Source organism: Camelus dromedarius, chromosome 1 (genome assembly GCF_036321535.1).
Source record: "Camelus dromedarius isolate mCamDro1 chromosome 1, mCamDro1.pat, whole genome shotgun sequence".
NCBI lineage: Eukaryota > Metazoa > Chordata > Mammalia > Artiodactyla > Camelidae > Camelus > Camelus dromedarius.
This window is the reverse complement of record NC_087436.1, coordinates 9,825,921-9,898,009: the sequence shown is the minus strand read 5'-3', so window position 1 is coordinate 9,898,009 and position 72,089 is coordinate 9,825,921. Positions and strand designations below refer to the sequence as shown.

Genomic DNA, 72,089 nt, shown 5'->3' with positions numbered 1-72,089 from the left:
AATTAATACATTTAAAGCAGTGAATATATTTAAACTCTGCTTAGCCTCAAGTAATATTAACTGTTTTTTTTTTTAAATACTTTTGTGGCCTGATTTCATAAAAAATACATAACATTTTTAAAAGAGAAGAAAAATACCTAGCATCTAAAAGACAGTCAATACTCATTATCTTTAAGGTCATCAATGACAGCTTTAAGTGGCTGGTCCGTGAAGATCTTTCCTCTTGGAGGAAACACACACCATAGTATTGTAATACATATTGATAACTAGTTATTGTAGCAATGTTTTCCCACAGGATAGGAGAAGGAAAAGAAATGAACATTGTCATAATTTTTGTAATGTGATTGATAAGCCATAGAACAAGACCCCTTTGCGATCATACTATCTAGAATCTAGATGGCCTTAGATTGGTTCAGGCTTCTTGTGATATACTCTAACTGCATCTGAATGATGGGAACATGAGAAATCCAAGAGTAAGCTCCCCCAAAACTGAACGAGTCTCCCTAAAATGTTCTCCAGATAATTAACAATGCCAGCTGTGCCATGAAAAAGAAAGGATCTCTAATCAAATAAGTTTGGGAAATACTCTTTCTAATGATTCACAGTAAACATTCACATATTAAAGGCTCTAAGATGTTCTCTAGAAAAGAAACATATTTGACTTGATTTAAGCCAATGATTTTCAAATTCACTTTACTACAACTTTTTTTTAAAACATTATGCTTACAGACGCTTTGAGAAACCAGTGTCCATTGGGAACACACTTGGGAAACCCTGATTTGGCCTTTTAGGTAATCCCAAATTATATAAAGTTTAATTAGAAGAAAACCCATACCATAGTCAATTAAAAATGATTTCTGGAAAAAATATAAAGCTATGAGATCTTTTTTGCTGGCTACACAGACACACAAATGTGCCCTTTTATATTCCAACATATGGTAAATCCTTCCAAAGTAAAACCTCAAACTTCAAAATTAAAAAAGGGCTACTACACTTACACAAAATGTTATCTAAACTCAATATTCTGGGTTACAGCTAACATTTAGATTGACTTTAAACTAAGGGAAATAATATATTCCAGGACTAAGCATATGCAATTAGGAAAACAGACATACAGTATGTTAAAAAAAAAAAATCAGGATAGATGGGAAAACTTCCCTTTTGTGATTCCTAATTATGCTCTGAAAAATGATCTGCACCCTGGACTCATTGCTGTGCATCTTTGTGGTTTGGAGATTTCTCTAAGAATTAAGCTGCAAAGATTATGTGTATTTCACAGTTGGCTGTATTGCCATGGGTTACTCTATATTATAGCATTTACGCATTTTTAAAGAATATGACACACCTTTCTCTCTATAGTTTCTTTATACTGAAATGTAATGGAAGTGCTTTAATTCCTCAATAGTGATAGAAGCTGGACAGAGTTAATTTTTTTAGAAAAGGTGAAAAGTAAAAAGGCCCTTTATTTTTAAAAACAATTGCCAACCTGGAAACATTTCTTTTACAGAATCAGGTATCATAAGTTCTTGTGTGGAGTGTATTAAGTTTCAGAGATCTGTTAATAACATGTGGCAAAGACCACTAATTACCCACCATGTATCCTTATTCGAAATATTAACTGTCCATTAAATAGTCTTGATCTCATTCTATAATGTAAATAGCAGCTCAGTCAGGGGTTTCATTTTCTTGCCTCTGTTCACATAGGTGAGGCCATGTCACTAGTTCTGACCAAAGGACGATGATGTGTAGCATCACATCAAGGCTGAGGAGCCAGTCTTTCTTTCTATGGGCTCCCAGGTGAAGCATGAGGCAGACCCATGTATGTTGCATGTAATTATCTGTGACATGCACATCCGTGTTGATTTCCAGTGTTTCCTATCAACAATTGTCTGTTGATCATTAGGTACATTAAAATGTCATTTTCAGGAAAAGAATGTGAAATCATGACAGTCATGCAGATATAAAAATGGAAATATGTGAAGATTTTATTCTATTCATTGAATGAGGGAATCAGGCAGATGTTACAACCAATTCAAAGGAAGAGTCAAAAAAAAGCACAGACGTCTGTGAAGTAAAGGCAATGCTAAAACATACTGCAAATGGAAACAGAGCTATTTTTGGGGGGAGAACAAGGAGGCTGGAAAAAAGTCAATTAAATCTCTACCAGGTAGGACAGAATTTGCATATTTATCAGATACACAGTATAAGAATTATAAAATGACTCAGAGACGATGAAAAGCTAGAATCAGATCGCCTAGAAGGCTGTTTTACATATAAGTGGTGTATGGTTTCCAGTGAAATACAGATTGTCTCCTACATGTGGAAAATGAATCAAAAGATGCCACACTGTTTATCATCTGATCTAAGCCAAGTAACAATAGCTTATACTGGTACAATTTAAAAAAATTAACAGTAACTTGTCTTTATTTTAAATATATTGCCATTATTAAGTGCATTAGTACAGCAACACATATTTACATTACAAGTTATTTCTATTTTTTAATAATAGTGTTTCTATACAGTTTATTTTCTTTGTGATTTCAGTATTTTCCTTTATATATTTAAAATATCATTCTGAGAAGTCAGTAATGATTCTACAGATTGCCTCAAGGGCCCATGGGAAAAAAAGAACATTAAGAATCTCCGCTCCAGGAGAAAATAATCAGAACGTCACGTTAGAATGGGGGTTGGTTGTTACCGGATGCGTTTAGCATGGTATTCAATGAAAGGGATCAGCTTAGATGGGAATTGGAGAGTTAGCGATTTAGGACCTCTCAGGGTTGGAGAGAACTGACTTCTGCAGATGAGTGTGATGACTGAAAAGCTTGAGCTGTGCAGGCCCATCACAGATGGAGACCATACAATTGTCTTGTTTCAAATTGCCCCAACGTGGTCACTGTCATGTGAAAAGAGAAGCATTGTTTGCACAACAAAGGAAACCATAAACAAAGCAAAAAGACAACCTATGGACTGGGAGAAAATATTTGCAAATGATGTGACTGACAAGGGCTTAATTTCCAGAATATATAGACAGCTCACACAAACCAGTAACAAACAAAAACACACAACTCAATCAAAAAATGAGCAGAAGACCTAAATAGATATTTTTCCAATGAAGACACACAGATGGCTATGAAAAAATGCTCAATACTGCTAATTATCAGAGAAATGCAAATCAAAACTACAAAGAGATATCACCTCACACCAGTCAGAATGGCCATCATTTAAAAGTCCATAAACAATAAATGCTGGAGAGGATGTGGAGAAAAGGGAACCCTCCACACTGCTGGTGAGAGTGTAGTTTGGTGCAGCCATTATGGAGGACAGTATGGAGATTCCTTAAAAAAACTAAAAATAAAGTTATCACATGTTCCAGCAATCCCAGTCCTGGGCATATACCAGGAGAAAATTGTAATTCAAAAAGATACATGTTCATAGCAGCATTATTTACCATAGGAAAGACATGGAAGTAAACTAAATGTCCATCTACAGATGACTGGATAAGGAAGATGTGGTACATATATACAGTGGAATACTACTCAGCCATAAAAAGGAATGAAATAATACCATTTGCAGCAACATGAATGGACCTAGAGATCACCAGTCTAAGTGAAGTAAGTCAGAAAGAGAAAGACAAATATCATGTGATATCATTTATATGTGGAATCTAAAAAAATACAAATGAACTTATTTACGAAAAAAGAAAACCAGACTCACAGACATAAAGAAACTTATGGTTAAAAGGGGTGCAGGAGGTATAAATTAGGAGTTTGAGATTAGCAGATACAAACTACTTATACATAAAATAGATAAACAAGGTTCTACTGCATAGCACAGGGAAATATATTCAGTATCTTGTAATAGCCTATAAGAAAAAGATATGAAAAAGAATGAAAAAAAAAAAAAAAAAAGAGAGAAGCACTGGGTAAGGGAAAACAAACAAACAAAAAAAGCTGGCCTGAGAACTATTGTCTAGAAAGGACATTTTTATGTTGTCATGGTACATGGAACTGGAGACAAATAGATCAGAAGCCTGCACAATTTTGAGAGCTTGTATTGCCAAGGCAACCAGCAGCCTACCTTTGATGCAGTGAGCCTTCAAACAACCACTGGGCTCTCAAACTTATCTGAACAGGAAGAAGGTTGCAAAAGATGCACACCACCGAGAAGGCCACGGGTCCCCAGATCCACTTCAGCTGAGCTTATCAAGATAATAAACAAGACAGAGCGTCTTAGAAGGTATTTCTGGGCCATGTTGACATGGGCCATAGAGAACAATGAATAAACAGGCTCTTCCCAGAAACCAAATTTGGGTCTAAACAGGAAATCTCTGCTCTCACCTGGGTAAAGGAACTCACAGAACCTGCGTTCGGGTTTTCATCATCGCTATGGACCAATAGCTGATCCATTTCCCATGCCTACTGTGAAATTGTGATATACTAAGAAATAGATATTTTGGTCATAATCCCCAGGTCCTGGCCAGAGCTCCTAAAAGCCTTGTAATTTCCTGAGTGATGTTGGTGATAGAAGACCTTACACAGAGCTCCTAAATCCTTTGGAAATTCTTTGGTGACCAAATCATCTTTTGTTCTAATGAGGTGACTGTCAGTGGGGTCCTGGATGGGGGTCAGTCACCAGAAAGGTCTAGCATGATTAGAAGCTTGGGACTTCCAACCCCATCCCCCCTCCTCCAGAGAGAAGAGAGGAGCGAGAGATGAAGTTAATAACCGATTCCACCTAGGTGATGATGCCTCCATAAAAATTCCCCCAAATGTGGTGCACATATTCATGAGCCAGGAGGTGGATGCATCTCAGCTACAAAGGGATAGAATCTCCTGTGCTCAGGAGCCCTCTGGACATCACCTGGCTATTCATCTGTATCCTTTGTTCTGTAATAAGCTGGTGAATGTAAGTCAGTGTCCTTCTGAATTCTGTGAGCCATCCCAGCAAATCATCAACCTGGAGATGGGTGTCATGGGAACCCCGCTGTATAGTCAGTGGTCAGAAGCACAGGTTAACAACCCAGGACTTGCAATTGGCATGTGAAGTGTGTGCAGTCTTGTGGTCCTGAGCCCTTAACCTATAAGATCTGAGTTTAATTCCAGATAGACAGGGTCAGAACTGAATTGTAGGACATCCAGCTGGTGATGGAGAACTGAACAACAGGAGGTAAAATGCCACACATCTGATGGACAGAAGTGGTGCATAGAGTAGAAGAAAAATGAGTTTACCTTCTGTTGGTGTAGAGAAATTTTTCCAGACACTTTCTTTTTAGAAAGTGAGTTTTTTAGTATTTTTTTGTGCCCGCTTCACTACTGTGTATTGAATGTTGTCAAACTGGGGACTGAGTAGAGACAACTTTTCTTTTAGTTTGCGTGTTGTGAGAGTACAAGAAATCACACTCCTGCTGGAAGCAGTAGCTGGGTGAAGCACTTGAGTTCATCCCTCAAAGAGGGGCTACCTCTATTTTGTGTAGGAGAAGGAGGGTTTAGGTGTGTGTTTGGTGGGAAGGGTGCCAAAGTGGCAGAAGTGACTAGCTGTCCATCAAAGATTCCTCTTCCCCCTTTGCATAGTATAATCATTGCTGGTGATAATTATCAGCCAGAGATAATATTTCCCAGCGCATGTTGCATCCACAAGGGGCCATCTGATGAGTTCTCACCAATGGAGCAAAGAACATGTTGTGTGTCATTCTGGGCAGAGCTATGCATGAGCTTTATCTCCTCTCCTTTCCCATGAACTGAAGGCAGAATACACTCAGGTCCTAGATAAGGGTGAAAACGTAGGGAGGAGTCTGCGACTGACCTCACCACCAAGAGGAAGGATGCCTTTGGAACCCCCAGCATTGCACTGTTCATGTGAACGGGAAGTTATTATTATTATATTAAGCCACTGAAATGTGGAAAGGTTATTGTTTGTTTATTTTGTTTTTTATTTTTTGTTAAGGCAGCAAGTGTTACTCCAGCTAATTCAATATTCAAGTGGAGATTCCAGGTAGGTAGTTAGATGAGAGTCTTGAGCTCCAAAAGAGGTCAAGACAAGAGGTCTACATGTAGAAGTTAACATATTTTTAAAGACACAAAGCTAGATGTTACTTAAGGAGAGCAGGTAGAGATGAGAACGAGGATGAAGGTTCAGCCTTGAGGACTTCAGTATTAGAGGTTGGTTAGAGAAGCTGAATCTTCAGAGGTTCCTGAGGCTGCCTGTGGAGTAGAAGGAGACAAGGCATGATTCCAAGAAGCGGAGAGAGTGTTCAGTGATGCGCGCCCAGTCAAGACAAGACCAATGAGTGGTCCATTGACATGACTACCTTGAACACCATTCGAGACCTTTACAGAAACAATGTCAGTAAATTTGATGGGAATAGTGAGCAGATTCAAGAATAAAGGAAAAGGGAGAAATGAAAAAGATACAGGTAAAGGGAGCACACAAGAGGGAAGGCAGAGAAGGATGTGGAGTTATGGGAAGACAATGCTGACGTAGTACACCTGGACCAGGAAGAATAAGAAGGAGCCAACAGACAGGAAAGATGCTGCAGAAGAGAGAGGAAGAGGAGGGGGAGGCAGGGTTCAGAGCATCATGGTGGGTTGACATTTTGGGGGAGCAGAAACGCTCGGTCCTTTGTGGCAAGAAGGCAGACACAGACACTGTGACCATAGAGGCATGTGGCTTTATGATTTTGTCTGGTGTCGAGTGTTTTTTACAATAAAGTGAGAAGTGGGGCCAACACTAAAGTGAGTGAAGAAAGTGACATTAGAAAGTTGAAGAGAGAAGCTATGAAGGAGTCATCTCAGAAAGGGCAGAAGTGAATCTTCTAGCCAAATATAATCGGATTTCTGGGTATTTTTGAATACCAGTTTGAGCGCTTGGTTCAAGATTTTTGTAGTGTATTTTATTACAAGTTATGTGAAGTTATGTGAGTATATATTCTTTGTCTGTAATCAGTGAGCATATATAGATGATTCAACAAAGAATTTTTTTTAAGTGGGTAGCAGAGGGAAAACAAAAGATTTTTGGTATTTGTGTGAAAGTTACATGATAATAAACATCAACCATGAGTAAGGAGGAAATTGGAGAAATGAGGGAGTAGTGATATTGAAAAGGTACAAAGAACTGGGGTCGACTGGAGTATTGCAGAAACTGAACTGGTAGAAGCTACTGGAATGCTAGGTGATCAGGCCAGAGCTTGAGATGCTTGAAACACAGATTTCTGTGATGGTGCAGGTAGCGGTGAGGATAGGGTCTGGGACAGGAGAGGTGATGGTAGAGCTTGGCAACAGGAAGGCAGAGGAAGGAAACTGAAGATAATTAGATCAAAGAACAAGAGGCCAACGCATTTACCCCATGAATGATCAGTATGAAAGATGAGGATCTCAAGTCTTCTATGAATGAAGGAGAATGACCCAGAAAAAGACTACGGCAGAAATGAAGGAAGTTGGTGGGTGGTGAATCCAAGTGCATCAGCTTCAAAGAAGCTATGGCTTTTGAAGAAGGGTGATGACAGTCGGTAGAAAGTTCTCTGCCCCCTTCATCCTGGCCTTAAGGCACTGCAGGAATGAGCTATGCTTTACGCTTTGAGTTTGTCCTTCGTAATTCTGGGGCTCCAAACTACACAGGGTGGGATAAAATTTGAATATTGACCAAATGACTTTCCTCCAAAAATTCCTAGGATTGTTCTTCGGGACCATCCCTACATTCTAGGCTGCTGTGGATCGCATCTTACTTAGTTCCAAAAAAAAAAAAAAAAAAAAAAAGAGGCTGCTACAGAAACAGAGGTCAGGAGAACAATAAAACAATTGTCAAAATTTGTTGTGATATCACATATATGTTACAAATCCATGTCTTTAAATTATCATTAAAGAAAAGGCTTTGATTTACAAAACTGAGCATCTCAATTGAGCATCTCAGAATGACAAGGACCAGAAAGTTTTGGAAACTGTATGATACTGTAAGAGCCTCCTTTCTGCCTAAGACTTGGTGAAGATTTTCGTAAGGAGAGACTTTTATTTCTGGCAACAAAGAGTTTAAATGTTCAGAGAAACCTTCCCAGTAGAGCACATACAAAATGCTGGATATATTTCCTAAGGCATTCTTTATAGAGCAAAACAGCAAGAAAAATTCTCATAGAATAAAAACAATGACAAAGCAAAAATCCAGAGAAGGGCATGAGAGCTACAGCTGACAGTTGCCCTGAGCTGTTTCCTCTCCTGGTCCCCCTCCCTCTCCCTCATCTCTCTCTTTCCCTGCCCCAACTTTCTTTCTTCCTTTTTCCAAGTCTCCCAGCTTCTTCTCTATTTCGTCTTCTATCGGGGTGTTTAGGTTGTGCTCTGTCTTCGCTGCTTGTGACTTTGCAGCCTCCGTGACACCTCCCCTTTCTGGGTCAACCAAATTATAATTCTCATTGAGTCTTTTTTACTTTGTCACAATTTCTAAAAACGCAGTGCTATTTTCTGTATTGTTACAATCCCTTCTTGCAATTCTTTTTTTTGTCTGCAATGAATTCCTGTTAGCTGAAGATATGAGGTAAAGATGAAACACCCACCACTGCTGAGAGCTGCTCCAATATTCTGCCATCTTGTCCTGTACTTTGGGTTTTGCTACGTATAGTCAGTGGATTGGAGATACTTGTTTTATTCATGCTCTTTTAGATACGTATCTGGCTGTTACTCATCTTCAGGTGTTTCTTGTTTGGGGAGGATTTATGTTTGTGGGGTTTGTATTCGGCAAGCAGACAGCATGATGCGTTGTATTTACGTGAGTGCATTCTTGGTTGTGCCTCCGTCTTACTCTCTACATGATATTTCCAACCCACTGGGAATTTGTTATGAAAATAATGAAATGATTAAAGCATTATTCTTACACCTAATCTTATGAATTTCTATATTCTAATACCTATTATATAAATCAATTTCAAAATATGATAATTGCAAACATGGTGAAGCCCAAGAAGAGATTCTGCATTTAATGGAACCTAGCTGAGATTGCCTACTGAAATGGAGCTGATTGCATCTCAAGAGCACTCGAGAAGTCCCTGCTGGTGAGGAGGAAGGAAAGGAGTCAAATATTTATTGCGAATTTTTTCAAGCTCTAAAATCTATGATAGGCTATTGCAAGCTAAGTTCATAAAAGAAAGGACCCAGCTGCTTTCTAGATTTCACTGAAAGATTCATAAAGACCAAAATAAAAAGGTCAATAAGAAGGTCTAGAAGCCCAAGGATGATGTTTTTTTGCTTCATGAGCAAAAAGCATGGGAAAGAATGATGGGTCCTTTCAAAGCACTTTCTAGCTAGACATTGAGATCTGCAATTATCTGTTCCTTAACCCCATACCATCTTTAGAGGAGGATACTTTCCTGTACTTTGGCTGTGGTCTTCTCCATGTAACCTGTTTTGGTCAATGAATGTAAGTGGAAGAAAGACAGTACAAGTTCAAGTCCAGATCTCAAATATCATTATTTATGCTTATTCAAGGGTGACTCTGACTTCTCCCAAAGTAGCCACTCCTCCTACATCCTGGGCCCCAGAATGAACACCCATGGAGTGGAACTGCCTTGGAAGCAGTCACAGAGGCTGATCCCCGTGGTGTCCAGTGTGAGCCTAAATGGTTATTGTTACAGGATATAGCAACGTGAGGCTGTTTTATGTGCAGACAAGACTGACTAATGCAGACACTGGATGACTATAGGAATTAATCAGGAATTAATAATCTCAGTGTTTACTCACTACAGCCTTGATCTGTGGTCACTTTCCCACCTATGTGCTAGGTCCCTCCAATACTGGGGTTGAACAGATGCTAGCTTTTTCTTAAGACTTACTGTATCCCCTTAAAAGCTGCCCATCCATCATTTCTCCAGTTCTGGCCTTTCTGGACCCCTGGCTGTTCATTTCACATGCTGCTTCATTCAAGGTCTGATTTTGTACTTGTTCAAGTTCTCTGTTTCTGAGGATATTTATATCTTTGTGCAGGGATCCTGCTGAGATAACTTCAGTCATATATATTTTGAGCAACTGACTGACCTAATTGAGAGAGAGGGAATACAGAATAAAGATAAATACTTAACACACAGCGAAGTAATAGATTTGAACCCAAACATATCAGTTACTAATGTAAATAAACTAATTTCTCCAGTTAAAAGACAAAAATTATCGTATCGGACAACAACAAGGATATGCTACTTATAGGAGGTTCACATAAAATATAAGGACACTGAAAAGTAAGGAAAAATAGGATTGAAAAGGATTTATCATGGAAACATTACTTACAAGAAAGCTTTTGTAACTGTAGTAAAGTCAAACTAGTAGATTTTCAGGCAAAACCCCCCCAAAAACATTAGTTCAAATAAAGAGGACTATACATATGGATGTATATATATGTATGGATGTGTGTCTATATATATATGCATACACACACACACACACACACACAATATAGGAGTGCTACATGCCCTCCAATGTTCACAGCAGCACTATTTACAATAGACAAGATGTGGGAAAAACCCAAGAGCTCATCAACAGACAATTGGTCTAAGAAGGAATATTACTCAGTCATAAAAAAGAATGAGGTATTGCCATTTGCAGCAACATGGATAGACCTAGAGAATATTATACTTAATGATGTAAGTCAGATGGAGAAAGACAAATATATCACTTTATATGTGGGATCTAAAAGATAACACAAATGAATCTTTATACAAAACAGAAATAGACTCACAGATATAGAAAACAAACTTATGGTTACCAAAGGGGAGAGGCAGGGAGGGAAGGGCAAATTAGAATTATGGGATTAACTGGTACAAAGTAGATATATATAATATATATATAAAGTAGATAAGTAACAAGGATTTACTGTGTAGCACAGGGAATTATATTCAGTATCTTGTAATAGCCTATAATGAAATATAATCAGAAAAAATAACTGAATCACTATGTTGTACACCTGAAACTAACATAATATTATAAATTAACTATATTTCAATTAAAAAAAGAAAGGCTCAGATGACAATGAAACCAAAGTTTCTGAATGTCTACAGATCCAAATCTCCCACCCTATTGAAATCTGTGATCTTTTTTTATAGCTGAATAGTAAACTACTGTACATGTATACCCATAGCTTCTTTATTCATCCATCAGTGGCCACCTAGGCTGTTTCCATATCTTTGATATTGTCAGTAATGCTGTAATGAACATAGGGGTGCATATATCTTTTTGAATTAGCATTTTTGTGTTCTTTGGATAAATACCTAGAAGTGGTATACCTGGGTCACATAGTAGTTCTAGTCTTAATTATTTAAGAAACCTCCATACTGTTTTCTATAGTAGCTGTACCAATTTACAATCCCACCAACAGTGTACAAGGGTTGCCACTTGAGAACAACATAGATGAACCTTGACAGTATTATGCTAAGTGAGATAATCCAGAAGGAAAAAGCAAATACTGTAGGATTTCACTCATAGTGAAAGCAAATACTGTAGGATTTCATTCATTGTGGAATCCAGAACAAAACCAAACCAATGAACAATCAAACTAAAACAGAAACAAACTCAGATAAAGGAGAGAACAGTTTGATAGCTACCAGAGGGGAAGGGGTTTGGGGGTGAGTGAAATGGGAGAAAGAGTTCAACTTTATGGTGACGGATGGTAACTAGACTTGTGGTGGTGATTACACAGTAGTGTAGACAGATGTTGAACTCAATGACATACACCTGAAGCTTATATAATAATAATTAAAAATCTGCAATCTTAAGTAACTTCAGTTCTCTACCATCCTATTTAAAACTCCTTCAGGCCCCTTTCCAAGTTTATCTTTCTCCAAGGGCTGTATCACCTTCCCCAACTCCATTTTTTTTACTGTGCCAAAATATGCTAAACATAAAATTTACTTCCTTAACCATTTTTAAGTGTACAGTTTATTGATATTAAGTACATTCATACTGTTGTGCAGTCAGCACCACCATCCATCTCCCAAACTCTTTTCTCTTGCAAAACAGAAACTCTGTCCCTGTTAAACAGTATCTCCCCATTCCCCCTCCCCAGCTCCTGACAGCCACCCTCCTACCTTCTATCTCTATGATTAAAACTACTTTAATACTCTAGTACCTCACATAAGTAGAATCATATGGTATTTGTTTTTGCAACTGCTTATTTTACTTTATGTAATGTCCTCAAAGGTCATCCCTTATGTAGCATGTCAGAATTTCCTTCCTTTTTTAAGACTGAATAGTATTTCATTGCATGTGTACACCACATACTGCTTATCCCTTCATCTGTCAATGGACACTTGAGGGTTGCCTTCATGTTTTAATTATTGTGAATATCGCTGCTATGAACATGGCTGTGCAACTGTCTATTCAGGACCACACTGTCAATTCTTTTAAGTTTATTCCCATAAGTATAATTGCTGCATCATCTGGTAATTCTGTTTTTAATTTTTTGAGAAACTATCATAGAGTTCCAACTTCACAGACTCCCCCTCAATTTCTTTTCTGTTTTCTTATATATAAATATAAATATACATATACATATAAATATATATATACACACATAATCAGTTTACATTGTTGTGCCAATTTCTGGTGTACAGCATAATGCTTCAGTCATACATGAACATACATAAATTCATTTTCATATTCTTCTTCACTATAAGTTACTACAAGATATTGAATATAGTTCCCTGTGCTATACAGTATGAACTTCTTGTTTATCTATTTTATATATAGTAGTTAGTATCTACAAATCTCGAACTCCCAATTTATCTTTCCCACTCCCTTCCCCTCCTGGTAATCATAAGTTTGTTTACTTTGTGAGTCTGTTTCTGTTTTGTAAATAAGTCTGTCTTTTGTTTTTTTTTTTAGATTTCACATATAAGTGATATCATATGGTATTTTTCTTCCTCTTTCTGGCTTACTTCACTTAGAATGGCAATCTCCAGGTGTTTCCATAATATAAGTGGCATTATTTTATTATTTTAATGGCTGAGTAGTATTCCATTGTATAAATATATCACAGCTTCTTTATCCAGCCATCTGTCAATGGACATTTCGGTTTGTTTTAAAATTATAAATTTGATAGGTTGATTATGCACAAGGTAAATTTCTGAATTTTCTTTTCTATGCATAAAACTATCTGAGAGACACCAAAGAACTTTTATCAACAGTACCAAATATAGTGCTTTGAATGATGCAAAAGTGTAACTTTTTACATTAAATTCTGTATGCTCAGGGAAAATCTATTTGGAGGATTTTTTTTTTTTGGAGGAGGATAAAAATGTCATCTCTTGTAATAAAAAGAGGATTATTTATAATGCTTTCTATTTATCTGGTTTAGTTCAACAGTTTATCATATTGCTACTGAATACAATAAAACAAGGAATCCTTTAAATAAACACAACTAAATTTAAATAAACAAAAATCATCAGCCATTCTAAATATCATTTAACAAAGATACATATTCTTCTTTAATTATCCATTATTAATTTCATCACTTCTAAAAAAACATTTCAGGAGTAGGTAGAATGCAATAAATAAAACATACTGGCATAGAAATAATTCCATGTTAATTAATGAGTATCTTCACCATGTTGAAGACATAGTTAAAAGTTTTAAATGCTTCCTAGATTTCTACTTTTCCCACTATTTAGTCTATCTTTGCATTTTTCCATATGTATACTATAGGAAGAAAATAATTGCAATAGCATCATAATTCTAGAGAAAGAAAAAATTATTTTGAAAATAGTATAAGCTTAGTTGAGCACTTATTTAAGATACACAAACCTTTGGAAACTTTTAAGCACTGAAGGCAAATAATTGCCTGAGCCATAGGTCATCTAGTTCTTATTTAACCTGAGTTATTATATTACTTGTATTCTTAATATTGTTCTTTTTACTATTTTTCTTGGATTAAAACTTTCCCAGAATTTCAGAGGTGACTCCTTTGCCCCTCTTGATTTGATAAGAATAAAATAGAATATTGTGCTAAGTCTGAGGTTTTTATTTTCAAGGAGAACACTGAAAATCTAGAGAATGTCCCCTGTTTCCATTCATTCACTCACTCATGTGTACATCAAACATTTATAGAGAATTTGCACGGTCCAGGAAGCATAAAAGTCACTTGTTAAGATAACAAGACATTCTTTTTAAGAGTTTGAAATCTATTGAAGGCAACTTTGAAAAGCTTGCTCCTTTTCCTCTGGGATGACCTCTAGAAGATATAAGATCAGTAAGGGTATCATCAAAGTTCATAGAATCATGAAATAGAACAAACTACTTGCAGGTTCTTTAAGAGAAAACCATCAACTACAGAGCTTGCTTAACCACAGAATTCCCAGAGAGTTGTATTTAACTCCACAGGTTAGTTTGCAGTTGCTGTGTCATAAAATTCACTGCCTTAGCAAGAACTGGTGTTTGCAAGGGAAATTACAAAAAGGAATTCTGTACATAGTCCATTAACTAGGTATTTCTGGTGAAATTTTAAAGAATATATTGTTACCAAACTCAGGTTTGGCTGTTCACCACTTGAGAGCCAATACTTGGGAGACAAGTGTGGGTGGAAAGGAAAGGTTGCTTTATTCAGGAAGCCTGCAACTTGGGAAGAAGGTGAATTCATGTCCAAAAACCAACTCCAAAGATCCTGGTGAACTGTGAGAGTTTTTAAAGGGAGAATAATTCAGGGAGGGGATCAAAATCTTCCTTATCTTCCACTGTGGGTAGACTTTCTCCTGATTGGTTGGTGGTGAGGTCACAGGGCGGTGCTCCAAGAATCTTGTGCTCAGCCTGAAGTCACCATTCTCCACCTGGGAGAGGGCCTTAGTTCCTGCAGAAGAATTCAAAGGTATTGTTATGTATATTCCTTGAGGAAGAACCAAGATCCTGCCCCATCCTGCACTATTGTTTCTTGACTGCTTCTCCTTTGTTTCTTCATTCTCTCTCTTCCTTGATTAATAACTGTTTGAATCTGCCTCTGGAACTCAGGGACGGTCAAGGAGGCTGAATGAAACCTAGTTCCTACAAACAAGAAATGGGAACATGGAAAGGATTTGAATCCAGGAGGCCCCTACATGGTCCAGCTCAGTTTTGACATTATAAAAGCTAGCTGATTTATATCCTTAGAATTCTGTCTTATTAAAAAATAAGCACATATACTATTTCTGGACCAGACCTTATTTGATACTTTGTTATGGGACCAGAGTCTCAGATCACTAAGATACAAGGGCAATAAGTAAATGTTTTTACTCTTTATGGTCCTTTTGGAAAAAAAAAATAATATTTTCAGTAATTCTAATCCTAACTAAGAACTAGAAGTTCTGGACAAAAATAAAATAATACAAAATAAAATCTACTTGAAAACATAGGAAAGCTGCCAAATAGCAAATATGTGTGAGACCAAGATCCTGGAGAAGATGGAGGTTCAGAGAGGTGAGTCCAATATCTGTCAATTCCAAAAGTAACGATGGGCACTGTGAAGCTGAGACTTTGATAGACTCATGAGGTTTTGGCGATAAAAAACTGGGTTTTAGGAATGACAAAGAAGGAGTAAACCTAGCAAACATTACAGGCTTTGTGCCAGGACCATGAAGGGCCCCATGCTAGGAATCAAGGGTGAATCATAAATAAGGCTCAAATTAGAATCATTTCAATCCTTGATTAGATTAAGATGACCTGGGATTCCTAGTACCTTAGTAGAAGGAAAGTAAATTCTCTCTGGGCAGACATATCCTCCAGAAATTCAAGTTAGCTATACTTTTTTTTCATAAAAAAATGCCAGACATTAAAAGAAAAATCATCAGGTCTAATAGAATCAAAAGATAATAAATGAATCAAAATATGGGTCAGAAGAAAAAATTGTCCAAACTGAAGTATGAGAGACAAAATGATGGAAAATACATAAAAGAGCACAAGAAACACGCAATGAGGTAAAGGAGTCTATCACATGTAAAATTGGAGTCCCAGGAAGAGGAGAGAGAGGCAGTGGGACAGTGGTATTGCTTGAAGAGGTAATGTCAGATTTTTTTCCCAACTGGTTCTTGACAAAGAGCTGAGAAAAGTCCCTGGTGGCTCAGACAGGGGAAGAAAAGAGTAATCCTTGTGGAAAACACTGAGAGCTTTCTCCATAAAAAGATCTACTCTTTGGAGGAAAAATCTCAGCAGAGCCTTATCCCAAGTGAGGGAAAAACATTCATTTCCCTTTGGTCCCCTCTAGCCTCTCTTTCCCACATATAATGGGAACCACTTGGGAAGGTAAGCCTCCAAGGACAGATTCACCCCAAAACTGAGATTTAATTTTAGGATTATAGAATGCTTCCTCTCCCCAATAGTTTACCACTTACTATCAGGGCTTCAATATAACAACAGTGGATTATGCTGGAAGAGCTGTAAGAAACAGACTCTAAGGGGAGTGATCACTTAGGAAAACCTAAAGCCAATAGAGAAGAAAAAAAAAAGGGAGGTGGTTAGAGAAACTTGAAGCCTCTGGTACTTAGAGCTACAGAGACATTAAACACAAGTGAGTTCCTAGCCAGATTAATATAAAACTTCATACTGACTATTTACCTGTCTTATTACCTGATATATCATGTGAGGCTTTTTACAAAAAAAATTACAAGTCATGCTAAAAAGCCACAGAAAAGCAGTCTGAAGAGATGCGGACTTAGATATGACAGATCAGAATCAGACTTAGATATGACACAGATGTTGAAATTATGAGACAGGGAATTTCAAATACTATGATTAACATGTTAAATGCTCTCATGGAAAGAGTAGACAACATGTAGGAACAGATGGGTAATATAAATGGTACCCCAAAAGGGGAAGGGAAAAGATCCTGGTTCTTGTCTTACCTGAACAATATGAATATAGACAGGAGATGGAGCATTGTGTAGAGAAAAATTTTAAAGTATTTATGTAACAAAGGGAAAGTACACCTTCAAGAATGGGAGGAGGGCTGATCCAAGAGCGGATAGCAATGGTCTTGGTTTGCCCCCTTCTCTTATACTCTCGCTTAGAGTTGGCCTCTTGATTGATTGACAGTTCTTTCCCCCAGTGTGTCTAGTCTTCTTAGTCCTCTTTGTGCATGTCCTTACCCATGATACACACACAAAAACCCATGGTGAGGGTAGGGGGTGGGGGGCTAAACTGCAATGCTAATTATATTACAACGAGCATTGGTTCATGGCCGCTTAGGTTCTTGTCACTACTGCGCAGTTGGGGTTGTCAGATTCTAACCAGTTTCTTGCTAGCACTTATTTAGAACAAGTAAAGCCCCTTTATGTTGGAGGCGGGCGTACCACCATCTTTCAGACCATCCTCCTTCTCCTCCACCTTATCTGCCAGGTTTCCCCACTTATCTAACTACCTAATATAAACAGAGAGATGGAAATTCTAACATTGAATCAAAAGGAAATTCTAGACATAAAAAACACTTAGATATGAAGAATGCCTTTAATGAGCTTATCAGTAGACGGGACATGAGAAGGTCAGTGAGCTTGAGAAAGGGTCACAGAAACTCCCCAAACAAAATGCAAAGAGAAGAGTGAAAAGAACAGAATAAAGTACACAAGAACTATGGGGCAATTTCAGAAGGTGCAACATATGTGTAATTGAAATACCAAATAGAGAAGAAAGAGAAGAATGGAGTAGAAGCAATATTTAAAGTCATAATGGCCAAGAACCTTCCAAAAGTACTGACAGATAGCAAGTCACAGATCTAGAAAACTCAGAAAACACCAAGTGGGTAGATTCACCCAAAGGGGTATGTGTGAGAATCCATGGAGTAGGAATAAAGCTTTAGAGCCTCCAGTTATATTTAGCTTTATTTACAAGTATTTTGGAAAAAAAATAAGCTTTACTAATATTGAATTATGTGGATTAACACTGGTGCCCTCATTCTATCTTCAGATTAGTCCTGAGTTCCCTGTAATAAGGGAAGTTTTCTGGATGAAAGATGGGGTTTCTCCAGCACAGAGGGCTTCACAGGACAATCCTCCCTGTCCCTTTGTTTGAAGTTATATGGTAATACACCGAATTCTGAGTGTGACTTAAGTGGACCTATGGCTTATATATAGTTTTATGATGTGTAATATGTGATAGATGGTTTTAACTAAAGTAGACCTTATCATATGTACAAGTGGCTTTAAAAATTGTTTTAAGAAGCCAGGCTTGACAGTGATGCTAGTAAAGCAAGGAGGGAAACAAGAAGATGGCAGAGCTGAGGATCCTATTTCTTAGTAAGAGCCCTTTTGATAGTTAAAAAATACTGTATTATATAATTCAAAGTGGCTAAGAGACCAGATCTTAAATGTTCTCATCAAAAAAAAAAAAAAATGATAATTTGGGGAAGTGATGGAGGTGTCAGCTAACCCTAAGATGGTCATCATATTGCAATAGATAAGAGTACTGAATCAACATGTTGTACATCTTAAACTTATCCAATGTCCCATGTCAATTCTATCTCAATAATTTTTTTTAAACTTACCCAATGTCCCATGTCAATTCTATCTCAATAATTTTTTTTAAACTTACCCAATGTCCCATGTCAATTCTATCTCAATAACTTTTTTTTTAAAAGAGCTCTTTCATCCAATGTATTACAAGATGAAAACAATGGCAGTCTAAACAGATTTTATAAAGTTGGGCAAAAATGTTCAAAATTATCAAGGAAGACTCTTTGAAATATGATTTCATATCTACTATCATTCATAATTAACTTGTTCTAAATGTTTACGTTTACATGATGATTTTGCAATGCTTCTTTTTCAGCTATCACAGTAATGAGATCAAGCACCAATGTGATCGCAATTGGCTGTAGGAAACATAATGCAGAGATATGAACAGTGCCTGGATATTTGACAATGTGAAGGAATGTTTGCTAATTTTTTCCTCTTAATGATGTTGTGGTTTCTTTGAAAAATATCTACCTTTAAGAAATACACGTTTGAAATATTTACAAATGAATTATATGGTATCTGAAATTTGTTTAAAAATAATCCAGGGCAGCGGTCAGGGGGAGTGTGTAGATAAACCAAGGTTTCTATGAACTGATAAGGATTGAAATGGGTGAGGAATACAGAGGGGTTTCTTTTGGTTTTCTTGGTATTGAGTCTATTTGTCTAACTATTAAAATTTTCCTGTTTTAAAGGTTAAAAAACCTTAATTTAGAATATCATTGTTAATTTGTTGCATCATAATGCCGACACAGTCCTTTTAAATAATAAAGCATATTCAACAGCATTGCTCTCACTAACTTATTAAAACTGAAATGTATTCAATAAAAGCAAAATTTTTTGTATGATTAATTTTAAAGTTTGCATTGCCTTTAAATTTGAATTATTTCATAGTGGGCATTATTTTATATAAAGTTTCCCCTAAAATGCATCATTTCCTAATTTCTATTTGAATTCACTTAATATATTAATGTATTGTATGCATATAATTTATAAGTAGATGAATATGCATATTTTAGGGGCACAGACTCTCAAATCATTTTCTGATGAGCTTCTGTATTGTAATTATTTTGAAATTTCTCTATGTTATGATGTTTGACATCTTTAGAAGTACTTTGGTAGCTATGGAGAGACTGCCCCTCCAGGGCTAGCCAGTTCTGAGATAGGACTCCCTGCCAGGATCATGGCTTTGATGTACAAACCCCCAAGTCCAGAGCCAGACCTCTGGATATATATCCTCTGTATGTGGCCCATACACCTGGAGATCATATTCTCCAGCAAAGACTCTGGCCTGAATCCCCCTTACTCCTGATATCTGTCTCTTGACCTCCCACCCCCACCCCAGAGGCTTGCCCGCCATGGCTCCGTGTGGCCGCCCCCAGCACCTGTGGGTATAATACACTTTGCTGTTTTCTCAGCCTCTCCTCCATGTCTTCTTGTAGCACACCTGTCTGGCCATCTCAAAAGTGTTACCAAGTCCAAATTCATTCTGCTCGCTGAATGATAGACCAATAAATTGGGAGCTGAGGTGTTGGGGCAAGGAATAATGACTATTCAGAAAGCCAGCTGGGAAGATGGGGGACTAATGTCCTGGAGAACCATCTTCCCCTCAGTTAGAATTCAGGCTTCTTTTATACTGAAAAAGGGAAGGAGTGTGTGCTTGTTGCAAACTTCTTGGTGCTGGAATCCTTTGTTCTTGCAGCTATCCACGTGGGTCAGGTCATGGTGTCCCTGTAAACCTCCAACAAAATAAATGTTATTTTCTATTCTGCAACTTTTAATCTTTATATGAATGGGAAGGTGTTATATCCTTAAAGGCTATACTGTATAAGTCAGGCTCTAAGCAACATTCTTTTATAAAAAGTGCAGAGCCAGCAAGACTAAGCCTAGGAAACAAAGCACAGGGTTAAAACCAAAGGAATAGATCTAATATGGAGTCAGAGTAGTTCTTTTCTATTACAAATGGGTACAAAACAGGTGCATATACCCCACCCCACAAAAGGTTGGAGATCACTGCCCTAGAAGTTATCCAGTCCACCTTCAAGCACGAGGGGCTTCAATATTCTCTTAGTCTCCACTTGACCTTTTCCAGGATGATTTTAAACTCAGTACCTCTGGAAGCCTTTTCTTCACTCCATCCTTCAAATATCACCTTCCCATGATATATGCAGTAAATAATCCACTGATGGCCATCATCATTTAATTCAGAGAATCAAACGAGAAAATTTAAACATGGAATCTAGAGGAAAACAAAGTATTTCCTGTAAAAATTTTCCCTCAATCTTTAGTAAATCTCAACAAGGCAGTGTGAAAATAATTTTCTCTGACCCAGCAAACAAACAAACAAACCACAAAAGATCTGTTTTCACTGTTTCTTCCCCCAATTGGAAATGATGACAACTGCTACAGTCTAATTGGCAGGCTCATGAAACCATTCAACTGTCAATTGACCTCTGTTTAGCTTGCATGCTGCTTCTTTTTAAAAGAAAATATTTTTTCTCAGGAAAGAAAAATTATTTTCAGTAACTTCAAGACCGAATTATAGGCAACATACAGAAATACTCAAAACTGGCCTGTCAACTGAAATTAAGAAAAAGGGTTATGTAAACCTTGGCTTCAGACAGAACTGAAAATAAACAAAAATGAAATGTAAGAAACGTGTTGAGTGTATTATCCACCTGGGTTAGTGCTGTTCCAAAAATACTCAAGGTTTCCTTTTCTCTCTTCTTTTTTAAATTTCAGCTTTATTGAGGTATAATTGACATACAAGTGACTCAAGATTTCATGGCACCATCCTCTCTTGTGCACCTGGCTTCTTCAGATGCAGCTCTTGAAGCACAGGTGAGTCTGGGGTGGTGAGGGGTGGGGGCAGCCCTGCTCACAGGGATGTTCCTCTAGGTAGAGGTGATTTGAGGTTCAGTAGAAATTCTGAGGCGGCATTAGCCCAGGTGATTCTGAGCTGTGTCTTTGTGATGGAGACACAACATTTAACAAGGTCAAAAGTGTAAGACATAAAGCAATGAACGCAAAGTCTGATGCAATGGACTGGAAGGAAATGGCAAAGAAGTTGCCAGAAGAATAAAGAGTTGAACAAAGATAGATGTAAAAGGTGGTTTGGATCTAGCAGTTCAGTAGGTCTCAGAGACCCCTTCTAACCTGGAGCCTGAGCCTGCTGCGGGAGCCGGCTGGCCTGGAAGGCACACCCCACGCCTCCTTTCCCTGTGCCCAACTGCCCTGACCGCCGAGGTGCTGGGCTGGAGGGTGCTGGATAAGGCCAGAGCCCTGGCGGTGCCTGGCAGACCCGTCTTCTATCCAAGCATTGAGGCTGACTGTCAGGACAGAGGGATTGTTACTGAGTCCAAACTCATTCTGCTCGCTGCAAGACGGGCCAATAAGTTGGGAGACCAGGTGTACAGGCAAGGAGTAATGATTTTATTTGGAAAGCCAGCAGACCCAGAAGTTGGAGGACTAATGTCCTGGTGAACCATCTTACCCAAGTCAAAATTCAGGCTCCTTTTCTGCTAAAAGGGGAGGGGGTGTGGTTGGTCGCTGCAAACTTCTTGGTGTAGGAATCCTTTGTTTTCGCAGCTGTCCATGTAGGTCAGGTCATGGTGTCCCTGGAAACTTTCAACAAGACAAATGTTATTCTCTGTTCTGCAACATTTTATCTCTATATGAATAGAAAAGTGTTATGCCCTTAAAAGTCAGAGCCTTGAGAATGGGTTTTCCTGTGTATTTCAGGCTCTAGGCAACATTCTTTTACAAAAGGTGCAGAACCAGCGTGACTGAGCACAGGAAACAGAGCACAGGGTTAGAGCCAAAAGAGTAGATCTAATATGGAGTCAGATTTGTTCTTCCCCATTACAGGATGAGGCAGTTTCGAAAAGTGAGACAGAATCAAGAATAAAGATCCAAAAAGAATATGAAAAAAATGCATATATGTATAACTGAATCACTATGCTATACATCAAAAAGTAACATAACATTGTCAATCAACTATACTAGAAAGAAAGAAAGAAAGAAAGAAAGAAAGAAAGAAAGAAAGAAAGAAAGAAAGAAAGAAAGAAAGAAAGAAAGAAAGAAGGAAAGAAAGAAAGATAGGGTAACTTTTGGGACAGACCAAAAAAAAAAAGGAGTGGAGAAAAATGAGATTAATATACAAGGTGAACGATTCCAGGCAAGAAAGTGTGATGAGATGGCTCACACTGGATCTCTGGTTTGGGTCAAGAACTCCGTCTTCCACTTTGCAGCAGTTTATGTGGGTGATTGAAATATTCTGGGCTCTTAGTGAATCATGTTTTCCTGTGAGGCTGTGAGGGGTGCAGGGACTTAGCTATAAAGGGGTGTAGTAGTGGGGAGCACTGCCAGGTTTGGGGGGACAGGTGGCTGGAAAGTCTGGGGGCTATGACTCTGTGGCTAGTGCTTTGAACTTGGTGGACTCATGCAGCAAAATCCAAAAAGCAGCTGTGCATCTGTCTTCCGCTGCCCAGTGAAATCTGCCTATTGGGAATACATCTTCTGTCCGCGAGAATACTCAATCCCTCAGACTTCTCTGGTCACTGCAATAAGACAAAGTCCTATTGTGTAAACACAGACACAACTCAGAAATGCAATACATCCCAGATAATAATCAAAACTCTACATTTGATTCAAGCTAAAATCTTCTCACTTCCCTCCAGCTGAAGCCTTCTTTCAGCAGGTTAGTGACAGTGGGAAGAAGGACATGGTCTTCCTTTTCTCCTTCCTCTTGTCCTATTGTTTCTCCTTTACCAGCCTGTTACCATCCTAGGTTTTGAATCCTTTCCATGTTGATGGGAAACAGCAGACAGAAGAGATAAACGATGTGGGGGAGGGGGTGACAATCACAACAATCTATCAATTTTCTCCTCCAAAACCTTCATTATAAAATTCTTTAACTGTCCATCCTTCTCCTTTTTCAGATTTCTGATATGAGTCAGGGAGTTTAAGATGTTTGGGCTGTTTTCTTTGAAGTCTACCATCTCCTTAAAGGTAGCACCACATGTCTTGTGGTGCTTCATTCAAAAGTTCCAATTTGATTCCTGCTACAACTGTGTCATGGAGTCTTGTATCTTAGTCAATGTGGGCTGCTGTAATGAAGTACAGCAAACTGAGCGATTTTGTTTGTTTATATTGTTTATAAACAATAGAAATTCATTTCTCAAAATTCTGGAGGCTTAAAGTTGATGATCAGCATGCCAGCCTGTGGTTGGGTTCTGATGAGAACCTCCTTCCTGTTTGCAGACTGTCAATTCTATTTTTATCTCATTTGGCAGAAAAGCAAAGCTCTCAGGTCTCTTTTGTAAGGGCAGTAATCCCATTTATGGTGGCTCTTCCCTCTTGAGCGAATCATGTCCAAAGGCCCCACTTCCTAATATCATCACATTGGGAATCTGAGTTCAACACATGAATTTGGGGGGAACACAAATATGCAGTCTATAGCAGTAGGTATATACCATTCTGTCCACAGGGAAAGATGTTACCCTGTAATCCTGCCTAGAGAATTTATTTTCCTGGAGATGTTCTTCAAGAATCAGGTCCATCTGATTGTTGTTCTAGTAACAGTGAGCAGTGAGAATGTATATTTGTCCTGAGAGAGTCCAAGAAAGACTGACATCAATTGGTATTCTTAGTCAGATGAGACGTGGTTAGGGAGACTTTAAAATATCTCCATAGAAACAGGTTTCTAGTGGTTAGAGAGTAGAGGAAGATTGAACACAATAGATAGATGACCATTTCTAAGGGACAACAAGAATGGATGTGGAGATCTTAAGGCAGTCTAAGATTAACTCTCTGCTTCTAACTCTCAAGAGAACTAGAGTATTGGAAGACTAATCCTGTATATTTTAACATTTCCAAGAACAGCAAGTTGAATGTAGGAATCACAAAATTTCCAGCCCAAGAAATCGTAAATCAGCCCAACATTTCCCTGTCTCCATGCTTTGGTTAAAATCATGTCTGGCAATGTTATCTTCATTCTATGACCACTTGGGTGGCTGACTTACAATTCTGTTTTTATGCCACATTAAGGGTTTGCTTTTCTCTTAAGACAATGGTGAGTTATTGGAGGGTTTTATACCAGAAGGATTACATGATCAGATTTGCATTTCAGAAATCTTACTCTGGCAAGAGTAGAGAATGTGTTAGAGACAAGTGAAACTGATCAGTACACCAAAAGTTAAGAGGAAATGGAGGACAAATAAAAAATAAAACTAACAAAATACAGATAAAGCAGAAGCGGGAGAAATATATGAATGAATCAAGTGAAGGAAGTAATAAACAGTGCTTCTAATCATAATGTGACATATATTAGAAAATCTTCTCATTTCCATTTAACAGGGGCATTGTAGGCTTCTAAGTATGTTACACACGTCTATTCATATCTTTTTAAACATTGAAATAAACTAAGTTCAGTGTGTCAACTCTAAAAATTCCTGAATTCAAAAAAATTGTAAATAAAAACCAGAGATGGTATGAAATGATATTTCTAGAGAAGGCCTTAGATTTCAGTTTACTGGTGTTTCTTTTCTTTTCTTTTTATTGCCATGAAATTCTTTCTTCAAATGAACTCTTTCTTGAAACCCAGCATGTGCAGGAGATCTGGAATGTCAATCTCCCCACTCCCTCCCCCTCGCCCTGATTGGCTCCTGATGCACTCTGACAGATCTGTTGAGATTCATCATCTAAAACTGAAATTATATATTGTGAGTCCCATGAGCTCTAGGACCTTTTCTGTTTTCTTTACGACTTTATTCTCCATACCTAGCACAGCACCTGACACAAAGTTGGTGCCTGGTGTATATTTATTGAATGAATGAGTGAATGAATATCAAACAGAGAGAATTAAGTGACTTGGACTAAGTCACACAACAAATTGGTGAAGCTGAGATTTTGTTTATAGTGAGTGACTGGGTAGATGTTGGTGGCTGTAGGGAAAATGGAAATCCTCAGGCTCCCTCGCTGGACATCTGATGCCCAGTGACTCAGCAATATTATCCCGCATGCGCAGACCCGTGTACCATTATGTAATGATGAGTTGTGCTGCAGAAGTGCAGAGGTTAGCCCATAGGTCAGCCCATAGGTCATAGCTGGCTAGATGCCAGCTTTGTTTGCCTTGATATGTAAGGTGGATGGGACTTTCTGCCACCACCACCATTGAAGCCTGTGTACTCCTCACCAAAATAAAGGCATGTCAGAGATACCCACAGCTTGAAGAGTGTTCTTCAGTCTGCCCAAATCCCACATGAACCTGCCAGGCCTTGAGCGCTTGCAATACAGTGGCATTACCAGGATAGGAGATAAAGGAGGAGACGAATGGGGAAGGGATGCTGAGATCAGTTTTTGGGTATGAGAGTCTAAATACTTGTGGGGCACTGAGTAGAGGTATCAACAGACAATGAGCTGTTCAGTCTTCTCAGCTTAGACTCAATGGTCTAACCCTTCAACTCCTCTTGGAAAAGACTTTCTTATGTTTTATTTTTAAGCACCATACTAGTACTATGATATTTCCAGCCCTCACAAGGCCATGAGGGCCAGTTTCTTAAACTTTAATATGCATGCAAATCACGTGGGGAATCTTGTTAAAATGCAGACTCTGATTCAGAAAGTGGGGCCTGAGGATCCACATTTTTAACAAGTTTCTGGGTGATGCGGAAACACCTTGTCCACCACTTGGAGGAGCAAGGCCTTGCAAATCAGTGAAAATGTTAGCAGTTTGTTTTACTTCTTGTAAAATTTCCGTTTTTATAATAAGTAGAGACTGGTGAACTTCCAAAATTCTGTTTGTTTTTCAAATACCTTCTCAGAAAATTTGTTTTTGCACTTTAAAGACTATGTGTAGGTTTTTTACATGTTTGACTTGAAATGTAATATGGTTTTTAATCCATAATTTAATTTAAGAGAAACTCTGCCTTAATTTTAACAGTGATCCTATAAACTACATTATTCTTCAGGGAGCTATTTTAGCTTTCAGTGGTAGGCTGAAGACTTCAGGCTAAATTTAGCAGCTGTTAGATATAATGCAGTAGAGAGGCAGGCTCTGGAAGTAGGTAAATTCAAGATACTGAATTTGAAACATTAAAGCACTTAGAAAAAGTATCAATTACAAAATAGTAACCTAGTTAAACTAGGCAGATCTATTCTTATCCTGAAGCAGAGAGACCATCTTCACCCTGAAAACAAAAAAGGTTTTTGTTGAAAACCAGTAGCCTTTCTTAAATATCATGAGATTGATTTAAACTGAATGAATAACTTAGTTTAATCTGTACTTCTATCTGTAAATAATTTCTCTTTTACTCTGTTGTTTCACAAAGCTTTAATATTTGTTTTCTCATTCATTCTTCCATTCAGAAAATCTTTTCAGGATTTATTATTGGTATTTGAACACTGAGAGACATTTATGAATTAAACAAAGATCTTGGATTCATAAGACTTAATTTTACAGGAAAACAGAGACAATAACTAAGTAAATATATATGGTAATTTCATGAGAAGGTATTTACTATTTGAAAAAAGCACAGTGAGCTAAAGAGTGACTGGTATTGTTACCAAGTCCAAACTCATACTGCTCACCACACAACAGGCCAGTAAATCCAGAGAGGAGGTGTTGGGGCAAGGAATAGCATTCTCTTGTATAAAATCTTAATTAACGTTCACATGAACTAAATGGGATCGTATTGTTTATCTCCATTTTACAGATGGAAAAGGAAATTTAAGTACGTTAGGCTATCTGCCCAAAGTCTCTGTTGCACTAACACAGAAACAGTAGTGCTGAGATTTGAACACAGGTCTATTTAGCTGGGAACACTAAGCTCTGCTTAATCACTGTGTTAGTCACTAGTACCTCGAGTTTAAACCCCTGCCTCTCTTTGGAAGATTCCCCATGATCCACCCCATCAGTCTTCCTTAACTTTCTATCACTGCTGAACTTTCATTTGCAATTCTACATTTCAAATATGTTCCTAGTTTACCTCCTGTGCATTGACACTTTTACTTCAATTAAACTGTAAGCTCCTTAAAACTAGAGATTATGTATAATTCTCGTTTTAATTTCTATTAAGGTCTAGTACTATGGAGGGCACACTGTACGTTCTCGAGTGAATAACAGATAAAATCTTTAGCCCAGTCCTTTGCACGCATGCATGCTTAATAAATGGTCCCAGTGATTACTATTACCTGAGTGGCTGGTGCATTAAATTGAAGTTCTAATAGAAAACCAGAAAATTCTGATCTCTACTTCGATCCTAAGCACTTTGTGCCTGCCTTCCTTATGATCTGGAGCAATGGTTTCTCAAGCCAAGGTAGTCATTCTAATCCCATCTCATCCTTTCTATGAAGCAGTGCCGACCATAACAGCAACCAGCAGCAACACTTTGTCCACGATTAGTGCTTTCCTTAAACTGGGAGTGCTTTGGAGAAAGAAAAGAAATGGAAGAGTTACAGTAATATTTTTGAGATGAGTGGTCAACGCGCTTGCTGTCTGTGGATGGCTGTAAATCCACTTAACCTAAATGAAGTTTACTAGAAGTAGTTCCCGGGCTCAAGTTTCTGATGTGCAGAGCCTCGCATAACCGTGCACTCCCCTATCTTGCCATCTTCCTCTTCATAGCTCAGTCTCAGTGGAAATGGCCCAGATCCAGCAGAAGGAAAGCCTCGCCATCTGGCCTTGCGGACGAGCAGCGGTTCCCAGGACGCAGCGAAACCGGCGGCTTTAGGACCCCGCGGGGTCTCTGCCCCAAAGGCCTGTGGCAGCCCCCTCCGCCCCGCCCGAACGGACGCCGGCGCGTCGCGTTACGTCACGCGCTCCCCGGAAGTGCCGCTGCGTGCGCAGCGGGGGCGCGTCTCCGGACTGCTCCGCGTGTGGCTACCTGAGGAGCGCGGGAACCGGGCCGGCGCGTCGCCCCCGCCGCGGAGGGGCTGTATCTCCCCACCGAGACCCCGAGCGCGGCGCCATGGAGGTGGTGGAGGCCGCTGCCGCTCAGCTGCAGACTCTGAAATTCGGGAGCGCCGGCGTCGCGGTGGCCCAGGGTCTGGCCGTGCCGGCTCCGGACCCCGCTCCGGTCGCTGCGCCGCGGGCGGACGAGGGGTGCCCGGACCCTGCGGGGGAGCAGCCGCCTCAACCCGCGCCACAGTCGCTCCCGGAGCCGCCTCCCGGAGGGAGCTGCCCGGAGACGTCGGACTCGGATTCGGACTCGGACTCCGACTCCGACTCGGACAGGTCGGGCGCCTGGCGGCCGGGAGCGCGCAGAGGGCCGGGCCGAGACGGCCGGAGGGAGGGGGGCGGGAGGCCGGGGCAGCGCTCCTCGCCGCCCCGGCTCATCGCGCTGGGGACGCGAGCCCCACCGTCAGCCCCCTTCTCCGTAAGTCTGGGGTCTGAGCGTGCTGTGTACGTGGTGCACTTTCAGTTAGAGCACGGAGCACCTGAGGGTTTGGGATTATTCCCGTAACTCGGCTGTCCTTTTGTGGTTAAATCTTACAGTTTGTGTCAGATCTGACTTTTCCCCATCAAGCTGAGTGTGTGCTCTTGTGATTTGAACCGGATAAACGGAGCCTCGGTTAGATTCTGTGTTTCCATATTGGCTCCTGGCAGTTTCGTTAATTCGTAGAATCCCTGTGGTGAGCTAGTGTTCATGCAATTAGCGAAACAGTGTCCTTTTACTGTTATATTGTATGTTCTGCGTGGGTTTTACTGGAGGCTCTCCGCGCTCCGCAGTGTTTTTTCAATAGGAAAGTCCTGTGGTGGGAGGGGACTTAGGCGTGACGTTGCTAAACCACGCTGAACATTGTCTACAAGTGTTCGAGTGTGTCGTGCGATACTGAACCGATGAACAAAGTAGACACGACCCCTGCTCTATATTCTAGTGAGAGAAACGGAAAATAAAAGTAAACCGATCAGTCAGTCAGTCAATCAATAAGAGTTGATGAAAATCAGGAAGGAACCAGCAGAGCACTGGGAAAGTAATCGGAGAGCCCAGCCCAGTAGGATCCCCTGGCCATGTTAAGGTTTTAATTCCGTGGTGCCAGAGACACTTTTGAAGAATTTTAAGCGTAAGTTTTGCTCTGTAGAGATGGAGCTGAACTGAGTTGAAGAGCGGAAGCAGTGAATCAAGGTTGGCCGGGGTTAGTGTGGAAGCGGTTGGAAAAATGTTGCATTTGGCGAGGATGTGACCGTGTCTGGAGTAAATCATTTGAAGTCTCCTTGGTCATGCTCACTGATAGATGTGGTCGTGACCTAGACAAAGAGACATCAGCTGGGTGGGTGGGGGCGCGGCTTACTGAGATGAGGAGTAGTTTACCTCGAATGGAGGCTGTAGACCTATAGGAATGTTAAATTTGGACAGTTAATTTGAGATTTCTCTCACAGCAAAATTGGAGGTGTCTGGTAAGCGGTAAGATAATGAGTTCAGAGAACAGTTCTGATATGGAGATGTAAATTGGAGCATCGGATTACAGATAAAACTTTTAACATTTTATTGTGGACGTTTTCAAATTTCATATAGCTCCGTATAACTCTGTACTAAGAAGTACAGAGAGTAATAGAATGAACGCACATATACTCATCACCAAACTTGACAGTTTCCAGTATCTTGCTAGTCTCGTTTTATCATACATTTCTAACTTGTTTTTTAACCTGATAGTCTTAAAACAAATCTCAGACAGCATGCCACCTTACCTTTGAGTTCTTTACTATGCATCTCTGATAAAATGCTTTTTACAGAACCACCATGTCATTATCAGTCATAGTAAAATGAACCCTAATGCCTTAATAGCACCTGATACCCACTCTGTATTCAGATTTTTCCAGTAGAATGAAGTCATGTTACCAATTTTGTCATTGGCTGTAAGAATGCAATAGCTTGAGATGATTCCAAGATACCTATGGCTTTTGACTGGATTGAGGACTAAACAATGAAATAAAATAGAAGTTCAAAGAGAGAAGCAGATTTAGTTAGGAGGATGCACTGTTTTTTTCCGTTTAACCAGTTGTAAGTAGGAGATGTGTGTTGGTTATTCATACTGCAGTTGCCAGTTAGCCACCAGAGATTAGGGGTGGGGCTTAGGGATATCACGGCTGAAGATTTTGGACTTAACCTGCACATCAGTAACGATTGAACTCATTGGAATGAATGAGATTATCCGAGGAAAGAGTACCAGAGAGAAGAGAAAATGAGGATAGAACTCTTAGAAACAGCGCATAAAGGGGGTAGAAGAGGGTACCGGCAAACAGAATTTAAACCAAGAGGAGAGATAAGGGCCAAAGGAGTTTTCAGAGAGTAGATTATTCAGCATGATTGGTAACTTCAAGAAGTTTCCAAATTATCTGAAGACTGAGAAGAAACTTCCTTGGCTTAATTGTGATCTGGTCCTTGGTAACTAATAGGTTCCTTGCCCAGAATACTGCCAGTGGTTTGTCACACAATTATATGCAGACAGAGGTATGGCATTTGTAATAAGAGGGTTTTTATAGCAGGGGCTTTGAAAATGTGATCAGTGGGTTTATGAAATGCTAGCTTCAACTGTAAACGTCTAGTAAAGTAGGTATTTCCTAGCTGGAAAATGTTACATAATACCAACATAATAATGCTTTTTTTTTTTTTTTTACTGTTTTCAACTTTTTCTTCTCTCCAGTGAAACAGATTCCGATAGTTCAAGCTCCTCCTCTTCCTCCTCGTCATCCTCATCATCTTCTCGTGTATCACTTCCTCCAGTGCTGTCAGATGGAGAAGATGATTTTCAAGTTGAGAAGGAAAATAAGAACTTTCCTCTTAAAACAAAAGATGAGTTACTTCTTAGTGTAAGTACTTAGATTTGTTACTGAACTTAACTTACATGTCCTGAACTGTATTATGGTACTGTTACTGATCTCATTTGGTCTATATCTTCTCTCTGAATTTGAAGACCATTCTTATTGGTCATACTTTTGCCACGTCCTGGCTTTCCTTCTTAAGAGAGGATTGATCTGAATACTTTCTCAGATTGCTTCTAACTCTGACAGTTGATAATTGTGCTGGGTGTCCAGTTGAGCTTGCTGCTTTTCATTTTTTACCTTCCCTAAAGATTGTGAAGATTACAACTCTTTTTATTGTTGTTCACAAGTCAGAAAAGTTTGCTCACTAGCAACTGAAATTATTAATTGATTGTGTTTAGAGAAATAGTGAAATTAGATCAGTTGCACTTTTGAGGATTTCTGTTACTTGAAGTTTTTGGAGCATTTTTATGATTACAGTTGGAGAAAACTTGTTTATTGTGGAATAGTATTTACTGGCGTTTTGTAGGGTTTTTTTAATAAAGTAAACTCTTATGTGGTATTTCCTCTTAAATAAGCTGTTCCTTTTAAGTAAGCTGTTCCTAGGAGGTTTTGGTAGTCTGCTTGAAACTTTATGATCCAAGAGGAAGGCTTCTCAGAATTTCACAGCGTAGGCTGTATTGCCGCCTGTTTATTCTCACCACTCCCACGTGCACTTAGTTATGAATGCTTTTCAAGAGTTTAATGATCACTAATTACAATTATATAACACTTAGGTCAGTGAAGTAATAGTAAAGCATGATTTCAAAAAGAAAATTAAAGCCTAGAGGCGTTCAGGTACTTTTTCATGACTGTGTCCCATCAGTATTACTGCTTTTTCTCTCGTAATAAGAAATTCCTTATCTTACTTATGCCTCCTGTATTGCGAGCCCTGGGATTTGTATGCGGCTTCATCAGTGATGTGTGCTCTCGTACTGTGGACGCTGAACTCTCAGTGGTCTTTTTACACAAAGGCTTGCCCAGCTTAGGGCTGTTTTCTGAAAGTATTGGGAGATTGGTCTTTTCACTTATCTTGATCACCTTTTGACTTAAGTTCTTTCTTAGAGTATGAAAATCAATAAATAAAGGACACGTGTGTGTGTTTGATTTTTCTTATCTTGCTAGATCTGGACTTCTTCACTCAGGAATCCCTTAAAATTTAATGCAAAGTCTTAGTCAATTTACCTCAGTATTTTTCTGGCTAGAGTGCCCATATTTTCATCAGAAAGGATCCCTGTCCACAAAGAGGCCAGGAGGCATGTTCTTGAGGACTGAGTTCATGCCTGATCTTTGTGGCTCCCATGCCCAGCACAGTGTTTTACAGGTAACGGGTTCTCAGTCAGCAGTTATACGTGGTTGTGCATGAGTGAGTGGCTGGGCATCCTATATACACTCATTTTTAAACTGCTGTTACACCTGCCATGTGCCAGGTGTTACGAACAAGACCCCTCCAGCTTCTGCTCTCATAGTAGCTACTGCAGAGAGACAGGCAGTAAATACAGCAGAGACAAGTACAGTTAATTGCTGGAAGTGCTACTGAATTGTGTGGCTGTATGCTAGGCTCGTATCAGAAAATCTCAGTTTTGCTGGGAAGTATGTTAGCTTTTAAAACTCGGGAGAGTGGGCTGGCATGTTCCTTTCTGTGCCAGTTCCGAAGGATCTTTGGGAAGGGTGGAAGAGGCAGTAATCTTCTTTATTGTTAAGTTTTGGATTCTTAACTGGCTGTTTACTTTATATTTTTATGATTAGGAAGTAAACGTACTAGGAGATTGTAGACTTCAGAACACTCTGCTGCTAGAGAGAAGTGGCGGAGTGAGCTTCCTGGGCTGCCCTGTGACCTAGGGCTCTGGAAGAGTGTGGGGACTCCTTCAGGACTTGAGCTCTGAAGTTCAGGGGAAGAGAACGACTTGGCCCTGAATAGGGCCAGTGACGGTGTGGCGGCAAGTTCTCAGAATATTCAGGATTCTGCTCTCTGTCGTTCAGTAGGTGCTTTTCCATGGGGCTAGTGGTCTGGCCACTGATTCTCCTGTATGAAAGTCATGGAGTGAACTTTCCCTGGTTGACTGGGCACCTGGGATGCAGGCCTGAACATGTGACGGAGGCTAGTGAAGTGGGTGTTTCGGTCGCCTGGACCTGAATTACGTAGTCACTCCTGATGGTGTGGAGAGTGTGTAAGAAAGTGTATGCTTGAGACAGCATGTGGGCAAGTGTGTAAGATCCCAGTGACAGAAGGGACACTCGAGAGTGTATTTTGAAGGGGATGGGGTTTGGGTGGGTGGTATCCACCTCGTACAACCACAGGGAGTGGGTTCTCTGTCACGGAAAGGGAGGCCGAAAACATTTCAGAAGGGGATGCTGTTCAGTCAGTGACACGAGTTAGCCTTTCGAGCTGCTTAGCAGCAGTAACTACGTGTGACTTAATGGACTCTTGGCTGCAGCAGAGACTCGGATGCCGTCAAGAGAAGGGGATTCACTGTGAGCTTGCCTGCCTGGGAAAGCCACAGGGGGCTGGTGAGGATGGCCACGCTGTTGCTTTTCTCCACTTCGTGGGCAATCTCATAGTTCTGAGTGTCGCTGTGTTCTTTCTTTACTGGCTGACTTCCTGTGTCTACCTGTAGATTCATCTTTTTAGTTCTAGCTTATACATGGATTTCTTGTCCCTGGCTCAGAATTGGTACCTTCTACTTTCAACTCCTCCGTGAACTGGCCACTAGTACCATATTTCTTCACCGACTTTTGGCACAGTCCTGTTACTTAGCTTAGGGTTGTGGTTTTTTTTTTTTTTTTTTTCCCCCCAGAAGATGACAGTCCTCTCTTCTGGGAAGTGTCCCCTCTTTTGTTACAGCTGGCTCTGGCAGTATCGAGTGTGCTGTTGGGTCAGGTCTGCCGGGACGTGTCGTCTTAGGCAGCAGGGCTTGTGCAGGGGAGTTGTTTGCGCTAGGTAGTTACTTAATTTCCTAATGAAAGCCTGAAGATCAGTGAAATACACTGTTGTCTTTGCTAAAAGGTATACAGAAATTAAAATGGGCCAAACAGTTAGTACCAGATTCTGAGTTTGTGCTGGGTCTTGGAGATCTTTAAAATGTAGGCATGCCCAGTTTAACCGAGTTCTATGTCCTGCCTCTTTTTAAAGTGTCTCGTATCCTAGGCTGTTTCCTATGTCATTCAGACATGCTGAGCCTAAGTTTTACCTCCATTCAGTCTGTTTGTCAGGCAAGAATGTCACCTCCCTGGGTCCAGCTTTTTCTATCTTTTCCATTGTTGGCAAGTTAGATCCTAGAGATTTAACTACTAACATACAGCTCTTTAACTGTAGGCAGATGGGAGCTACAGTGAAGGACTCTCGAGATTGTTCAGTCCCTTGGCATGACAGGATGTGGTGATAACTTGATGGGAGAAGGAGGAAAACAGAGGCATTGGTCAGCCATAGAGGTGTTGAGAAGGAGCGTGGTACTAATGGCTCTTTTCTCAGTGTCACAGTGATGTAATGCATGACGTTAAAGTTAACCAAGTGGAATCACTCTTCTGAACATAGACCCTTTAATACTGAGAAGGTTTATGTGTGACCTAGACAGTAAACAAGCAGCGTGCACGTTACAGCTTTGGAACCACGTTACACCACATGGGGTTATTCAGGGTTTTAGCGAATTGGAAAATTAGGTGCTTTCTGAAAAGTTTTCTCAGCAATTTATGCCCTCAACTCCTCATTCAGATAAATCAGATGTAATTAAAATGTAGAATCCTAAAAACATTTACGGGATTGTGACATTTCGAAGTCTTAACCAGAAATGAACTGTATAAATTATTGCCTATTGTTTTTTCTTCTGAAAGCCTGAAATTTGTACATATTTAAAAATTATGATTATAGTGCTTATGGGAATAAAACATGGATAATACTGCAACAGAGAAATTATATTATTTTTACACATAATATAGTATGACCAAGAAAAAACCTTAATGCTTGTAGGCAGTTCTTGGTAAATTGACCATCATAATTTAGAGACTGAGTATGTTATGTTGTAAAACTAATGCAATATAATTAGGTTGACACTTTTGGTAGTTGTAGTTAGGTTGAGTACACATTTTCTCTTTCTGATTCTGGCAGTGCAGGCCCATATCATGAAACAGCCTAACGTGAGGATGTGGAAATACTGGGGTCACCTCAAGTGGTCTGAAGTTACAGTGGATTATTTCACAACCTTTTGGTTTCCCACCATCTTGGAATTGTTTTGCACCTTGTTCTTAATAATTGTTGATAGAATGTGTTGTTTTTAGGGCCTAACTTGGTTTTATAAGTTTTGTCCTAAATGTGAGCCTTATTCAACTTCAGCTTTTTATGACTCAAGTATATTTGGAATTAATACATTGTATCTTACAATACTGATGACACTTATTAACATTATTCTCAAAATGCCTGATATTTAAGAAATGGCTTATATAATTAAAAGAAAATTTTTCATTAATACTTGGTGCTTTTTTAAGACTGTTCAGATTTTTCTAAAAGTAACAATTTTGGCTTCACTGTACAAAGTTATTTCAATAAAGTTTATTTCACACACAAATAATCCTGAATACTGTTTTATTCAGTAGAGTGTCCGTATGTGTCCTGTGTATATACACGTATGTGATCGTTATTACATAGAAATGTTCCATTTATTAGTTCCCAGTTGATTTTGGTGAGCTGTGATTGCTTTAGGGGATAAAGACAAAGGTCCGTAGAGAAGGATCCAGTTGGAGAGCGAGCATACACACTTCGCTGAAAGCAGGGCACCACCAGGGAGGTGATGACGGACCGGTACCGGGCGCAAGCAGCCTGAGGGCTGAGCGGAAGGAGGGGAAGGTAACTCGGACGGCAGTGGTCAGCGACCGCATCACAGCCTGACCTCAGAATAAGGGTGGATAGGATCTGCGTGGAAAGACTGAACTCTTCCCAATTAAAGGACCAAGCCTGCTGCAGGAGAGTTGTGTTCCCAGTGTCAGCTACGCTCTAGGGTCTCAGGGAATGTTTCTTTCTTCATTCATTCATCATCCGTACAATTATTGCCAACAGTTCTAAAATGGGCACTTACTAACCTTTCAATGCTTATGAAAAATTGGGACTATTAATTGATGGCATTTATTAGTTTTACAGTTATTTGGCAGTGCTTTCATCTTCGTGGTATATAATAAAGCCTGATTTGGTAAAATATGGACTCCTCAGTTAACATAAAAGATAATGTTTAGGATTATATTCATCATTGAGGGTTTTTTCTTATTGAGATGGTTTATGATTTTATTTTACTTTTATATTTATGCCAGTCAACTTTTGAAGATATTCTTAGGAACTTTGTTTTTGTGACAGTAATTTTAGAGAAAAATGGAATGAGAACATGTATTTTATTTTAAACAGACTTCAAAGAAGTTTTGACTTTAGTTTTTAGGTTGAAAATATTTAATGGGCTAGTGTGAATCTAAATTCAGTGCCATGTGTGATAGGGTTATTAGTAATAAGAGCAGTTGATGCTTGCTGGTGACAGCCAAAGAAATGGCTGAGTTCCACGGAATGTTGTAAAAGCTCTTCCCTTGGAGGAGCTGATGAAATCGACTAAGTGTTCTGTGCAGTCAGAGTTGACACACAGTGTACGGACCTAATCCATTCTTTTTTCCAATATGTTTTACCAGCTGTAGGAAAAAAAAAGTTCCCAGTCATGGCACTCAGTCCTGCAGGGATTGGATCCTACTTTCCAACCATATCTGAAAAGTGAAGGCTCACCCAGTAGCATCAGGTAACTGGCTGCCACATGCATGTCCTCCCTTCCTGGGTAATATGAGAAAGTGGTCCAGTAGTTCCATTCCACTTTCCTCACTTTATGAAATCCTCCCCAAACTAGCACCAAAAAGATCTGTTGCCTTTTGGAATGTTTGAGTCCTTTCCCGCCTTCTGTATTTGTGAGTGAAAACCTAGATCGAGGTTCTTTAGATAATTTTGCCTCAGAAGATCATCAGTTACTGATTTTTTTTTCCTTCCCCAGTGACGGGCCTTCATAGAGGTAGGAAAGTCAAGGCCACTGTAGCGTATGAACCTCTTCTCAGAGGGCCGCTTTTGACCCACTAGCTTCTTCCGTTTTGGGGCTGGAATTCTTAGACACCCATTTTTGACTAAAGTGTCTACCATTTAATTTTTAAGAGGGTGGATTTTTAATGTTATGTGCTACTCATTGGGATATTTTGTTTCACCGAGCGGCTGTATTGGCCACACACATGTCGGAGAATCAGAATGTAGTACTGTTCTTAGAACAGACAGTCGTTGGTCTTCGTCAGCTATTTCAGAAGTGTGGTTGAGACCTTGCATTTGTTTATCACCATAGCTGTAAGAATCTCTTCTCCAGAATCAGAGTAGCTTGTTCATGTCTCATATGTAATTTCTGTATTAATGTGCTGTCATTTTGGTTACATGCTGTTAAATGTCTTTCTAAAATTGTATCATTAATCACATGTATGAATTACTCAGAACTTCTTTTGCTTAGTTTCTCACTACTTACAGATGAGAAAACTGAGACCCAGAAAGAAAGAGACTTGCCTGAGGTAGTGAGTAGGGAGGCACGTATTCAGAACTAGCACCAGGGAGATTCCAGTCAGCTCTTTATTTAGTTATTGGGAGTGCTGCTTAGCAATGTGGGAATGTGGTCAGTTGAACTTCCTGATTAACAGTAACATGGTGCATGCTGTTATAATGTGGTCTTAAAAATTATCCTTGCATTAATGGCCAAAAGCAGATTGATCCTCTTACTCCTGTGTATAGATATATATTTTGTAATAGAGGGCTCTTTGGCTGTATGAGAACGTGAAACAGTGCTGTGCAGGTGATCTTCTGCAGTGATGGAAATGTCCTGTATTGATGCTGTCTTCATACTGTATTGAGTACTTGAAATGTGGCCAGTGGTACTGAAGACTGCATTTAAAATTTAATTTAATTTTACTTAATTAAATTTAAATGACCAAATTATTCTTGTCTTTATTGGATAAGCAGAATAGAGGGAGTCTTTCTTACCCTCTCATTCATCTTGCCTTGAGGGTTTTAGGGTAAGTCAGGCCTGCACTTTAATCTTCCTCAGCTACTGTAAGTAGTCTTGTCTTTTGTTTTCCTTACACTTGGTTTTGTTTATATGATGAAGACTGGCCCAGATTTCCCTCATCACCTCTACCTTCATTTTTTTTGGTTTATCAGTATGCCTCTTACTTCTGATTCTTTTTATCCTGTGTGCACTGTCAAGGCGGTAGCGTCCTTTAATATGTGTTCTGCTTCCTTTCTTGTCGTTACTGGAGTGTGTCTGTATGTTTCTCCTCGTTTCTGTCACACATGTCCTTTCTCACTTATGGAAAAGCAAAGTGATTGATTTTTGTTCCTCGAAGGGGATTATGATTCTGAGCAGATTTATTCATTATCTTAGCAGGGACAGCTGCTGTGTTGGGGGGGGGGGCAGTGTTAATCTAATCATCGCAGCAGTGTTTGCTGCGGCAAATCTGAGACATCTGCATCCATCCCGGGCGTTGAAGCTTAATTGGAGGCCTCCCTTTTTTACTTTCTTTTTGAGAAGATTGGGTTGAGGTCTTATTCATTCCTTGAGGATTCTCTTTTGAATTTGAAGAATTAAATTTTCATTATCTGATTTTTTGCTCTGACTGAGAAAGACTCTGACCTCTTCTGAGATTTTTGTTTAGTGTGGACTGATGAGAAAAGTCAGTTCATTTCATAAGTGTATACTGAGCACCTACTATATGCTAGTCATTGCTCTGGTTGTTCTGGTCTATACACGAGCAAGGCAGACCAGGTCCTAGTTACTGTCAGATTTATTATCTAGTTAGGGAAATAGACTTTGGGCAAGTAAAGAATCAGTATGTTGGACAGTAATGTATTTACAAGAAAGCAGAACCACAGGATAATTGTTAGGGAGTGACTGGGCCTGGTGGCGGGATAGTTCTTTAGATGAACGGTGGGGGAGATCAGGTAACTTGGATATCTTGATATCGGGGCAAGATCTTATATTGCCTGGTCTGACATGCAGTCCAGGGAACTTTCTCTTTGAACTTTCTAAAGTTCTGCCTCTTCAGAGTACCCAGAAATCTTCATGGGACGCACATCCATGGGTGAATTGTTGTAGGGGTTCAGGAGATTTTAGCCCCCCTTTTCCTTCTTGTCTCCTAGTGTGGTCGTTTAAAAGGAACAAATGTATCTTTTCTCCCTTGATTCAGTCCCCAAATGTCTACCATTTCCAAAGTGAATATACTGCTCGACTTAACTGGATTTTCAAACGCACAATCCAAAACAGACTCTTACCCTGGAATTATACACGGCTGGTTTCACTTACTGATCTCAACATGAAATTGTACTAGGCTGATTTCACTCATCTCTTAAAAGATTTGTGTACATTATTTAGTTCTTTATACCCCTTTTGTGTTCTGCAGAGTATTTGGGATGGAGACTTCATGCACATCACTTTTTTAGATAGAGTCTGTTACCATCAAGAAGCTATGTTAATGCCCTCATTGACCCTTTTTAGGAATTGCAGAAGGCTGTGGATATATTCCCGTGTTAACAGATTATGGGGGTCACTGAACTGGAATTAGAGCTCTGTATGGTGTCTGTGTTCTAAGTTTGATTCTACATAAGATTAGAGATCTTCCCCATTTGTAGGCAGAACTTTTCATTCTGTTAGTAATAGGTTGGAAACAGGCTAGTAACAAGAAGTAAGGGAGCCTGCTGGACTGTGTTTTAATCACAGGTGAGTCCCTGCCTCACTACAGATACTGGTTTTATGTTTCCTTGTCTTCCTCCTGCTGGAGGTCTCACCGACGTCCTTAGAGCAGGGTATCAGGCCTCCATCAGGCCCTGTAGTTGGACCTGCTCAACTTACAATAAATTATGTTACTGTGATCTCAAAAAATGATGAGAGAGAAAAGGCATTTGGTAAAGTTTAACAGTCATTTCTGTTATTAATAAAAGACACATACAAATAGGAATAGGTAGCTACTTTTCTTAACCTCATTAAATTTTTTGATTGGATTTAATCAAAATGATTTACTCAGTTATGCTCCCAAAGCAATAATAAAAGCAAAAATAAGCAAATGAGACCTAATGAGACTTCTAAGCTTTTTGCACAGCAAAAGGTAAACCATCAACAAAACAAAAAGACAGCCTATGAAGCGAGAGAATATATTTACAAGTGATGTGACTGACAAGGGATCATTTCCAAAATACACAAACAGCTCATACAACTCAGTAATGAAAAACAAACAACCCAATCAAGAAATGACCAGAAGACCTAGACATTTCTCCATAGAAGACACACAGATGGCCAATAAGCACATGAAAAGATCCTCAACATTGCTAATTATTAAAGAACTGCAAATCAAAACTACAATGAGGTATCACTTCACACCAGTCAGAATAGTCATCATTAAGAAGTCCACAAATAGTAGATGCTGGAAGGATGTGGAGAAAAGGGAACCTCCTGCCCTGTTGGTGGGAATGTAAATTGGTGCAGCCACTATGGAAAACAGTATGGAAGTTTCTTAAAAAACTAAAATTAGACTTACTGTATGATCCTGCAATCCTACTTCTGGGCATATATCTGGAGAAAACTAATTCGAAAAGGTACTTGCACCCCAGTGTTCATACCAGCACTGTTTACAGTAGGCAAGACATGGAAACAACCTAAATGCTCATTGACAGATGAATGGATAAAGAAGATGTGATATATTTGTGCAATGGAATACTACTCAGCCATAGAAGGGAATAAAATAATGCCATTTGCAGCAACATGGATGGACCTACGGATTATCATACTAAGTGAAGTAAGTCAGAGAAAGACATATATATGATATCACTTATACATGGAATCTAAAAAAAAACTGATACAAGTGAACTTATTTACAGAACAGAAACCGACTCACAGACATAGAGAACAAACTAATGATTGCCAAAGGGGAAGCAGGAGGAGGGATAATTTAGGAGTGTGTGATTAAGAGATACACATTACTATATATAAAATTGATAAGCAACAAAGACCCACTGTACGGCACAGGGAACTATATTCAGTATCTTGTAATGAGCCATATATATGAAAAAGTATGTATGTATAACTGAATCACTTTGCTGTACACCAGAAACTAACACAACATTGTAAATTAGCTATACTTCAAAAAAAAATGCGTGATTATGTGTGACATTTGAAACATACCTAATAAAGTGTCAGACATGCTCACGAACATCACAATTGCTTGATACTTGATATTCTGGTCGTACCAACCAGAGTCATTTGAAAAGTGAAAAATGTGATGTACTAATAATGAAAAGGGGAAGGACTTATTTTTTTTGAAAATAGGGTTAAATATAGTGAATATACAGGAAAATCACTAGACATAAGTTTAAGCATGATGCTTTCTTGTGTTCAAACAATATCCTATAAAGAACCTGTTTATAGTAGCAGTAAAAGATACTAAATAAGTAGGAATTCATAATAGCAAATAAGATACAAAATGGCTTCAGATAAGCCTAAGGACTATGTAGGATTCATAAGAGGTCAACTGTAACTAATTACGTGTGATTTAATCAACATTGAGGACAGTAATGATGGAATGGTTTTAAAGTTTAGTAAGAAAATCGTGTCAGAGTAGCTGGGAAGATTCTAAGAGGAAAATACTGATGGAGTGGTTAGGGGAACTAGACCTTATTCCCCAGAATTAAACATGAAAGGCAGAGTTGAGCACTGATACTGAAAGAGATCAGTAGAACCAAATAGAAATTTTAGTTAAAAACCCGATATATAAGTACATCTAATTTATGTTCAAATTTATTTTTCAAATCAGTAGGGTAAAGATAGATTATTATTCTACAACATGAGGATGTAACTGGCTAGTAATTTGGATAAAGATAAAATCAATCTGTCTTGTTTTTATTATAAAAATAAAATGACAAGTGGATCAAATATGCAAATTTAAGAAATGAAACCAGAAAAGCAATGAAAATGTTGAATTTTAAAAGTGATCTTGGCATAGGGAAGGTCTTTATAAATGTGACACAAGTCTCAAAATTGAAAAAAGGAAAAGATTGGTGTATTTGGTGTCAGATGCCAGAGTTCGTTAAACAACTTCAATGCTAAAAAACACGGTGGGAGGTAAGGGAGTGGATATTTGCTGCATATTTGATACAGGGCAGACGTTCAAATTAATGAAGATAAACCTTTCTCCCCAAAAAAGGTATAAAATATACAAACAATTCATAAACACATTCAGATAGCCAGGAAACATGTCTTCCTGATTAAATGATGAAATTGAAATTCAAGCAAGATACCATTTTAGACCCATCAGACTGGCAGAGATCTAGTTTGCTTCTCAGTGAATGCAAGGATGTAGGAAAACCTCTCGTTCATGAAAGTGTGAATTGACGTGACCTTTTCAAAAAGAAATTTAGTGTCTTGTCAAAATTAAAAATGTTCATAGCTTTGAATTTAGCAATTCTGCTTAGAAGCATTTATCATAGGAGTTACACAAAGATATATGTAATAGAATGTTCATTGTATCGTGTAATCATTTTATTAAAGCTGCAGATAAATGTCAAGTGACTGGTGTACTGAGTTTCGTACATCTATACAGTGCAACATCATAAGAGTGTTTAAATAAAATTAGATATTTATGTTTTAGTGTAGAAAGATGTGCAAGATATGATAAAAAGGCTTACTTACATTATAATGTGGGTATTTTATTTGAGCAGAACCTTTCAAAGATAGAAATGTAAAGTTTGCATCTGCCTAGTAAGTGTATTTGAAGGACTTACCAGCTGTCTATGGAGAGGAATTGGAAGGTTGAGAGAAATAAGCTAGGGGGATTTCTGCTTTTTGCTCCATACCCTTCTGTACTACTTGAGTGTTTCCTTTAAAAAAAACAAACAAAAAAAAGAAACCCCAGGAACATGAATAATTTTCATACTTAAAATTAAAAAAGATCAAAACAGTGTCAGAGTTTAGATTTGTACCGAAACATAATTACATTGCGTGGGCCTTTATTGCTCCTAATAGAAAATACAAAACAAGGAGCCTTCCGCTTTGTGGTCTAATAGCATTTATTTGTTTGAGAATAACACTGATTTTGTGTCCTGAGTGTTAACGACATGTGTCTGCCCTCCTACCCAGTTCAGAGGGTTTCCTGAAAGGTCTAACAGCAGTTCCGCTTTTCTTCCTTTCTTCTACCTACATACTCCCGACTTGATGTAATCAGTGGGCTTTATTACAGTCCAAAAGTAAGGAAAGTCTGCTCTAGTCCTTGCTGTGGTTTGGTGAGGCGGTGGGGTAGGTTTCATCACTGAACTGCTGCATTGGAAGATGCAGTTGGCTGCTTCTAAGAGGTGCCGCTCCCAGAGCCAGAGTGATACCACAGTTGCCCTCTAACGTGTCACGAAAGCCTCCTCCTGTCTGCAGCCCCTGGCGTTATTGTTCTCCAGGCTTATATTTAACAGGGCAAGGGCCTTCCCCGGGGAAGACCTTCTTAAACAAAGCTGTTCCATGTCACATGTACCAGTTTATTCTATTCTTTCAAACCATGGTCTTGCCAAGAAAAGGCTTTCCATATTTAATATGATAAAATGACAAGTGATGGTCTTATCCCTAAAAGTACCCAGAGAAAGTCTGACATATAAAATATAATCATTTCCTTCAACACAGGCCAGACTAACCACCCAGAGGTAAGTCTTCTGCATTGCGTTGGTTGAGACCCTTAGTGTGGCTCTTCATTACTAGCCCTTCATCTGAAAGTAGCGTCCCCAGAAGAAAGCTATGCTTTAACTCTGGTTAAGTGATAATGAAAAAAATACATGACAAAGAATACATATATATATGCATGTGTGTGTATATATATATATTTTTATATATAAAAAACTGAATCATTTTGCTGTACAGAAACTAATGCAACATTGTACATCAACTATGCTTCAATTAAATATATAAATAAAAACCCCTTGGTTTGAGTTCCCATAGAGGAAAATGCTTATCTTCAATGTACTGTATAATTTAGGTTTTCCTGTCGTCCAACATTTCTCCAAAAGTTGTCTTTCTTCTACCAAACTAACCTTAACGTGTCATTAACAGGATCTTTGCACTTTCAAGCCCTTCTTAAAGGAAGAACTTCCTTCCAAGAATCCATTGTGATCATTTGGCCAAGATGAGGATTAGAAAGCTCTGTTTATTTAATTTAAAGCCTAGGGTCTGTTTTATTCTTAGATTTCTCTCCGACTTCATCTCTACTGAAATATTTAGTTTCTATAGCAACTGAGATACAGTTAGCAGCTGGGTCAGAAAAGAGAAGTCTTTAGCTGTAAAGAAATTTGGTTTTTAACCTGGAGAGGCGGGATAATCAGGCAACAGCTTCACAGCTTTTCCTGACTGGAACTTGCCTTCTGTTTCCAGGAATTCTGCATTTTTTTCTTGACGAGGCCAGAAATTCATGTCTTTTTTCACACAGCCCCAGAAAAGTTAGCTGCTTCTCTGTTCAGCTGGTTAATCACTGTCAAATCAATTAACCACATTAAAACAGCTACGAGGGCTCTCCGTCTGTGGAGACGTTGGCGTGGCCAGTAGAATTATTTCTCTTCAGATGGAATGTCTCTGGGAGTTATTCTGTGAATTGTCTCTTTTCTTGACTTTGGATTCCTTAACAGTACCTTTTTTGGGAGGGGAGGTGTCTTGTATTTAAGTATAATTGGAAAAATCTCAAATGGTATTCAGGTCTGTGTTCTTACAGATTACGCTGTAGACACTGGATCTTTTCAGTCACTTAGGTGGGGAGACGTTGAAGGTGGGAGAAATGCTCAGACACTAAAAAGGAAACATCACAGAGATGATATAAATACTTAATGTATCTTCAGAAATGAGTATAGCACTCTAAATGCAGACTCCTTTTTTTAAAAATGTTGTTGAAGCTGGAGGAAGATTAATGCTTTTTTATATTATAGGAGCTACCTTCTGTTGAAGAACTCACTATTCTTCTGCCCGAAGATATTGAAATAAAGCCTCTTGGGATGGTGTCAAGTATTATCGAACAATTAGGTGTGTAAATATTTTTCTTAATAAAAATTGTCGTTTATATCCAAGCATGTGCTAATAAATCAAAGGCTTTATGACTAGAATTTTCTCTGAAATGTGTAATAATACTTCATTTTATAGTCATTAAGTTTGAACAGATAAATTCAATTTTTATTTATACAAGTAATACATAAATACATTGTCTTTTATAAAAATTTGAAGTGTGCTCTTGCTGACAGAATTTCTTTGATTTGGTATATTTGTTTTCTATTGCTATTAAATGACTACAAATTTAGTGGCTTAAAACAGCACAGATTTATTCCCTTACAGTTCTGTGGGCAGAAACGTGATGTGGGTCCCACTGGCTGACACAAGGGAGCCGCTGGGGCTGGGTCCTTTCTGGAGGTACCAGAGGAGCATCCGTCTCCTGACCTTTTCCAGTTTCTGGAGGCTGCCACATGCTCGCGGCCCCTTCCTTCACTCTTGGGGCCCATGATGTAGCTTCTCTCACACCTTCTTCCATTGGCACGTCTCTCTGACCACAGCCTGGAAGGATTCTCTGCCTTTAAGGACTCCTTGGATTGGATTTACCCTCATAATCTGGGGTAATCTCCCCCTGTCAAGGTCCTTAGCCTTAGTCACATCTGCAGAGTCTCTTTCATGGAAGGTGACAGTCGCAGGCTCAGGGATTCGGGTGTGGTATCTTGTTTTTGTAGCAAAAGGGTCCTGGGGAAGGGGGTGTTAATCTGCCGGCTGTCTTTGATTTTATCTTATAAATATGTAAATTAGAAAGTTCTGTGGTTTAACACCGATATTAATGGTGTGAAATATGAACCCACTGGACTGCCTGAGAACTAGAAATTACAGATTTCTTTTAGTCCCAAGATGTGAGGTAGGTATATGAGAAGCCTTGAAATTAATGTCGCTACCATTTTTAACTCTCCAGTAAGATACACCAAAAAATAGGACTCATAGTTGACAAAGTCATAGGATTTTGAGCTGGCAAAAAGACCTAAATTGTCCACCAGTTTCCTTAGTTTATGACTTAAAGAACATAGAAGAATTCAGGCCATTTGCTCTTGTGATCAGTTGTATAATGAGTCAGTGGTAGAAATGGAATTTTGTCTTTTGGCCTTTTTCTCAGTATCCATATCAGTATTTTAAAAAAAGAATTCTTACATAATTTTGCAGTTTATTAATGAAAATTCCAGTTAAAGTGAAACAATTTTATAAAAATTATTTTAACATAGCGATTAAAAATCTTTCTATGATACTCAAGTCATTACATTTACTAGTTTTTGAATTACCTTACAGTATTTAATAATATGCATAAGTAAGTCAGGCAGTTCTGTGATTTCATAGTGTGAGTCAAGCATTTATTGGACTTGATGTGTGTAGAAAAAATTTAGGTCATAATGTTTATTCTCAAGGGAGAAAACTGAATTGTATGATACACATGGAGTAATGCTTTTCAAAGAAGCTGTTTTGACTAATAACACATCCTAACAGAATAACGGAATTCTCAGCCTGGTGGGAACAAAGCTTAATGCATCAACATGAGCACATGCTCCTGCTGTGCGTGCTTGTTGCACACTGTTTTGAAAGCTTAAAAGTGTATAACATTATTTGGACCAAATTACAAAAAAGGAAAATATAGTAGTACATGAGGTGGTGGTGATAGCTGTCTGGATTTGGCCATGTGGTCATGTTACTCTCTTGAATCCTAGTTTCTTATCTTTCTATGAACTGAGGGTTTGGATTAGGTGATTTTTAATTCTCGTGTAACTTGACTCTGAGAAGCGGGTTAGGGAGGAGAGAAGATGGAGAATGAATTCTGTTAGTGCTCACTGTCACTGTCAGCCCCTGACATTATCTTTCTTCCAGAAGCAGATCTAACACAGAAATGGGTGACCTATGATCTGTTACTTACATGTATGTTCAGAACTGAGAAGTGCTAACTCTTGAAATTACTTGGGATACGGTTGAAAATCTTTGAATGAATTGTAATAATCTGAACTAATATGTTTCATTTTCCAAGTGGCCATAGCATTATCTGTGTAATGTGACAGTGTATTCTTGTTTGTGGCTTTAATTTCCAAAGAACCTGTGTGTGTGTGTGTGTGTGTGTGTGTGTGTGTGTGTGTGTGTGTGTGTGTGTGTGTGTGTGTGTGTCTTTGCTGTAATAGACTGGTTGTTTGACATTTGTGGCACTTACAGGAATTGGAGGTTATGCTAGACCAGTGGGAGAATGCTTTTGCCTTTTGAGAAGAGAAATGATAAAAATTACTGGAATCTCTCTCATTCTTACTTCATCTGTTCAGAAGAAAGTGCTTTTGTGAAGTCTCTAACTTTTTCATGTATCAGTAAGTAATTAGTGCTTTGTAGGAGAGAATTTCTAGAGTGAGAAAGAAGACTAATTTCTTCTAAAGCAGGAGTTAAGTGACTAAATGTGATTATTCATTTTTGGCTAAACATTGCTTGAGAAAATGTACACAGCTTGACCTCGCTGATTCCTTAATTGGTTCTTTTTTTTTTTTTGACTTTTTTTTTATTGAGTTATAGTCATGTTACAATGTTGTGTCAAATTCCAGTGTAGAGCACAATTTTTCAGTTATACATGAACATACATATATTCATTGTCACATTTTTTTTGCTGTGAGCTACCACAAGATCTTGTATATATTTCCCTGTGCTATACAGTATAATCTTGTTTATCTATTCTGCATATGCCGGTCAGTATCCACAAATTTTGAAATCCCAGTCTGTCCCTTCGCACCCCCCCGTCCCCTTGGTGGTTATTTCAGTTTTCTGTGACACTTTATACTTTAATGTTTTTTCTTAGAATGATAACTCTTGTGTTAAATAAAAATATGTAGAATTTATTTCCCTGTGCTACCTGGTCATAAATGGGCTTTGTTTATCCACAAGTAAGTTACTGAGATATATTTCCCTCCTTAAATTTCATTTTAAATTATATTGGGATTAAAGCCTATATTCTCATTTAAATTCTATATTATCTTCTGATTAAATCTTTAAATAATTTGTTTTGTTTCATTTTTCAGTAATAATTGAATCTGTGACTAACATTCCTCCAGTTAACGAGGAGACGGTAATTTTTAAAAGTGATCGACAGGCAGCAGGAAAGGTTTGTAAAAAAAAAAAAAATTCAAATTCTACGAATTATTCTGTTTCTTTGTGGATTGGTTTTTCTGACTCACTGTCTTAAAAAGTTTATTAATTTTAGTACATGAGAGGTCTAGAGCTCTCATATTTTAATACATTCCTCATTTTCTTCAATACTTCATGTCTGTCTGCAAATTGGTTTAATACTGCTTGTTATTCTTTGCTGCTTGAGTTACTAAATACACATGTGTAGAATTTTTTCCTGATGTTTGTCATGTACTTTGCCAGGTAGTGGGTCTATGTGCTGAAAAAGGCACAGTTCCCTTCCCTCCGGATACTCAGTTGAGTGCGGGAGACTTTCCACCATGTAATAGTTCATAAACTTCTTTGGTTTGTGAGTCCCTTCGAGTAGAGGCTCTCAAAACTTTTTAGACTTGTGGCTTCCTCAGGCGGAGGCTGAGAGTGGGGTCTTTTTCAAGTAGAGAGCAATTTCAGTGACAGCAGTTAAGTGTCACCGTGAGCACATTCCGGGGAGCTGTGTCCTTTAGTCCCCATCGTAGGGTTGGTCCCTTCCAGCGCCCTCCTAGTGGAACAGCCCTGCGTGCCGCTTGTCCACCCTTAGTAGGGAAGGAAGACCCCACCTCTTACCCCCCAAGTACACAATTCTGAGTCGTCAGCCAAGGACATAAAACTTTCCAAGATCAAGGCTGAATACCAGCCAAGTGTTCTTTTTTTGGCAGCGGGGATGGAGTTTTCTTCACCTCAGGATTCCCCACTGTGTGCATTGCAGTCCTTTCTACATTACACCTGCTAAGTAAACAGGTACTGAGTTGAAAACAAGTCAGAAACCAGCTGCTGTCTTTGGAGAAGCAACTTTCTGGGATTTCGTTTTTCCCAGATAAGCAACAGTTGGCTGCTTCTTTTGTTCTAAGAGATACAATTAATCTGTGTTTAAACAAAAAAAAGCTTATACATTAAACTTTATTATTGCATCGACTCCCATAATGTTCCCTTTTCTCTGCCTTTTCCTGCCATTCCATCCTGACACAGATCGGAAAGGGATCAGGTTTTTATCAGGGGTCCTGCCACCCTGCACTACCTACGTTCCAGGTTGACAGGCTAATTTACCAAAGAGAAATGAGTCTCAGGATTGCAGAGCAGTCAGCAGCAGCAGAATTCATTGGAGTCTAGTGTGAGTGTTTTTTGGCAATTCTTGAGAAAGTTTGTGAAGAGACGAACGACTTTTTAATGCCGGAAGGATGGTGCTGTATTGTCTCCCTAGACTTTGGTTCACATAGGGGTCTCAGTATGCTGGTTCAGAGGAAGAGGCTCTGGAATAAGAACAAACAGTTCACTGCCGGTGCCTTTGTAAGGAGGGGCTTAGAGACTTTCTGGGGGCTTAACCATGACTTGAAACTGATTGTTCCCATGACTCGTTTTATTTACGATTTTCATGACAGTTCCTTTGTCTCTCTCTAATAGCTGGCTTAGGCAATTTTAATTTTAATTTCAGAACACCTCACTAATTTTAAAAACCTCAAAAAAAAAAAAACCCCTCAAAACTTACATTTCTTAGGACCCCCCCCCCCCCAGGACATCTGGATTTTCAGTCCTATAATTGTGACTAATAATATTAATACTCAGCCCTTCTGTCATTTGAGTTTAGAAGGAGTCAGATCCAAATGTAACATTTTACAGCTCTAACTTCAGCAATGTGGCATAAGTCTAGAGGGAAAAATTAGATCTGTCTCTAAATTTTACTTAGAAAGTTTTGTAAATTCAAGAAGTCTTTCAAGAATGTCTGATTATAAATCTAAGCACCTTCAAATAATTCTCCAAGATAATGGTGGGGTGTGAAGGGTTGAGAGCGTTAGTTAAACAAACCAGTGATCAGGAAATGAAATGGAATCTCTCTTAGATGTTTCGCATATTTTATCTGGGCACCAGATTAGTTTTGCTTTCAGTGTTAAAGCTTTGTACAGCCTCCCTTTTTCCTCTCCTCTTCAGTAGTAACAGTAATCAGCCACAGTGATAAATATTTCGTGTATCTCTTTAAATTCACTGAAACTTTGTAAGGAAGTAGAATTATCCCATGTACTCAAAAATCACAGTGCTAAAAAGGAACGGAATGGCATTCATGACCTAGGTGGTCTGTCTGATTTTTTCCCTCCAACTTCCTTCCCCTCTCCCGCTGATTAAGGAGGGCAACCTCAGATGTGAATTTCTCCCTTTTGCACTTTAATCCTAATAACGATTTGTTCTGCTGATAAATAGTGAATGAAATTCCACTTTTAATGTTGAATTCTTCAATATTAGAGAATTTTTAAAAAGTGACCAACCTATGTCACCTATTATTATATCCATATAAACATGAACTTCTTGGTCATCTGCTTTGCATGTAGTTTTGAGCATTTGAGCAGGCTTTGTTTTTCTTGTTCTTGTTTTACTTTGTAATAAATGAGAACCTTTAGTATCAAAAATCAGCAACGTAGGGCGTAGTGAAACAGGCACTTTGATTGTGATTGGTTTAAATGGGTCCAGGTTATTTGGAGACTTATTTAGCAATTTACATCAAGAGTTTTAATGATAATCATACTTGTGGCTCCAGTAATTCCGCCCCTTACAAATCAGTTCTCAGGAAATCTGGAGTACAGAGAGTTACATACAAAGGTGTTCGTTGTGGCACCAGTTCTTTTATTGAACAAATTAGAAGCTGCCCAAATGTCCTACAGTGTAAGACAAGTTAAATAAATTGTGCTAGATCTATAAAAGAGTGTTAAATAGCCACAGAAATTATGCTTATGAAGAATATATACAACATGGAAAAACTTATAGCATCTTTAGGTTTTAAAAGGGAGCGGTACACAAATCTGTGCTGTAGTGTCAAAGGGGAAAACATCATTAACAGGAAAAAGGCTGGAGAAACCTTTGCTGATGCTGGTCATGATCTAGTCTCTATAATACACACACATTTATTATCAGAAACATTGTTTTTAAAAACTCAGGCATTTATATTGAGAAGAATTTGAAGTCAAGAGGCTTCCTCTCATCATTTATAAACATTTTCAGAAATAAAATAATATGTCTCTCCTAAAAGTAGTTGCTTTACTTAAAAGGTAAAGGCTACATGGCATCTTTGATTTTTGAGAAATAAACGACTTCAGGTTAAAATCTACTCTACTACTTTTTGAATTAGAGAACGTTGTGGTTTAGTTTTATAAAAATGTTAACCCCTCTGGAAACAGCAGAGGTGATCGAATACGTATCAAAGCAGAAGGTAAAAGTTTTTCATAAGATTTAAAATGACAACAATTTATTTCTCAAAAGTTAACTGTAATTCTTTTGTTTATACCTTACAACTTAAATGAATAATAATAAAAACAAAAATTCATTGTTTGCATCTAGTTGGTACCACCAAAATGATTTAAATTTAGTGAGAAACAAACTTGTTCTAGTTACTTTATTTTATATATTATAATTATTTTAGATCCATAGAAAGGAAATCTGGAATAAGCTAATGCTTTAATTATCACACTATGAAGGCTTTATGAGTGTGCAGAAATGACTTAAATATAAATAAACCAGACCTTTGAGAAGGTCTGATAATGACAAAATTGCCTTATTAAAACACCAGGTTTTAAAAAAATGTTGCTAACTTTTGAAGTCATTATTTTACATGCAAAAGGAGATCTTTGTATTTTTTCTATTTTGTAGATATTTGAGATATTTGGACCTGTTGCACATCCATTTTATGTATTACGGTTTAATTCTTCAGAGCACATTGAGAGTAAAGGTATTAAAATAAAGGACACTATGTATTTTGCTCCATCCATGAAAGACTTCACCCAGTATATATTCACAGAAAAACTTAAGCAGTAAGTATACGTTACTGGCATGTAAGTTCTTTGCTTATCTAGTGCTTGTATTTTAGAAACAATTCTCAGTGATGTAGTTTTTTATAGTTAGATGGCACCTGTCTTCCCAAAGAGTTCGTTTATTTTCCTGATAACATCTCTGAAAGCTGTAATTTTTAACCAGCTTTATAAATGGTAGAGATCATTTATATCTTTTGCCCAGAATGACACAGTCTACTAATAAAAGCACATTTGGGCCATAAAAGTTTTTTGAATTCTAATTTATTGTTTTTTTCCATTATATACTTTCTTTCATATATCCATGCTACTCAGTATTAGTATTATAATTATTATTAAGTTTTTAAAAAAAGCTTTTCCAGTTTAAATAAAAATTATATTCAAGATTATATTCATAAGATTAACTATTTAATAAAACTTTATAATTCTCAAGAAGAAAAAAGATGATGAATAAATTTCAAGTTGCTTATAAATTATAAACTTACAGAAGAGAGAACTAAAATGTGTTCCTGGAAAGTTGTGTATCAAGCCGTCATTAACAAAGTTGACTTAACCAACAAACCAGTGCGCTCCATTCTGTCTGTAAATGTGCTGAATAATGCCCGTGGCACGTGGCTGGTAACATTTCTGCATACTTATGCTCCCACTGGTTAATTGTATATTTTCTAGGTGTCAGTTGTGTAGCGAGGTGTTAGCTGTAGAGCTGTTTATATCAGTTAATTTTTATACAGACCAGTGGCCTACGGATTCAAGTAGAATAGCTGTTTCTATAAGCATAAGTTGAGTGCTGTGGAAAGATGTAATGAGCATGAGCCAATACGAATACTGTCCAATTAGGGTGGAGGGAAAGGCCTCTAAAGGTTGGGGGAAGGAAGAAAGATCTTAAATCCCAAAAGGCTTTGTACTCAGTTTGACACCCAGGTCCGTTTGAGGTCTAGCTCTCTGTCCTTTGGAAACTTGAAATACAGGTGAAGCACGAGGGGCGTGGTTCTTGCAGGAGCTGGAGGGGAGCTCCAGGCAGTGAGTAGTCGCTGTGCTGCTAGTCCTACGTACTAGTCCCAGACTGGGAGGGGGGGTGCGGAGGGTAGGGGAGTGGAAAGGTCTACCACTTACATATTAAATCCAGCCTGAGTTTTAGGTGTACAAATAATCTCTGAAATGAGATGAACATTTTGTTCCTGATAATTGATTAAGTTCATGTTTAAGAATCCACATACTTCATCTTTTCTGAAGGAACATTTGGCTTAAGGTGTTCTTCAGACCACATAGGGTTAATTTTTCTAAACAACCTTTGACAAGAAAGGTGAATTCAGTAGACCATAAAGTTCATGAAGATTTTACTATGTTATAAAATCATGCCTTAAATAGCATTAGCATTTCATTCTGTTTTTAAAGTTCAGATGTTGGTCTGGATATGCCATATACTTAGCTTTCAACAGATAAAACATTTTTGCTTAAAGCAGATAGATTGAAAGGTTTTTTGAAGATGTTTTTAGATAGATTTTAAACAACAGAAGCAGTCTTTGTTCTTAATTTGTTAGAACAAGAATTTTGTCCTAGAAAGAAATAACAAGAAACTAAAGAATTGAGCAGTTGGGGCCCCCCCCTGCAGAAGCCCCACCGGCCAAGACTGCCTCTGCTCTAGCAGGCACTGTCATTGCTGGTCGTGGGGATTCCTCTGCCTTTGAGGTGAGAAGTTTAGCTTCTCTCCAGCTTACCTGCCTCCAGTAAGGCTGTTTTAGTCGTAGCTTCCCATGAACTTACCCTCTTGTTAAAGATGCTGCTTGAAATGTCACTTCATCTTTAGTAGATTTGCTTTTCTGTGGTAATGCGCTAGTTGGGGAACTTTTCTCATTTATGTCTTTAAAAGGCGAAGGGCACTGCAGGCTGTGAGAAAACACCTGTAGAAAAGGGAGTACTGGAGCTGTGTTAAATGTCTGGGTGCTGGGCGATAATTAAACGCTTTTTATTAAGTGGCAGAAAAGTCACTGATAATAACCTCTTGTAGAGTGTCCAAGTTCCGAATTAAAATTTTAGAGCAAACTTAATGATTTTCATGTTTTGCCAGCTTTCTGACATCTGTAAATCCGTTTTAATGGATTATAGATGAATGGATTAATGATTAAATGAACCCCCCTAAGAATCTCATTTATTTTTGATGTCTGATTTCAAGCAGTGAGGACAGCATCTATTCCTAATTCTTTGTAATATTTTAATGTAATTGAATAACAAGATACTGTCAAACTGAATTCAAAAAGGTTAAAAAGATAAGATTAAAAATGAGCTTCCAGAAGTTATAATCATACTTGTAATAGATGTATGTGCTTCTGTTGGTCACAGAGTGTGACGATACTGTCCTTTGGAATCTTCCGAGCTCCTCTTCCTCCCCACACTAGATAGCCTTTATCTCACCCTTCCTGCTTTTAGTCACTCTTGGAGTAAGCCTTGGTTACTGCCGGAGGATTGCTGATACTCCTCATGTGAACTGAGAAAGAAGAGTTTCATGCTGTGATCTCTGTCATGAAACCTGTACATCTTAGAGAAGGGAAAGCCTTGTATTTGTTTTTGTATACTTGACACCTGGAACATCATCTGACCTAAAGTAGGTGTAGGTATGGGTGAGCATTTATTGACGGAACTCTGTGAGCTGAGCTTGGGTATCATGAAAGTGTTAAATCAGAGCGTCTGGAGCTTCTTGGAAGCTGCAGAACCGCCTTCCCCTGCCTTTCCACTTTCCCATCGCCTTGGCTTGCTGCAGAATCCTAATGTGTATGTGTGCTCTTCCCACATCTTCTCAGACAAGGCAAAGTACACATAAATGATTCTTTATTCTTTGCTCTTATTTTCATGTATATATATATATATCCGGTTAAGATTTGAGCTTAGGTCCTCTACTTTATCATTTTCCATACTATTAAGTTACAAGCATTAATGGAAACTTAGAAGTGCTTTGCCCTTTTGACCTTTTTTTTTCTCCCCTAGGGATAGGGGATCGGATGCGTCATGGAAGAATGATCAAGAACCACCACCAGATGTAAGTAGAAATCTTTTTACACAGTATTTGAGAAGATAAGGCAGGACTTGATCTCACAGATTCACCGTTCCTGACCGCAAGGAGGTCCTCAGTGCAGCTCACCAGTCTCACTGCCTCTGTGAGCCCGTGTCCTCTCCCCTCTCCCATGTGACTTCTGTACCTCTCAGTAAGCATTTTTGATCATTTTAGGAAAAAAAAAATATTTTCAGTCACAATAGTTACCAGCTTTTATCATTTTCCTTAAAATGTCCTATTTTTATCAGTTTTGTTGATACCTAGTAAAAGCAGAACTGTCATTATTTAAAGAAATTTTTTCCTTAGTAAATTCACCATGTGGGAAGTGAAGACATTTATTGATGGTGCCTTTAATAAGTTGTCTTTCTTTTGGAGGTACAAAATCATCGCAGTCTCCCTTCCTCGCCATTTTTTGCAATATAGTTACCTTCCTAGAAAGAATTCTCTTGTTTTTCGTTCTTAAATCCATGTCAGCAACATTATTTTTATGCCTCAAATTAGCTTGATATATATGATTGTTAAAATATGAAAATTATAGCGTAAGTGCATACATTCTTAAAAACAGTATGAATTTATATAATATAAAAGAAAAAACATAATTATTATAATTGAGACTTTTTAAATGTGCTCAGTAGTTGTGATGAAATTTCTCAATGTTGTAAATTCTTGGTATTTGTAGATGTCACTGATCATTTGAGATGTTCTCACGAAGTGCTGAGAGTTGATGGTCTGTGTTAATTTCCAGTTTTGCTGAGGCGTGAGTCAGGAGATGCCCACTTAGAGGCTCACTTAACCTGTGAGCGGTCCCAGTTTAGTATCCACATTGCCCTGGGTGGTGTTTTCTGGTTTGTGTCATGTGTACGTGTGGTTTCCACTAAGACCCCGAAGAGTCACTAATTATTCTCAGTTGTGTTCAGGGCATCTTATAACTAAAAGCATATGGTTTTAATGTATTGGCGTTTCACAAAGGTCTTGAAACATATTTCTTGTGAAACACAAATACTTTAATATAATATATCCCTGTTGTTTCAGACCTAAGCATTGAAACTGCTAACTATGGTAATGTTAATTGTTTGTAAAATTAGTTTGCTTAGGTGAGTTATCCAGTTAAATCCCAGGGTACTTCATGGGGTGGTTTTTTTCCAGGTAGTTGACTGGGTGTCTCTATTTCCATAATATGAAAAGCTCTGAGATTCTAAAGTTTATTTTATTATGATCAGATTTTGTACTACGGAATTACTACCTGGTCTTAACCGTAGATTAGAATTTCAGATCTGTGGGGTTTAAACTTAAAATCATGCCGTAAAAATAGGAAATATTGAACCTGCATAAAGGGGCAAAAAATTACTTAATAGGGACTATATCTTATTCATCTCCACCTGTGTTTCTAACAGGAATACATAATTTGAGTTGAATAAATGTGTTTTTTCATGCTTTTAATGAAACATAGTATTTGTTTTCTGATGTTAATGGGATAATAGAACACCTGAATTCCAGTAAATCATAGAAGTCATATATAGCCCATAGGTCTTGTCTTGTGGTATGCTACAACAGTGGGTCTCAGTTCTTAGTAAGGTCTGAATTTTCCCTCTCGTAATTTAAAATGACTTCCTCTTGGAAGCTGGGTCATGCGTGTATCCACTTATCAGTCTTCCTACAGTCCTGTCCGAATAGCATCCTGGTGATTCTCTCCACCTTTACTTTGCCTTATTATTTATTTATGGCCTTTACTATACCTAACATTATAACACTTATAAAGTGTTTAGAACAGTGCCTGGCATATAATGGGGTATGTGTAAATTTTGAATGAAGGAAAGGTATAACATTCTCTTCCATTTTTATATTAGTGTGTTTGTTTATTCCTAGCAACTCCTTCATTTAGCAATGTTTGGCCCCTGGAACTATGATGACTCTTGACTCTAAGCTAGAAGTCAGATTTCTAGCTAGGGAATTACCCATATTTGAAGGTTGAAAGATCGGCATTTTAAAATCTGAAACTTTCTAGGGATTCAAAACAAAATAAAACAAAAATGTCTTCAGTACTCATCTTGATTACTGGCTTGTGTTAGAGTCCAATAATTAGACATGTATCAAAAAATACCTTATTTTTCTATCATATCTAATTAAGTAGAATATTACTGGAAAATATTAATTACTGAAAAGGGTAACTTTTTTCCAAGGTCACCATTGAATAATAGCCTTCTCCTCACCTCCACGTATGTGCCATTAAATTTATGGATGCATGTGACATAAATCTGTTTTTTTCTGCAAGGCCTTAGATTTCAGTGATGACGAAAAGGAAAAAGAAGCCAAACAGAGGAAAAAATCTCAGATTCAGGGCCGGAAAAAATTCAAATCTGAATTTAATGAGCCAGGTAAGTAAATGCAGTAGATAGTAATTTTTAAATCTTTATTTACATATATATAAGTTCCTAAGTCATAAAACTGAGGGAAACATCTGGGTTTTCTCTTTACATTCTGGCATCTGGCTAGCGTTGGAGGCGTCACACAGTGTGGGATGTGGTGGGAGACTCACTAGGAGTGTTCAGTGGTTTTTCAAGCTTAATGATGTAAAAATGGCTCCTAAGGGGTAAAAGGGTTAACTCAGCCTTGGTAGAATCATTTGTGCTCGTCAGCACTTTTTCCTTAAGAAACCTATTTGCTTCTGTTTTTAGAGTTAAATGATACGGTGCTTAAAGCAGAATCAAGGTGTTATTTTATATTGACACCAACGCAGTCACAGGAGAGGCAGTCCGCGTGTTGCCTGTTTATAGTCACATCCACTTCCCTCCTGCCTCTCCCTCAGCGCCTGACAACCACCGATCTGCTCTCCATTTCTATAATACATTTGGTCATGTCAGCAGTGGTTGTGTAAATTAGCCGCTGGGCTTTGTCGCTGGGTGTAATTTTCTAGTCATCCAGATTGCCGTACATGTCAAGTTTGTTTTCATCCCAGGGTGGGGTTCTGTGGTGTGGATGTACCACAGCAGGTTTAATGTTTAATCCTTCCATCGAAGGACATTAGGGTTGTTAACTGTTTCCGGTTACATGACTAAAGCTGCTTTATACATTTGTGCATAGGTTTCTGTGTGAACACAGATTTTCACATTTCTTTGAGATAAATGTCCAAGAGTGCAGCTGGGTTATATAATACAGTTGTCAGTTGACCAACATGGGGGTTAGGGGCACTGGACACCCCCATGCAGTTGAAAAATCCGTGTATAGCTTAGAGTTGGCCCTCCGTATCTGTGGTCATGCCTCCGTGAATTCAGCCAACCTTGGGCTTGGATCACATAGCACTGTAGTAGTATTTATTGAAAAGAAATCTGCGTATAAGTGGACCTGTGTCGTTTAGACCCGTGTTGTTAAAGGGTCTGCTGTAGCGTTACGTTTAGTTTATTGAGAAACTGCCACAGTATTTTTCACGTGGCTGTACCTCTTTGCACTCTTGTCACCAGCGTACGAGTGACCCAGTTTCTCTGCATTCGCACTAGCACTTGGTATTGTCATTATTTTTTATTTCAGCCATTCTGATAGGCGTGCAATGCCATGTAACTGTGATTTTAACTTGCATTTTCCTAACGGTTAATGATACTGAACATCTTTCCACGTGTTCATTTGCTGACTGTCTCTTCGGTGATGTATTTGTTCATGTCTTTTGCCCATAGTCTAATGGTGTTTCTGTTTTACTCTTGAGTTTGAGAGTTTGTATGAACTTTCTTCCAGTCTGTAGCTTGTGTTTTCATCCTCTAAAAGGGCCTTTTGCAGAACAGAATTTTTTATCTTGATTAAGTTTTTATCAATTTTTCTTTTATGGAGTCTGGGAATTTCTTTCCTAGACACCTACATCCCAAAGATTTTCTCTTTATTACTTTTTATCTGAAAGTTTGCAAAATATTTTAGCCATTTTAGTTCCTTTGCCTTACCATATGAGTTTCAGAATAATCTTCTCTATATTGACTAAGTCTTGCCGGAATTTTGATAGGAATTAGGATGAACCTATATATTGGTTTGGAGAGAGCTAACATTTTAACTGTATTGTCTCCCATTCCACAAACATAGTATACATCTCAGCTAATTTAGATCTTCTTTAATTTCTTCAGCAGCATTATGTAGTTCTCAGAATCAGGTCCTCCTATACATTTTTTTGTTAGATATACACCTGAGTATTTCATTTTTTTGCAATCACTGTAAATGGTGTTTTTTATTCCAGTGTCCATGTGTTCATTTCTAGAATACAGAAATACATTGTCTTGGAGTGGTCATATTTAGCTTGGATGTTGTGACCTTGCTTGACGCACTAGTTCTGGGAGTTTTTTCCTTGAGATTTTCAGTACGGACAGTTATTTTCAGGATAGTCAGTAGCAAATAGGAGCAGTAGTATTATTAATGTTTTCTCCAATCCGGTATATTTTATATATTGTGATTCAGCTTAATGTTTCTTCGTTTTTATTTCCCTTGGGATTTCCTCTTTGACCAATGGGTTATTTAAAAGAGTATTACTTAATTTCCAAGTGTTCGGAGATTTTTCTGTTCTCTGTCTCTTATTGCTGTTTTGATTTTGTTGTGGGTTGAGAACACAATCTGTACGATTTCAGTTCTACATTTTTTTAAACTTTTTAACCAAGATAGGGTCTATCTTGGTGTATAGTTTTGGGCATTTGAATCTTATGCCAGATTTGAGAAGTGTTCAGTCATTATTTCTTCAAGTACATCTTTGGCCTCACTCTTTTTCTCTGTTCCTTCTAGGATTCTGAAGATGTAAAGTTGGATATTTTGTTCCAGTCCCGCAGGCCCCTGAGGCTCTGTGCGTTGTTTCCCTAGTTTATTTCCTTTCTGCTGTTCAGACCGGATCCTTCCTCTTGTTCCATCTTAAGTTCCCTGAGTCTTTCCTCTGCCCCTTCGTTCTGCCGTTGAGCCCTCCACTCAGTTTTTAGATTACTGAAGTTTTAGTTCTGCAATTTCTTTTTGTTTCTTTTTTTGATGAGACTTTTTAAAATTTGTTTGTGTGTTTCTAATTTTTATGATGATTATTTAAAAATATTTCTCTGATAATCCTAACATCTTTGTCTTATTGGCGTTGGTCTCAGTTTTCCTTATTCATTGAGTTTGAAATCTTCTTGATTCTTGGTGGGATGACTGGTTTTTAATTGAAACCTGAGCATATTAGTTATTATGTTATGAGACTCTAGACCTTGTTTCAGTCTTCTGTTTTAGCAGTTTTGTTTTTATTTGTTTTTAAAACTGTCCTAGCAGGGACAGGAAGGAGGAAGGTACTGCATTATTACTATTACTGCCAGGTGGGGATAGGAGTTCAGCTTTTCTTCTCAGCTTCTGTTGACACCTGAGGCCAGGTGTCAGTAATGATGTCTTGTTACTGCTGGGCAGGGCACCCTCCCCTTGGGTCTGGCGGGGGTAAGAGTGCCTCCTTACGGCTCCTGGCCGCAGTAGGGTCAGTGATGCTGGGCAGTGATCAATGTCCCTTCTCCCAGGTCTTCTCTGGTCCCACCCACATGCAGGAGGCGGACTGAGGCTGTGCTACTGCTGCTGGAGGCGAGTCCAGGTCCCCGTTTGATCGCCATTGTCCCTGAGGAAGGCCAGTCCCTGGCTCCCTGCTCAGCCTGTTCTGACACCACCCTGGAGGGAGGGCTGGAGCGTCTCCTGACAGCCTGTCCAGCGTGAAAGCCAGGCTCCCCACTCAGCCTTGGAGAGGCAGAGTAGGGGTGGTGTTCAGCTTTGTCTGTGGTGTTTGTTTGGCTGGAGTCAAGTGGTTGTTGACTCAGAGTTTTGTCTTACTAGATTCTCCCTTTCCTGATCCCCTGGCCTTTTGGATTCATTTAAAATTGATCATTTTAAGTCTTACGAATTTGTAATTACCATTAGATATACTAGAAGTTAGAGAAAAGCCACGATTCAAATTTTAAACAGTATTTTTTGATTAAAATTAATTTTAACTTTGCTTTCCTGCTTTTTTCCCCTAAAGGTGAGGATCTGGCAGAAGTACATCAAAACTGGAATGTTCACAGCTCTGCTTCAGAGCATTCAAAAGGCTATCGCAACAGAGAGTTCCCAGGAGGATTTTCCCGGGGGCGGTACCCGAGGCCCTGCCCTGGCGGGCCCACGCCCCCGCAGTTCTACAGCGCAGAGCCGGCGGTACCTCAAGAGACTTCAGGATTTCCGCCTCCCAGGCAGGACGGCCCCGTGATGCCGCAGTACCCCTTCCCGCCTCCAGTCTTTGACATGCGTCCCTTCTCACTCCCGCCTCCCCCTCCGCCCCCGCCGCCCGCATCCGCGCACGTGGCTTGGGCTGCGCCCCCCCTGGCCCCTCACCCCTTACTGCCCTTGCCCTACGCCCTGCCCCCGCCCCCGCCGCCGCCGCCCCCCTCCTCCGGAGACGGCAGCTCTCCGCCTTTCGGGCCTTACTATTAGGCGGGTGTGTGCACTTCCTGAGAAATGTGGACTTTCTCTATTATACGGGAAGGATTTTTTTTTTTAAAGAAAGATTATGGAGCTAGATTTTTAAAATGTTGTAAATTACTGAATGATTCCTTCAGCTGTAAGTTGATGCATATTGTAACCTTTGTGAAATTTATGAAAGATTAACTTTAGACTTGCAGAGGGGGGGAATCCAATTATGTGATACTTAATTAAAACTTTGAACCTTGCCCACAGTATATACTGTAGACTTAATAGTAGATCTGGGGCAGCTTTCATCATGTATTAAAATATGCTGAACGTACAGGTTGTCTTCTTGGTAAATCTGACAGTAAGATGTTGAAATGCTATTGAGAGTCTTTAAAATAAACTATTTTTATAAACTTATGCTTGAAAATTGATTTTGATTGTAAATGCAGTTTACCACTACATTTAAATGTCCGAATTTTTGTGAAGTGAAGGGTCCAGAGAAGAAAAACTTTTACATATTGGCAGAAGCTGTGTCTGTTATTTAAGTTGGTACTTATTAATTGTGCATAGGCAGGCTCTCCATTATCTATGCAGAGTTCCATTGTTTGGGCACTACCCAGTAGGCTTACTGTGCAACCATTTAAAGAGACAGGATGATTCACAGTGAAATACTTACTTGTTTGCAGTGACATGTTTTTAACCCCATACCAGGAGACTGTGTCCTCCATATGTTTCCCAGATTCTTGGATGCCCAGTTTAAGTGCATAATAAATATTTATTGAACTCACTGAATTTAGACTTTTTAATTAAATGACTAGTGACTGTTATTACAGAATTTTAGAAATAGAAGAGGCCTTGGAAGTAGCCTAGACTAGTCCTCATTTAATAACTACGGAGCAGCCCCAGGGGTCCAGAGAGGTTAAGTCAGTAAGGTCGCTCAGCGAGGTGACAAGGAGTTAAACCTGGTTCTGATCCTCAGCCCAGCACGCTCTGCTGAATTGGTGTTTTCCAATCTTTTGTTCCTTGACGCTCTTAGAAGATGATACCTGTGTGCGCGTTGGGGTGTCTGGTAATGGAGCAGAAGCCGGTGAACTCTGGTTGCACCCAGGCCTCACTTCCTTCCCACGGGCTGGGAGACCGCAGGGCTCCTGGGGCACAAGTTTTGAGGGTCTTGCTTTGCTATGCCATGACTTTACCACATGTTGTACTTACGGTTCTTGAAATGGTATTGCAGCTTCTCTTTAGGAGTTACTTTCATAAATTACGGCACAGTCTTCTTCTGGTTGATGGAATACTTTAAGAGTTAACGAGATTGTAGCAAAAAGCACTAAGAAAACCCCAAAACTCCTCTGTGGAATGGGCAGAGTGAGGTGTTGGCATCCAGTGATGGTAAATCATTAAGCTGTTGTAATCGCCACGGCATTTAGAAAATGTTTGGGCCTCTGTGCAAAAGGAGACAGTAGACACTTGACAGGAGCTATTTAATATCTGAAGCAGCCTCGAGCTGAATGATACTGTTTAGTTTCTGCTTTCAGTTAAGCAGCTACCTTCAACACTTAGGTCCAATTGGCTTCCTCTCTAGACTTCATTCAGGGCTTTTGAAACCTCAAACATCACTTAAGCTTTGGATAGTCTGTTAAACATGCACATTCTTGGATTTCATCCCCAGATTCAAATTCAGTAGATCTGAGAGGAGACCTACAAAACCACTGCTAACAAGTGCCCCCAGGTGATGAATTTCAGGATTTATTCTGTCTAGTATGTGTAGATTTCAGGGTAAACATACTGCTCCAGCTTCTTGGCCCTTCACTCTGGGACTGGAGGGGGTTCTGTGTGGGGCAGTGGTGAGGATCGGAGGCAGGGGCCGTGGGGGTTGTTAGGGAAGAAGAGAGAAAACAAAATAGCTGCTTTAGTTGTACCGGGGGCATCTCAGAGCTGTTTTTCAGCTGTGTGCATCTTTGGAGCTGAAGAGGAGGAACCAAGTTGTCTCTTTTATTTGGAAGAGAGAAATACTAACATTCTCATCATCCTCACCTTAACCTCCAGTGCTGCTTTTCAAATCGTGCGGCCCTAGGTCTTGAAACTATTAGCTGGTATAAAGTAAGTACTTAACGTGTTCTGCCCACGCGACTTCTCACCCCAAACAGAGAATTCTTTCTAAGTCTTTTCCTGTAATAACATAGACTGGCATTTCACACGATTGAGCGTAGATGGTGCTTTTGTCTGTTTACAGTTGTAAATATGGTAAAATGAAATTCAAATGGCAGCCTCAGCTAATAAATTTCTGTTATTAAGAAGAGTAACTGTCTTTCTCCTCTTCCTTCTTTAACAGACAAGATAGTCAGGCCCCCGAGAATTGGACGACTTGTCCGTGTCATGTAGAAATATGTATGGAAGGAACTGGGTTGAGACTCTGGTGCAGACCTGGAAAAGAATTTGCTGTGTCAGAACTCAGCAAGACACGTTTCTCCAAAGCCGTGTAGGGAAGTTACGTGTGCAGGGGTCCCCGCTGCTTCAGGCCTGAGGACTGTGGAATGCTTCCTTTCTCATCCTCTCTCCCCGCTCCATTCTGACGTGTTCCTCCCTCCCCTACTCCTCTTGTGTTACTTTATGTTGTTTGCTTAGAGTTGGTGAAACTATATTAAAAAACTTCAGAACATTTGATGAATAAGAAATGAGTAGACTCTGAGTTCCAATCTACTATAATTTTAAACTATTTAATAAAAAAGAAGTGGTATTTAAAATCCCCAGGTACCAAAAATCTTAGTGTTATTTTTTTAAGGACAGGGTTTCTTGAGATAATGATTTGGGCAGAGAGGCAATCTCAGACACAGTGTGTCATTTATATATATTCTATTTCAACAATAATTGGCACTCACTTTCAATTTTGTGAATCTAAACATTTTAAGACAATATGATTAACTGGCTTAATGCTTTCTGCTAGTTCTTTCACACAACATCCCATCCTTGAGTTCTTTTTGGTTGCATAAGAAGGCAGTTCTCCTCCCCTCCAGACGACGACACCAGTCAGGAAACATAGCAGAGGAAGAGAAGTAATTACTGGTGTATTTACCTCTCCCCCTTTCCCAGTCTTTGACTGAGGTACCCGAGGTAGGCTTGAGAAAATACTTAGGATGCTGTCTTCACACGTTCATCGAAATAGTCGTGCACGTCTGTAATTATGTCCCAGGGAGAACAAGTATGTTTTTAAATGCTAGATCTTTTTAAGAAAAGAATTAAAAACTGGATTAAGGTAGAGTGAAGTAATTCGTATGTTCACATACAATATGTGTTCAAACAAGCCTTCATTCTGACATTGCACGTTTGATTTCAACAATAATAAGCTTTCAGGTCTAACTGAAAAACGATGTTTTTAATAAATGCAAGCTGGAAAATAAAATGATTATGGGAAGTCAGTGTCAGGTAATGTTGGAGTTACACTATGATTTAATACAGTCTACGTTATTTATGATTTAATACATTCTACACTATATTTATGATTTAATACATTTGGGGGTAAAAACAATAGCCATATGCATTTGTGTCCTTTTCTGCAGATAAATTGCCGATATTCCAAAAACCTTTCTCTACTTGTCATTCTGACCTAGTCAGATCCTAAATTTATGTAGCAATTATGTTCCCGAAAGCCAAGGAAGCAATTACTATCCTGTGCCTGAAATTAAAACCGAGAAATATCTTCTTAATACCATCTCTCAGACCAGGGCACTTGTTCTGAGCTACTCGCAGCACTGAAATTACATCTCATCTGTGGCTCTGCGCGCTCCGTGCTGAAACTGTCATCACGGGTGCGTGAGACACGTACGGTTACTTTGTGTCCTGGAAATGAGGTACACATTTGTGTGTCTAATCATTAAATAATGAAACTAGCCAATGAAGAAAAATGTAAAAGTTTCCTTCTGCACAGTCAATACAAATTGTATAGTTTTATATGTACATGTTACACATGTGTACTTATGTGTATACGTATGTATACATATACTTGAAGGCTAGTACAAAAGCCTGATTGTTATTCATATTTTAGTTTAGTACCTTTTATTTCTACTCGTAAAGTTGATGAGATGGGAATAAACATTACCTTGGCTTATTTCGTAGCTCATTGCATGACACCTGCCCCGAGAGAGAAAAGATTGACCGAATGTGGTAAAAAGCTTTTTATTTATGTTGAGGACAGAGGGGCTAATTATTATTTCTAACAAGAGATATGACCTGAATAGTAGTAAAATAAAAAATGCAAAGGAATAAAATCTATCAGCATAGAACCCCTATTAAAATGTGATGCCTAGATGGTGGTGGTCTGTAGCGTTTGGATGGTAGAGACGAGCTTCTGATGTGTTCTCAGTATCCAGTGCAAGGTGCACGACCATGACCGCAGCTCTTCTGACCTTTCACATGGGCTCCCATGACACACGGGAGGGTTGCCGGGAAAACATTTGCTCTCCCCCCAGCCCACTGCTGTCTCGAATGTCTGCCCAAGTACAGATCACAGGACTTGGGAGCACTGTCAGCCTCAGGTAGACAAGATGTCTTAGTGGCTGATTCATTCAAAACAAATAATTAGTTTTCTTTAACATCAGCCTGGTTTTTGACCAACTACAATTCTGGTTATATTTATTGGCCACCATGTAAATTCAAATGAATTTTGTTTAGCATAAGTATGGGTGGAAAAATATTTAAGGGCAGAAGAAGAAAATGACTGTAGGCATTACCTTGATTAATACATTCAAATACTGTTAGTTTGGACCATATGAAGTTGCATACAAAATGTATTAGATTGAACCATGTCAATTTCATATGGTTCAATATAATATCTGGACTTTAGAATACTTACTTAACATATTTTTCTTCGGTGACCATCTCCCTGTCCCATTACCCTCCAGGCCCCTTTAGGAAATACTGTCATAGGTGACAGCTGTAAGAAATTCTCGGTGGGACACATTTCTGAGATACCTGGTCTTGCTAAGAAGACAATTTATTAGAACTTCGTGGTGCCTGGAAGTAATTAAATATTTTGCATTAGGTAAAGAAACCACTGTTCTTTACTGTAGACTATCATTCTTAACCTGGGCTTTTTTTGTTCCCCGGTATTCTAGAACCCACTAAAAACTTGTGAGATGTACAGTTTTCAAAAAGAGAGGGTCTCTGGGTTTCCTCTTGTTTTTAAAGTAATATCTGAGGAGAGAGAAAGAGGGGGTTGGAGAGAGTGTCTCTCAAGGTTTTCCCCTTTTGGAACAAGTATAACACAAATGTTTTTTGGATTTGATAATGCACAAATCCTTTAAAAAAATTGTTCTGGACCCCCTAAGAACATACTCACAGACCACACTGGGAGACAGAATCAGGAAACTAAAATTTCATTCTATAGAAATGCCCTTTTGATTTCTTACAGAAATTTTATACCTGCAAGAATCTAGCTGTGGATACATTCAATTTAAGGAAACTTCGGCCTAAATGTTGGATTTCAAATATTTTTATAGGCAAAACTTCCAAATAATTGTAGCCAGGAGGAGAGGAAATACTGAATGGTCTTAGGCATCTAGAAAATGTCTTCCCAGTGTTTCTGCCCAGTAGGGAATTTATTTGTACTTTAGACTATGAACAGGAAGTCACTCTTACAGTAATTGAAAGGGACACTGTCTTTAGCTTAACAAATTGAGTTGTCGGTCTCTGTTTTACAAAGCTCTTCCCAGGCATACGGTGACAGTGAAATCTGAGTAAGTTCGCAAAGTCTAAGGACATTCGACAAATACTGAAAATGTACAGAAGAACGAAAGAACAGTAAACCATAGCATGTTGTGACTAAACGACTAGAGAAGACAGAGTTTTAATTGATCAGCTAGATGCTAACAGAAATCATTACCTTGGAAATAAAGAATATGGACTTTGCAATAAGTTGTTCTACCGAGTTGACTGGGGAGTGGACAAAAAAGGGGTGAGCTTTTTTCAGATTTCTTACAGGTGAAATTCTAATCCTACAACCTGGGTGGGGACCCAGAAAACTGTATTGTCTTGAAAGAAACAAAAACAAAGCCAACTCCCTTCACAAAGCAATCTCCGGTCAGCTGCAGGGTTAGGCTTTCCAGAAACCAGGCGTAGGTCTGATTGTGCAGTTGCCTGAACTTGAAAAGGCAACGCCGTGGATGAACCTCAAAAACATAATCTAGAGCAGAAATGCCAGACACAGAAAGGATGTATTGTTTGATTCCATTTATGAAAAAAGAAAAGTCAAAACCAGCTAAAGTAATCTTTCGTTTTCAGGGATACAAGCTTGGATGGCACCACTAATACAAATCAAAAAATAGCAAGAAGGGAATTACTGTAAATGTCAACAGAGTAAATGCCATAAACAGTGAGGAAGGGGTGAGGAAGGGAATAATAATTGGGAAAGACAGGAGGGGGGCCTTCTATGCTGCTGGCCGTGCCCTGTTTCTTAACCTGGATCAGTCGCTTTGTGATAATTTATTAGGCTGTACAATTATGTTCTATGCAATTCCATGTATATGTATTATTTTCAAAGTCAAAAGGATTAAAATCAACGACCCTGGCATGGCTTCCTATCCCATCCAGAGGAAACAGACAAGGTCCTTAAGTGGCCCACAAGTCCCCCAGTGATCTGGCCCCGGATTCACTGATTTCTTTATTCTTCTTCCCCTTCTCATTCTGTTCCTGCAGCTGCACGTATACACCAGCACATGATGAGAAAATCAAACCACCACGCTGTCTGGTATCACTTGAAATTCCTCACTGATAACCCTAAAATGCACCCTTAAAGCTGCGTGGAAATGCACATTTCCCAAGTCCATTCACTAGTCCTCGCCTCCCCTCTATCTCCACCCCTCCACTTTCCCCACCCCCGATGTCAGTGTCCTTCCACACTTCTGAGTATAAATTTGCTTGCCTCTCTGTACTGAGAAAATGGAAAGGATTCTACTTGGTGGACATAGAGATGTATCACCCACATCCCCCTTCAAGAAAAAAGCCATTACCCCAGCCACTGGGAGAGCCGTCCGCGGGTGTCCTCCCCAGTCACTTCCTTCAGGGACCCCTCGCCCAGCGAGAGCCCAAGCGTACACCCTTCCAGAGGATCCCAAACCCAGGATCTGTCTAGGGACAAGTGGGTCGCAACGTCACAAAGACACCAAGCAGCAGATTCAAAGCTGTCTTTGGAGGTGGTTAAGGCTCTGCCAGGAACACATTGTAGTTTGAATTTTTCTTCCAAACAATTCTGTTTCCTCCCTCCCCCTTCCATAGGTGTTGATCCCTAGAAAATATTCAGCATTCCAAACCCCAGCTTAACTTTTCCTCCAAAGAACTCAATCTGTGACACCTCGCAGAGCACCCAGCCCCCATCACCAGGTCCTTCTGGAACAGGGAAGACGAATCTGACTCCATATTGGATCTGCTTCTTTTACTTTGACCTTTGTATCTGTTGCTTTTGCTACAAGTTAATCACTAAAGGGATGTTGCCTGTAAACTTAAATTATAAATAATGGCTCATCTCTGGGAACCCTGCCTCCCAGGTAATGAGCATTAAGCTAAAATGCTTTTGTTTAGCTCACAGGAAACACCCTGACCAGGCTCACCTGTGGATAACTGCAGGAAGGAAGAAATTAACACCTCCCCTCTGGAGGCTGATAGGAGCCAAGAAATGTTTGACTTTACTCCCTTCCCTCTGAGTATAAGAAGCATGGATTCTAACTCAGGCAAGATGGTTCTTTGGGACACTAGTCCCCCATCTTTTCCGTCTGCTGGCTTTCTAAATTAAGTTGCTATTTCTTGCCTCAACAACTTCTCTCTCAACTTATTGGCCTGTTATGTGGCGAGCAGTACAAGCCTGGATGTGGTAACACATCTCTGAGTCTTCTTCTGTTCCAGTGTCCTATGACTGTCTTCCTGAGGCAGTGATTTTATTTAAAGCCGTCACTTCATTGACGTACCATTTTTGCTGACTCAGAGACATCACTTACACAATTCTCCCCTCCTACCTCACCAATTTTTCCTTACTGAAAAAATTGCTATTATTTGTCCTATCCCATAATTAAAAAAAAAATCATTCTTTTGACCCACTTTTCCAGTTACTACCCTTTTTCTCTCTCTCTCTCTCTCTTTTTTTTTTTTTTTGGTGGAAAAAAAAAAAGCTGTCTTTAAAAATATCTATAATCCCAGCCCCTAAATTCCTCCTCCCCCATCTTCTCTTTAGTTCATTCTGATCAGAATTTGGCCCCCACTGCTGGGTGAGAACCGCTCTTGTCGAAGGTATTCTGTGCCTTATACAATGAGAACTATGCTTGGTCTGGTCTCAGCCTTCATCATACTTCACTTCTTTTCACAGCTGATAATTTTATACTCTTTGAAACTTTTCCCACTCGGCTTCTAGGATGTCAAGCTCTCTTGTTTATTCTACCTCATTGGTCATGTTTTCTCAGACCGGCCACCTATGCACAATTCCAAGCGATGCCATTTATGTAGACAAAAATACACCAGTGTCCTCAGAGTTGTGCCATGAGTGGTCTGCTGTCAGTCTCCTTTCCTGGTTTGCTCCTTGCTGACTCTTACGGAGCAGAGCCTGGGGCTCTGGGCTTGGTGTGTTCCCATTTTCCAGGTACACTCATCTCTACCCCTGACGCGGAACTCCACAGACCACCTGACGTTTTCACTTAGATGACTGATCAGTACCTGAACGTGTCCACCACTGAGTTCTGAGCTTTCGCTCCACACTTGCTCCCCCGGAATTGTCTGCTCTCAGTGATGACAACTCCATCCTTCCAGCTGCTCAAGCCTCAGAGACCTGATTCAAAACAAAACAAACAGGAAATCAACAAGGACTGCATATCACTTGCATTTTATGCTCAGGCATGGGGAGGGGATAGTGATGGTTAAAGCAGAGAAGTAAACTAGTTTCCAGTTTCCTAGGAGTAGGTCCCTGGATTTAAATACTTCAGCTGGGTTGATGACTTGACAAGACCGATGTACACTGGTAACCATTCCTCCCTCTCTTGACTAGGATAGTCATCTATTTGTTTAATGTCAAATCAATCTTGTAGCTTTATACTTGGAAAAATATATAGTCAACCCCATCACTGAAAAAGAAACAACAAAGGGTAGGGTAGGTGTGCAACAGCCAGAGTCACATCCAGAAATCTACAAAAAATGGAGATTTTTACTAAGTCCATTTAGATAAGGAGTTTTTTCTGGGCTTGAACTAATTCTGTGGTTGCATAGTTCTAACTATTCTAGTTATTGTAAAAGAGAGAGACAGACAAACGCAGGCGGTTTTTATCTAGACCTTCAATTTATTTTCTAGACACAAATAAATCCCTAGAGATTGTGGTTTCTGATCCCTGGGACCACAAATAGAGATATTTATGTTCTAAAGTGGCTAGAGCTCATCAACTGTGGGTTCAAAAAAAATCCATACCAGAGTTTAATTTGATGGAAACAAAAAGAGGAAACCCAAAACAAAACTAAAATTCAGCTTAAAATCTGTAGAAATGCCTTGAAACACACCCGCATCACTTTTGCTTGACCTTAGATTTCCAGGGCAGAGAGAGAATAGTCAAAACCCACATACCATGCAGGTTACTTTCAAAGTGAAGAAGGTGGGGGCCCTCCTGCTCACAGAGGCTGTCAATGACCTCTGAGCAGATGAGGGCGCCAGTGGTCCCAAGAAACCCCTTTCTCGATAAATTGATGTCAGTTTTCTGCTCCCCATGGAGAAGCTCTCTTCCTTCCGACAGTGGACCCACCTCGCTGTTGCCACACACAGCAAGCAGTGGCATGTTTTTCTTGTCTCTGTGAGGTCATGGTCCCTCGGTTACACCTGTGTTCTTTCTAGAGTTCCCTAAATGTTGCTTCCTTAATCACTCACTCAAAAGAAAATACGCAAATATTAGCCTCGCAATAAGAGGATTTTTTTTTTCTTCCTAGACACATTGAAATGTTTTGGACATTAGAAAATAAAGAAATTTTAATGAGTTCAGAGTGAATACTTCCAACTTCTTTTTCTCCTTCCTCGAAATGAATAAGTAACAATTTAGCTTTGACTAAATGAAAAAATGCAAATGTAAAGAGTAAAAATTTTAGCAATTATTATATTAAAGTACAGTTGACTTTCTCATTAGAATTCAGTGCTTGACATTTGGATATTATTTCCTTTATAAGGAAATGATGGGGGATTTTATTAGCTGAGAATGGGGAGCTAAGACATATTCTCTAAGTGCTAACCTATTAAGTTAGGAAGTTTCAAAAGAGACATGGGTAAGTTATTGGTTAATGAGTTTGAATAAACAGCTATTGGGAAATGAAAAATGTGCTGGTTTCTAAGTGTCTTCAT

At 39.0% G+C, this 72,089-nt stretch overlaps 1 protein-coding gene across 1 annotated transcript; it reads left to right on the top strand.

The window, feature by feature from the left end:
* The first annotated feature begins 28,270 nt into the window (after positions 1-28,270).
* NAF1 (nuclear assembly factor 1 ribonucleoprotein) lies at positions 28,271-62,155 on the top strand. The gene is made up of 8 exons (XM_031464003.2): positions 28,271-28,667; positions 31,079-31,244; positions 45,220-45,313; positions 48,352-48,434; positions 52,127-52,287; positions 55,267-55,318; positions 57,606-57,708; positions 61,317-62,155. The coding sequence occupies exons 1-8, from the start codon at positions 28,402-28,404 to the stop codon at positions 61,760-61,762; spliced, it is 1,371 nt and encodes a 456-aa protein (XP_031319863.2). The 5' UTR covers positions 28,271-28,401; the 3' UTR covers positions 61,763-62,155.
* The last annotated feature ends 9,934 nt before the right edge of the window (positions 62,156-72,089 follow it).

Coding starts and splice junctions, on each gene's coding strand:
- NAF1 (XM_031464003.2), top strand. CDS start 28,402: ATGGAGGTGGTGGAGGCCGCTGCCGCTCAGCTGCAGACTCTGAAATTC. Junction 45,314..48,351: donor AAGTATTATCGAACAATTAG/GTGTGTAAATAT, acceptor TTCATTTTTCAG/TAATAATTGAATCTGTGACT. Junction 48,435..52,126: donor ATCGACAGGCAGCAGGAAAG/GTTTGTAAAAAA, acceptor TCTATTTTGTAG/ATATTTGAGATATTTGGACC.